Raw genomic sequence first — 72,089 nt, 5'->3', positions numbered from 1 at the left:
GAGCTTTGTTCTGTTCTTTCATTTGGAACATGTTTCTTTGTCTCCCCATTTGGGCTGTAATTGTGTTTGTTTCTATGTATTAGGTAGAGCTGTTATGACTCCCAGTCTTGGTAGAGTGACCTTATGTAGTATGTGTCCTGTGGGGCTCAGTGGCACAGTCTCCCTGGTCACCTGAGCCAGATGTTTTAAGTATGTCCCTTGTGTGAGTTGTGTGTGCCCTCCTGTTGTAGTTGAGCTCTAGTGGCTATTGGCACATCAGTGGGAGGGACTGACCCTTAAGCTGATTTGTTGTGAGCACTGGCTGTGACTACAGTGGAAGAGTAGTTGTGCATGTGTTGACCCTGTAGAACAGGATTAGCTTTAGCAGGGCTCTGGTGCCTGCCCAGTCTGCCCTTTGGGTGTGCTGCCTGTGGAGACAGCCTGGTGGTGCTCTGACTTGGTCTGAAACTGGTCACTGGATATACCAGCCCCAGGGCTTCCTGGGGTGGGGGCTGCCACAAGCCAAGGTCAGCCACAGCCTGTGCCCTCTTCAGGGCCACATGACATGAGCCACAAAGCAATCTGCAGATGACAGCCACCCACGCTGCATTTGGAGGTCCCCAGGAGAGGCCAAGCTGTGAAACGAGGCTGGCTGACGCCAGGCTTGGGGCTGCACAGCAAGAGGTATAGGACATGCCAAGGCCAGATACTGCTTGTTTGGGGTTTGGGAACTTTTGAGAGATTTTAGGAAAGTCCACAGCATGAGCCAAGACAGGCCATTAGTACAGAAAAGCTACTGGAAGCAGCTTGGGGCAGTATCTCTGGGAATCACCAGGGCAGTAGGAACAATGTTAGTTCAGTTTATGGAGACTCAGATATAATGGTCACCTGTGTCTGCATGCCAGAAGCGGGGAGGGCAACAAAGAAATAATGGATTCTGCCAGCACTTCTGTCTGGCAGAAAGCTGCCCCTCCAGCTCTTGCCCTGAAGCCAGACAATTCAGTTCCTCCCTGTACATCCCTCATGCCTTTGGAGTTGCTGCCTAAGCACTGGAACTCAGAGCAAGTGAGTCCATGAGCAGGCCCTTTAAAAGGAGCACCTGAGACTCCAACAGCCCTCTGATTTTCACAGCCAGAAGTTATAGGGACTTCTCTCTCCAGCACTGGAACCCTGGGCTGGGGAGCCTGGTGTGGGTTTGGGACCCCTTGCTGCTCCAGGGGAACCTCTGCAGCTGAGATATCCCTCCCAATTTTTAATGGTCACACGTGGTGTGGGACCAGTCAGTTCCCTGTCTCTGCCCCTCCTACCAGCCTCGAGGTGGCTTCTTCTGTATGTCCTTAGTTGTAGGGCTTCTGTTCAGCTAGCCTTCAGGAAATTCTCAGTGATAGTTGTTCTGTAGTTTAGTTGTAACTTTCATACAGTCATAAGAGGAGGTAAATACAGCATTTACCTACTCTGCCTTCTTGACTGGAAATCTCTTTAGCATACATTTCTTTCATAATAGGTATTAGGACCTCAAAAATTATCTAATGAATGAAAAAATGAATGAGTTGATCAGTGAATTTTGTTAAGCTGCTCTGTTTTTCTTATCTACCTCTATTTATCTAATTTTATATTGATCATAAAATAATTTCCTAAGTTACTAGGTCAAGCCTTCTGAGATGCAGCATTTAGCATTTTCCTGGTAGATTCATGAGCAAGACCATTCTCTTCATTTGGAGTCTGCCAGTCTTAAACTTTGCTGCTGAGTGTGTTTGATGTTTGACACTACTAATCTGTTTTAAGACTACTGGGTATAACTCCCAAATAATTACCAGACACTATGTGCCAAACATTATGCTAGCCATCTTACATGTATTATTTGACTTAATTTTTCATGTGCTCTAGAAGATAGGTGCTCTTATTTTCTTCGTCTTCATCTTCAGAGACAAAGATGATAAATTACTGAGCAACAAGTGAATAAGACCTGCATTGAACTCAGAGGTAGTGTCTCTCTCTCTCTCTCTCTCTCTCTCTCTCTCTCTCTCTCTCTCTCTCTCTCTCTCTCTCTCTCTCAGCTTAAGCTCTTGTTCATTGTTGTGCTATACCCATCTCTGTAATGGTAAAATACAGGTTCACAGAACATAATCTCCTGTGCATATGAAGTATATGCTGCATAGACCAACTTTTGAGAGACCTACACATTCAGTATAATTATTTGATAGCACTTATGGCCTTTATCCAAACCGTTTATTCTTCTTTGTCTAAACTCCATTCTGACTCATGTCCATGCTCATTTACTAGGATGAACATAATCCTGCCCTTTAAACCTTGGTGATACATTAACTCAAACTCTGAGTTTTCAATATGGATCACCAGCTTGTCTAACCCTAAAAACGATATCTTCCAAAACAATTTCCAAGGATATCTTGTAGTCTAAAGCCATTATTGATTAATTTTGGAAAATATTCAATAAATTTGAACCAAGATTCTGTAGAAAAACAATGAATCAATGCCATCTCTCTCAAGGGCATCATAAATTTTAATGTGCTGAGTTTCAGTATTTGATCCCATATCAAATAAGAAGTTCCAGATGAATTTCCAGGTGTCACCTAAGGAAAGCCTTATGAAAACTTTCTGAAGTGTTTTTTTTTTTTTTTTTCCCTCTCAGCATTATGTGCTTTTACATGTAGTAGACAATGTTGTAGACTTAATTGTTATTGTATAGAGTTGTTTTCATCATTGATTAATTATAATTTCTCTGGAAGTGTTAAGTGCTAGAATTTAGATGGAGAATCAGTTAGTTTTAAATAGCGAAGTGCCAAATCATAGGTGATGCAGGTGTTTTCAGTTTTCTGTGACCAATTTGTCTTTGCTAAGAGCAAACTACTTACTAGCAATCAAGAAGTCTACAGCTTCATATCTTGTCATTTTCCGAAACGAAATTAATTCCTGGTCTAGAAGTTGATGGATAATAAAATATGCTAAGCAGGACGTTTAAAAAAGCAATGAAAAAAATAATAAAAGGAATTGGAATCTTAGAGCAGAGAGATTTATTTGTGATAATTAAGAACTGACTTTCACAAAACAAGAAATGAATATAGGAGTGTAAAATTTTGGAGATCCACAGAAACCTTAGCTGTTCTGAAAGAGCTACGATTGAATCTTACAGATCAAATGAATCTTTCTAGAAATCCTTGAGAGAGTTACAATTCATGTTAAAATAGCATAAAATTAGCACTGTCATTTCTGCCTAGATTAATTCTTGCTTAAACACATTATTACATAAGCTCCAAGAAAATGCCTGTCCAGGCAGTCTCCACATGCAGCTGTAGCCTGAGGATGGTTCTCTGGGAGCAATTATGTGCCCTCTTTCCCAATTCTGGAAAGAGAGAAGACCTAAACTGAAACAGAGGCTGCCCAGCCATGCGGAGCTTGGGGTGGTGAGTCCATCATGAATCCACTGGAGAAACAGGCAAACCGATGTCCTGCTGGAACGTTTTTAACCCCAGCTTGTTTCATGGATGCTGGTAGAAGACCCCAGCCATCTTTTCATTTTTCTCCTTCCCTAAAGCCCTTTTATCTGTTATTGCTCATTGCCTAGAAAAAGAAGACAAGATGTACAAAATTAAGAAACATGGAGAAAATTACCAACATGCTAAAAATTTTATAAAGTTCCTATTTTTAAAATTCTCAATTTCCATTTTGAAGGGATGCTCAGTAAACTGTTTGAGATAATCTTAAATGCTAGTCTGTAGTTATTAAGCACAACTATAGATATTAAGCACATAGCTTTTGGGAGATAATTCTCCATGTGGCTCTTGTATGTTTGCACATCTTGCAAGCAGAGGCATTGACTATCCTTAATTCTGAACTGCATTTTAAAGGGTATGTGTATAGCAAACAGCCTTTGAAAAACGTCTCCCTTCAGACCAAAGTGCAGGAATGCTTACTGGTCATTAAAAAAAATTTAAAAATTGTGGTGACAGATGTTAACTAGACTTATTGTGGTTATCATTTCGCAATATCTACAAATACCAAAACATTATGTTGTATACCTGAAACTAATATAATGTTATATGTCAATTATACATCAATAAAAACAAGTGCGGAAAAAAATAAATCCTCTAGGAGATTAGTTGAGAAAAACTTGTCAGAAGAACATTTGTAGTTCTACACGACCCTAGTGAAGGGCAGGATTGGGAGTAGTAACACAAGGTGAAGGGACTTTTCCTGAGTCTGCTTTTCAAAAATTTTAGTTAGTTACATGCTACATTTTTAAATCATTTATATTATTTCGTTTAAAAAATACAGGCTCCTTTAGCTCCAGGTTCCTCCCCTATAATGAAACCTACTGCATGCACAGGCACTCATTTGGTCCCATCTGCCTTATCCCCTGTAGGACTTGAGCAAGGGGAACTGATGCAAATATACAGATGCTCATGCCACTTGCTGTGTCATTGCTAACCCAGAAGTTTCATGTCTTCTACCAGCATCCACAAACTGGCAGGCTAAGCTGTTAGGATAAAATCTCAGACCTTTCATAGTTCTTGGCAATAGTGCAGTGGCTGGTAGATAGAAACTGCTGAATAAATGTTGGTGTCCGCTCTTAACTGGTCCTCCTGCAACCACTGGTGTTGTCTGCTATTTCTATGGTCCACTTCCTACTCAGCTTCCCAATGTGGTCCTTTCCTGTCCTTCCTGTTCTGCAGGCTGGTCCTTTGGTCTTTCTAGTTGAGGAAGTCATCTGCTTCTTTGATCCCTCAAGTTTCCTCTACTCTGCAGGATTTCTTCCCCTCCTGTAGGTTTCTCAGGCTTCACCTATTAGAATCCCTATCATTATGTTTAGGACTATCCGTATCTGGTCCATTAAGAACCTTTCTTCTGGTTTTCAGATTCTCTGCCTCCCAAGTGGCCTATTCTTCTGCCCCCAGATCTGGGGGGGGGGGGGACATTTCATTTAACCATTCCACCAGAGCCCCTCTGTGGCATATCAGCATTCCTGTCTGAGACATAGAGGCTGTTCTCTCTAGGCTATAGCTTGCATTAAACACTGTCCCTTCCACCCCTTATTTCTTTGTCCTTTGTTTTGTTGTTTACCAGTATGTCTTTCCCATTAGCCTGTAAGCAATTTGGAGAGCAGGATATCATATTCCTTTTTCACATATCCCTTTATATACTAGTGCTTTTCAAAATAATAGCCAGTCACTAACTAAATTTCATTTTAATTTTACATATAATAGTGCATCCATATAAAATAATTAATACCTTTCACCTTCACAAGGGAAATAGGAAGGCCATTTTGTCACATAGGCCATTTCCTCTCCCTTGACCCTCCTTGGCATCACTGTTGCTATTTTTAAACGCCCTGCTGCATATGCTAATTTGGTAAGAGCTAGAAAACATGGCTTCATGACCTAGGTGCTTTTCTGACGATGACTCAGAGGCAGGAGTAAAATCACCAGACAAAGGAGTGGTGGAGATTTGAGTGACACTGGAAGAAATACATTGGTCATTAGAGAAAAGGAATTCAGCAAGATCATCTAGGAATTCCAGTGAAGAGCTTTAAAATACATCATGCATAAGTATGCAGACAGCAAGACAGGATTTAAATAATGGGGAAGGTTCTAGGGCTATGGTAAAATTCTGTAAGACATGGACAACAGCAATGGAGTGACTGCAGAAAAAGGAATGCCTTATTTAATCTAGCTTTCAAAAAGTTTCTCTAGGGTCTTGCCCTTGAGGCAAGCAGAAAAAGTGATCCTGGATTGGGAGGGTCCCTTCACAAACCTAAATGCTATCCACTCTGCTCCTACCCTTTCCCCACTCTTTGCCTTCATGAAGAAAAGTTCCCCAGGCCTACTGAGTCCCAAACCTGCTATTCTGCACTGTCTCTCTAAGAGTTTCAGTCTTCAGGAGAGAAGATATAAGGCCTTGGGAGAACAGCTGCTCCTTTCATTGCATTCCTTTTCATATGTTGGAGAAGAAGACACAGGACATGCACAGCGTCTTCATTTTATTTTCTGATGTGCCTGGCACAAATGTCAAAGACAGCTACAAGTAATTGCTCTCCAAGCTCCAGTGAACTAGAACATCTTCATTTCAGTCATGCATAGCCTGGAATTTTTTTTTTTTTTTTAAAGGAGAGAAAGATGACTTTATGTGGTAGTTGCTAGGCAGCCAGGCTCTCAGGGAGCTCCAACATACATGTAGCTTTGCAGAATCTCAGCAGGAAGCCACACTGTCCTCTTTAAAAAGCTCTCCTATGCACCACTGCAGACTGTACAGCACCCGAATATGTAAGTTTCTCTTGTTTGTTTTTAACTACCCCCCCCTTCCCACCCACCATTAACTAGTGACAAATCAGGAGATGATTTGTGTTACCAAATCTCCTGCCTCCTTGAGGGCTACAAGGCAGCCTAATCTTTGGGCAGAACTCCAGTGGAAAGTACCGCAAGAAATTAAATTTTAAAGCTTTTCATTTATTGTTTTACGTGTACATGGAGACATTTTGAAAAATACATAGAAGTACAAGGGAATTAATAAAAAATATAATAATCCCACAACTCAGAACAATCAATGGTAATTACAGTGATATTTCCTTCTACAAAGAAGATATGTAAGAAAATTGGGATCACTACATACTCAAGATTTAACAAATAAATATTGTATATGAGTATTTTCACATTATTAATGACGTTTTAATATTTTATAAATATTTCATCACATATATGTATTATGAATCATTTGCCTATTTTTATCTGGTCTATTATTATTAGCTATTTAATTTTTTGCTAATTTTAACTAGTTTAAACAATGCTGTCATGCAAAGCCTTTACATGATTCTATACCCATTTTTCGATTTCTTTAGACTAAATTCCTAAAAGTTATTTGACCAAAAGGTATGAATTCTATTGAATTTCTTAATAGTTATTATCAATATGCTTTCAAAAATATTGGTAATAATTTACATTTTCATCATAGGTTTGATGACTCTTGTCTCACTGAAACTTAATTAGCATAGTATGTTGTCATTTTTGAACTGTCAATTTTGTTGTTATTTTATTTTGTAAAGATATAAGTTGGTGTTAGAAATTTATATCTTGTTTTGATTTTATATTAAATATTTTTTTACATTTAGCATCCATTTACATTTATTCCTTTGTGAATTGTGAATTAATGACCTTTAGATTTGGGGGTGTTTTTTTTTCTAACTAGGGAGAGGACTACACAAAGGCATGGACACCACTTGCAAGTCTGTCACATGAAGCCACTTGCAAGTCTGTCACAACCAGCTCAAATAAGTCTGAGACCCATTGAGACTTTAGTCTCATCTAGCTCAAGGGTATAAAAGCACTGAAATTTAAAAAGCCAAAAAGAAGGATTTTTTTAGAGAGTTGTCAAGGCACGTAGTGCTCCCATTTCTACCACCCCCATGGAGGTGGGCAGGGACAGAAAGTGTTTTCTTACCTTTGTCCAAGTGAGAGTGAGGGTTCCCTGAACACCACTCAGAGAGTTTGGCGTGTGTCCCCTGGAGTCTGACGAATACTGGTTATCAGAAGCTGAGCCTAGAAGCTGCCTGAGGAGACAAAAGACAGGGGAACACCATCATATTGACTTTACTACCTCCTTCTTGGCAGGAACAGTGTATCTCACTGATCAGATAGGGGTCACTGGGAGGTGTCCCGACTCCTCCCTAAAATGGCTGCTTAGAGAAGTGATGTGCAATTAATGGGAGGGGTGGGCTGAGCGATTAATTAGAAGTGTCTCACAAAGGAAAATTATGGTGCATGTTAAGAGCCTACCATATCAGAGCTCTCCAAAAGAAGCAATTAGCATTAGAACCAAAGAATCAGCACCCCTAGATGGCACCATCCATTGTCTCTTCTCCATCCCTCTCTTTAACACTGGAGGAACCAGAGCACGTAGTGAATCAAAGAACAGAGGAACAAGATCCCTGACAGCCAAGAAGCTGATGGTCTTCTTTACCCTGATTACTATAGCTATTTTTTGAGGGAGAAGGTACAATTTTAAATGAAACTTAGAGTTTTTATTTCATACTACACTGGACATTATAATCATGAAAATGAGAGTGTTCTTATCATTAAGTAACCAAAATGAATTTTTAAAAATCCAATGTAACCAGAAACTGATAAAACCTTCCCATGTTTTCATCTAAAGGATGGAAGAGAACTGGTCCACAAAGCCAGGGTCAAAGGTCAACAGTGAGGAAGAATAAAGTTATTTTCTGCCTATACTCTGTCAAGTTGAACTCAGTCAAACACCTGGTAGAATTATCTCTCCCCTTTTTAAAAAAAGTTCTTAGCTATTCTAATCTGTTTATCTTTCTAGACTAACTTTAAATTTCTTAGAAAATTTCTAATTAAGATTTTTATTGGAGTAGGCTTGGACTTTTAATTTGGAGAGAATTTACTTTTCTACAATTGACATGTTACCATCTAGAACATGGTACCTCTCCTTTTATTCAATTATTTTTGGATCCAGTAAAGTTTAATAACAGTCATCCCTATTATGTCCCACACAATTACTGTTGACTTTAATTCCGTGAATTTTATGGCTTATTTTTATTGATGTTTCTGTTGTCATTACTAGGGATGCAATATTTTTTCATTCATGTCTTAAAACTGGCTATTGAGTTTTAAATTAAATATAGTAATTTGTATACTTAAATTTTAACCAACTACTTTACTAAATTTTTATTAATTTTAAGGATCCTTTAGTTGACTACCTTGCATTTCATGAGTTTGTAGTTAAACCATCTGTAAATAATGGTATGTATATCTCCTAATGTCATAACTTTTGTTTCTGTTTTATATTTTACTGCATTGTCAAAAAACCATGGAGAAAACATTATCAGTGCTGATATAGAGCAGGTAGTTCTTGTCCTTTGTTTTAACTGGGATTTTTGCTAGTGTTTCAACCTTGAGAATGATGTTGGCTATTGTCTTTAGAAAGATGTCCTTTGTGTGTTAAGAAAGTAAAATGTTATTCCTAGTTTTATAAAAATTACGGTATCTAAATCTTTTTGTTAAAGGCCTTCAGTTAAAGATGTTTGAAGGCCTCCAGGGAAAGACATTCCAATACCCAAAATAGCAACTGTTTCAAGTGTTTAAACATTTTGGTTAATGCATAATTTAAACTTTATATTGTAAATTCAGTCAATATGCTTATGTTTTGCCTGAAATAAAGATACAAAACATTGTCAGCTCTTACAGATTTTAAAAACTCATATAGAACTAATAAATTGACCAACAGGACTCCTAATCACTACAGTTGTATATGTGTTCAATTTTTCTGAATAGGAGAAATGATAGATTATTTTTAATTCTGTAATCATAATAATAATAGCAGCTAACATTTTCAGCACTTGTGAGCATTTAGAAAAGAGTAAGCTATTAGGTAAAGCAATTTAGTAGACACAACATAGTCAGGGGGATATGAAATACAGAATGGAGAATATAATAAAAAATGTTGTAAAGATTATGCAAGGTGCCAGATGGGAATGGATTTATCAAGGGGATCACTTCATAGACTGTGTAGATGCTTGACGAATGTGCTATACACCTAAAGCTGCAGTAGAATAATACTGTATGTCAACTATAAAAAATATATATGTATATATATATATATATATATATATATATATATATATATATACACATATATATTTGTTTATATATATATATATATATATATATATATATATATATATATATATAGTGACAGGAGGTGGAGTAGAGCATAAGGAAGATAGTCAGTGGTACTGTAACAGTTATATAAGGTGTCAGAGGGGTAGTAGCTTGTGAAGGGTGTAAATGTCTAACTATTGCTTTGTACACCTGAACTATTGCTTTGTACACCTGAAACTAATAAAAAATAAATAAATAAAAGAAGAAGCTATCAGCATGAGCCAATATATGCTGTAGAATAACACATATCAACTTAAGCAACCTATTTTTAATAAAATTATTACATTTATAATAGTGGAATTGTTATAAATAGGGGAATTCAGTAGACAGAGTGATCCTGAATTTCATGAATTCATTTATTTAGTAAGCCTTCTCATGATGTCCTTCTAGGTGAGGTGGTGAAATATGAATTGTAGTGTAGATTTGCAGCTATTTGAATAGTGCTGAATAGTGCATCTGAATGGTGCTGAAGGTGTAGGAAGCATGCGTGCCAAACTCCAAAGTGTCACAAAGCTACAAAAGAGAAGAAATCAAATAGCCAATAAAAACAGTCAAAATTCTAAATGATCCTAGTATCTTGAAACATAAGGTAGAAATCTAAAAAAAACAACAAAAAAGAAAACAAACAAATAAACCCTTAAGAAAATGAGTGAAGTCTTACGTAAACCTATGTATAAATATAGGATGAGGTGACTGGCTTGGCAGCTGTTCATATCAACAACAAACATTTCTAAATGCTGTCAAATATGAGACTGCCAGTCAATGTTAAAGCGGCTTTATATGGTTGGCTCCCAGGAAGCAAACACGGAGTTTAGAAGACCACATGTTTATCAGGATTGCCCTTGGAATCAACACCTATGGAAAGGTGGGGAAGGAAGCAGGAACAGGCAAAAGGGAAAAGTGGAACTGATGCTGTCCCAGTCACTGCCTTGACCAAACTCATGGAGCATTTTAGAACTAGAACGACTCTTCAAAAGTGTCCCAAGTTGGGCTCAAATTGTCCAGCCTTTATACTCCCATATTAATCAGTCATTGGATGTGAGCTGCCCAGGGAAAGGGCATGACCTTGGATGAGGCAGCTTTCCACAGCTGGGGCAATCCCTGAAGGGGCTGACAGCTGAAGACTATCTACGGACAGCACTGCCAGCAGCTGGGTCAACAAATCCTTCAGGGAAGGGTTTCTGGGCCGCGTATCACAGTGTCCACCACAGTGGGACACCCCAGTGCCTGTTCCAAGCCCATAGAAATGCTGAGGAGAATATATTATTTTAAATGTTTTTAATACATGGTTAACCATAAAAAAGCAAGAAAGTGTGCCAAAAGTGAAGAAGGAACTGACAGGCAAAGCATAAGAACCAGATATATGCCTTCGGGAAATATGGTTTTAAGCTCCTTGAAGAGAAAATTAAAGCTTTAGGCTCTATTCACAGTCATCCACTGGAAACAAGAACTGCTGGCTCATGCCTTGAATGTGTGGTACAAATATCCTCAAGATGAAAGAACCCTATAATGAGACATTAACATAAAAATTGGTTTAAGAATGGTTCTATACGCAGAGCCTCAGAAACACCCAGCTGATATTCCCACCCTCAGTGCAGTTGAGGCTCCTGTGGTGAGCAATGCCAGCCAGAGATGAACTATCATGCACGATGAGGATGATACAGGTGAGAACTTTCAAATGCTAGTCTACAAACTTAGAGCATTCTGAAAGAGACTTCCAGATAAATATGTTTAAATAGAGAAATAAAGGAAGGAACAAAATACCAAAAGCAAATTGATTAGGAAAAATAATAAATAGACATTCTAGAAGTGAAATACACAGACATTGAAATTAAAAAAAAAAACCACAAAAAACAAAGAAACAAACAAAAACATTAGCAGATGACCCACTCAACAAGTTAAAGAAAAAAAGAATTAAAGTGGTAAATTGATATGCATAAATTTTTGGAATGCAGCCCAGAAAAGTAAGAAAATGGAAGATATTGAAAGTGTCTACTATGTTCAAGGAATCATGTAAGATGCTGAAAAACTCTTTTCATTCCTTAAATATTTATTGAATACCTACTATCTACCAGGTATTGTGCTGAACATGGGGAACACAATAAATAGTGAACAAGAAAGAGTAACATTTGCTCAGGAGATTTATGTTGCTTTCACCAAAAAGTGATTCACACTTTTCTAACCCATTATACCTACAAAATTAAGTGAATAAACTAAATGATAAAAAATAAAAAGAGCTATTTGATAATGTAGTCCTGGGCTATGTCAAGCTGATGAGGACAAATGTGTCCTCACTAAGTTTTTACTGAATAACCATATCTGGAATAATGTGATCCTTTTTGGATACCACAATTTAAAATTTGATGTTAACAAATTAATCTAGACTAAGAAGACAAAAATGTAGAATAGCCTAAAACATATGTCATTTAAGAAATAGTTGGAGGGTTCTCTAGCCAGGGAGGAAGAAAATAAATAGGGACAAAAAATTCCAATACTTTCCAACTCTAAATTATTATGATTCAGCTTAAGGCTTCCATGGCAGAAATTAACTGTCTCTTTCTTCCCTCTAGTTACACAGCTAAACTTCCCAGTTTTTCTTCTAGTCAAGTGAGGTCATACTGCTGAGTTCTAGCCAATAACATAGGGTAAGAATGCTGTGGGCCATTTCTAAGCCTGAGTCATAAAGAGCCTTACACATGCTTCTGTACTCTTTTGCTATCTGTGGACTTGGTGAAGAACACAGTGACCTTGGAAACCAGTGTTCAAGGTAGTAAAATCACAAGATGGAAGGAGTCCTGATCTCCAAGTCACTACATGGAAGAAAGCATCTACCATTTGTCCACATTTATTTTGGACTTTACATGATTGACAAATACACTGTTATCCTATTTGAGCAATTAAATTTTGCTTTTATTTATTTAATAATAGCTAACATTGCCTTAATATGATTTCTTTAAACAGTGTTCCCCATTCCAGTATCCTTCTAGCTTCCTTGAGTCATTCTAATGGAATTCTACTTACCACTATGGCCCCTAGGGAGATAGTTTTGCAGGGAGAAAGCTTTGTCCCTACCTTGAATTCTTTTTGTCACAGAGGTTGGTATATCTTCTTGTTACTAGCCCAACTTCTCTCAAAGTGAAGGCATTTCTGAATTATTTTCTTCCAGAAATTAATCTAGATATCTGCTCCTCAACCAAACTGAGTTACCTGAAGGCTGAGATTATTTCATACTCATGTTTATGACCTCAAGACCTATCACAGTTTATTGAATGAATCAATAAACAAACAATAGAGAAGAGTTACAAATGTGAAGCTGGGCCTCTCTGATCTCTTTGGTTCTTAATGAGAAAACCAAACAGAGTGATATGTAACAAAAAGAACATAGACAGCTATATATGCAAACTTATATATAAAATTATTTCAGTGAAGGTTACACACATCTACGTATAGGATTGTATGTAGAGCAAAACAGGTTTATTTCAAATCAGTTATTTCTGTATGTAAAACCAACAGCTTCTTTTTTTGTTCTCTCTACAAGATCAAGGAAACCTGAATGTGTAGCTATTTTTAACACATACACAGGGCTCCCCCAAGCAAATGGTTTCTCACTAAATTAGTAAATGAGTAATGGTAACGAGATTATTCTGGGAATAACACATGTCAGAAAATCATAGTGATCATGAACATAAAACAAGCAACCGAGTCTTTTAGGAAATCTTTATCTTCTATTACACAAATGCATCTGTCCTGCTCAAGGCCAAATAGCTAATAGATCCCTGATTTTTATGAGCAGAAGTAAAAATGTAGACAATGCTCAAGGGCAATGCATTTTTACTTTTCTCTGGGATCTGCACTGGAATCAGGAATAAGAGAATGAGAATACAGTCTTCCTTGTTATTTTCAGAGACAAAGATAAAAAGCCAGTGCTTGTTAAAGAAAAAAAAAAAATGTAATCATGGTGTACCTCAATCGATGCTCTAGAAACCTAACCCTCCTTGGCCTTGGGCCCCTCTCTTCTTGCAAGTATCATAATGTACAGTAGCTATACACTTCCATGTCTGCCTTCCTCTTACATAGGATTTCTAAGGATGGGAATCATTGTTTACCACACATTTGGTCCCAGGCACCTGGCACAATATGAGGCTTTAGTAAATGTTTATCAAATGCATTGCAAGTATTGGATTTTCTTAAAATCATCAAACTAATTGTGATGAATTCTCCCGATTACGAGTAGACTTGGAAGAAGAGAACACAAAAACCATCAATAGCCACACACCCTTTTTTTGGACTAGAATGTAAGTTTCATAAAAACAGGACTATTGTCTTTTTGGGAACAGAGTCCCAGAGAGCAGTTTCCAGGCTCTCAGCCTCATGTGGAAAGGTGCTGGCTCAGTTACTAGATGGCTATCAGCTGTAATCAGATGGCCATCTGCTATGGCTGGGCGGCCATCAGCTATTACCGGTTAGCAATTAACCACTAATATAATTGCTATGGCTACACTAGGGGGTTGGTTGGTTGGCCGAGAAGTGGACTGTAGATTGGGGCTAGCAAGTGCGGTTAGCAAGCGTGGATGGCGGGTGGTGGATCATGTTGATCCTACTTCCTGTGTCTCACCTGGCCGCCAGCGAGACTGGGGTGCAGGAAGACCCCTCATTGGGGTACTGGTGGATGTTTGCTTGTGTGTCTTGACCAGCCGCCAGCGAGAATATAGTGGTATGACTCCCCTATCCATGGCTCCGTGGGTGTTCCTTTTAGGCCTCACCATGTCCTGTGCTCTTGTGTGAGGAGAGGGAGCTGAGACCCTGCATGACAGTCTAATTCATGGCAGTTACCCTGGCATACACTCAATAAACACTTCTAAGTAGATGTATGACCTCCCTCACATAATCCTTTGAGCAAATTTCATTCAATAACAGTCTTATCATGATAAACCCTTGACATTATCACTTCCCCAGTTCCCTTTGTATGCTCACAACTTGACCACTAGCTTCCCACATTCATTTTCTATTGATGCAACAATTACTGCAAATTCAGCTGCTGAAAAGAATACCCGCTTATTTAACTCACAAGGCTGTAGAGCAGAAGTAAGTTGGCTCAGAGCCTCTATTGAAATCACTATGTCAGCCAGGCTGCGCTCTTGTCTGGAGCTCTGGGGAAGAATCTACTTCCAGGCTCATTTAGTTTGTTGGCAGGATTCAGTTCTACATTGGGGTAGGACTGGGTCCTTATTTCTTTGTTGGCCATTGACCAGGGCTCATACTCAGATTCTGAATCCACCCCCATTCTCTGGCTCACGATCTCCTTTATCTTCGAAGCCAGCCATGATGAGCTGAGTCCTTCTCCCACCTTGATTATCGTTGGTCTTCCCTTCTGCCTTGTGTCCCTTGCCTTCTTCTTTAACCACATCTCTGCTTTGTTCTTCTGCTTCCAAACATTTATGTGATTACAGTGGTCTATCTGGATGACCCCAGATGATCTCCCTGTCTTAGTCCATTTGGGTGGCTGTAACAAAACTACCATAGACTGAGTGGCTTAAACAACAATTTTCTTCTCCCAGCTCTGGAAGCTGAAGAGTTCAAGATCAAGGTGCTGGGAGATTCCATGTCTGGGGAGAACCTGCTTTCTGCTTCATAGACAGCAGTCTTCTCACTGTGTCCCCACATGGCAAAAGGGGCAAGAGAGTTGCAGAGGTCCCATCCTCATGATCTCATTATCTCCCAAAAGCCCTGCCTCCTAATTCCATCACATTGGGCATCAACATATACAGTTTATGGAACACAGGTATTCAATTCACAACCTTCCCTATTTTAAGGTCAGCTGATTAGGAACTTTGATTCTATCTACAAAAATCCCTTCGCAGCAGTACTGAGATTAATGTTTGATAGAATAACTAGGGAATGGGAATTTGGGGGAACATCTTTGGAACTCTACCACACTCAGAGTGAGCAAACAAAAGAGAATGCCCAAAATGGAAGCCAGTCTTTATGTAAGCTTATCTCAGAAGCGACATCTCATTGTCATATTCTATTTGTTAGAAGCAAGTAAATAAGCTCAGTTCTCATTCAAGGGGAGGGGAGTACACAAGGCCATGAACACCAGGAGGCAGGAATTATTGGGAATCATACAGGCTGCTTACCACAGATAGGAAAAGTAATTATATTTTATTGTATGGCTCTGCTGTTAAAAGCATTTATACAATCACAATTATGTAAATACTAAACATTGATCCAAATAAAATTACCATAACATTACACTGAGAGGAAAAGGTAATAGAATAGATATAGGTATTTGATGGGAGAAGAGGGAAGAAAGCTAAATCCTCATAGTCCTTTGTGAGGAATCAATGTAAATATCTAAAAATGGAAAATCAAGAAGCAGCAATAAGTATGTTATTTAGAGACATGAAGATAAAATGTCAAATAATCTGGTAAAAGAGGTTAAAGTGCTTCTGGGATAGAGAAAGAAGGGGATGAGTACTCATGGGGGGGGTGTTTCTATAACAAACCTTATAGATTTTTGTCTCTTTAAACTGTGTATGCATATAACTTTCATTAAAATAATGGGGGGAAAGCAACAAAAGAGAATCAAACAGAGTTTTTCCACAAAAAAATTATTAAATTATTGGCAGTTAGTGAAAACAATGTATGCATTTCTAGCTGAGATGGAAAAATTTTCACCCCCAAAATGCTAAACAGAATGCAGAAAAGGAAGAGAGACTGTATCCAGTTCAGTGGAAAAACAGCTATCTGACCAGCTGCACATTTAAGCCAGCCTGACCTACCCTTTAGGCCTGTGACAAGTGGCCAACAAGGTCAGCCCAGAATATGCCTATATTTGCAGTCACCTTTGTTTTCTAATCTGGCTCAGCTACTGGTTTTATTTATAGATATCAGCCCAGCTTCCAGCCTGGGATTATTTTTTAATGTTAATTTCACAGCTTTTGGTTATGTGAGAGACCCTTAATTCTTTCCTAGGCCAAATTCACTTCCACTGTAGGACTTTGCTGTTCTTTGCAGTAATGCACTATGGCTGCATCGTCTTCTGGCTGCCTCCTTGCCATTCATGTCTTATTCAAATATTTCCTTCTCAAAGGCTTTCCCCGACCACCCAAACTAAAGGTACACTCTTCCACAGCCTCCATCACTGTTTTTCACATCACCCAATCCTGTTTTATTCATAGCATTTGTCAGAATGTGAAATTACCTTGTTCATTTATTTTTGCCTTCTTCATTTTATTCACCATGGTATCACTGAAGCCTACCACACGTGCCTGGCATACATTACTTACTCATTAAATAACTATTGAATAGAAAAATGGATTGAGAAGTGTATTAATCAGCTTTTACTGCAATAATGCTATATAACAAATCATCTTAAAACTTGATATCTTAAAAGAGCAAGCATGTCTTTCTTGCCCATGGATCTGTGGGTCAGGTTGAGTTTAACTGATCTTGAATGAGCTCAGCTGGGCTGTGGCTTGTGTTCAGTTCTGCACCATGTGTTTCCTTATTCTTTTTGGTCTAGACAGCTTCTTTCAGAAGATCACTGGAAAACAAGAAGGCAAGCAAAATCATGTCTTGCTTCTTAAAGCTTTGGTTGCAACTGGTACACTGATACTTCTGCACATATTGTACCAGCCACAGCAAGTCACATGACCATCCCAGCATCAATGAGGTGGGAAAGTATACTCTGACCACATATACAGATAGAAATGTCCATATCGTTGCTTCTGATTAAATATTAAGTTCGCACAGAATGTTAAATCTATAAAGAATTTTATCTTGTCCAACTACTTCATTTTGCATGATGAGAAAACAGACCCAGAGAAATGAAAGCGAGAGAACATTACATAGTTATATAGCAAAGGGGTGGACATATAACCCTGTTAAAGGGAGTGAAGAATTAAGATCAATAATTCAATCTGAATGAATGAATGAATGAATGAATGAATGAATGAATGAATACAAGAATGGACTGAACTGAGGGAAAGAAGCCAGTACAGAGAGAAACTGCAGATGCAAGAGAAAAGGCAAGGTCATGGGAAAGATAGGGGTTGATGAGCTCAAATGCATTGGGGCAAGGTGGGCCTTGGAAAGAAAGATGGATCCTGCTCAAAAGGTGGAAAGAATGGGTGGTATTCAAGTATAGACATATTTCTAGGTTGTAAGGAAGGAAAAATAAAAGTTGGAAGAGTTCAGGTCTGTGAGATAGAGAAACAATTGATTAACTTACCCCACAATAACATGCCTAACAATAACACATTCAGGTATAATGTAACTGGCGATGCGTTTCCAGACCCCCAAAACCCCAACCAGCTAACTGCTCCAATTAGTAACATTGCAAGAGGGTGTTACTCTCTGTACAGCACCAAAGTGTACTCACCACAAAGTCAGGGAGTCGCTGCATCATTCCACTGGCATGACCTCAGTTTTCTCAGTGAAGGAGGTGTGAGAGTCATTAGCTGAAAGGAAAGGCAACAAAGGTTGTATAGGTGACTTGGGGTAAATAATTAAGGTTTAGAGTAATATCTAAGGGAAATAAGAAAAAAGTGACCAAAAGCACCTAAAGAATTGACCACCAACAGAGGGCTGGCTGCACTGAGATTAGGCCATGAGCGGGAAGCATTACCCATCCACATGGTTAGTTGCTTTCCTCTAGCACTACTCCATTCAGCCATTTATCGAATGCTTATTGAACATCAAGAGTAAATTCCTAGTTCCAAGCAGATTATAGGCTGGTCAATACATAGGCAAAACGAGGTAATGACTAGAGAAAAGAACACTGTTATAATCAGAATTTAAAACTAAAGCATGGATTCATGCAAATGTAACCTTTCCATCTCATCTGCCTGTATCAAATGTCACTGTAATTTAATTTTCTAATAAATTACTGACATACACAGTGCTTAAATGCAAAGTTTAATGAAGTCGATAAAATATGGGCATAGCAGAAGAATGTAAATTCCATTCCTGTCCTTTACTACCTAAGTGAGAAATAAATGTCATTTACCTTGAGATAATATTTTCACAAAAGCACTAAGGAGTTTCAGCTCTAATATTCCAAAAGCATCACTGCTTACTACTTTTTTTTATGATGACACTTAATTAAAAACAAATATATAAACATCCACATCATTGCTGCTGATTAAATATTTAAGTATGAGTGTCACAGAATGATAAAACTGTGAAGAACTTTGCCTGGTCCAACTGCCTCATTTACTGATGAGAAAAAAAGACATAAGGAAATGAAGTAAATTACTTTGTAGAGGGCACACAACAAATTAGTGGGAGAGCAGAAATAAGTCTCAAATCTTCTGATTTCTACCCCCGAGTCATTCGACTGCACCAGCTGTTTCCTTACCTGTGCTTGGCCCCGTCTTGTCATGCAGGAGTCCCACAGACCCTCTGGGCGCCAACAGAAAAGCAGGGTGTCTGCCACTCAAAGATGCTTTCTGGCAAACAGAAAGTATACCAGCTAAAACCGCGAATGTACCGTCATTGTGAGGGAGCGCAAAGTATCATTTGCTTTATTTTGGAAAGTTTATGGCGTCATTTGGTGCTTGCCAGAAAGAATATTACCATGTACCCCATCTTCCTTGACTGGGATGTGAACTGGTGAAGGGATGCTAATGGGCTCTTTAACTATTTGCTTCCCGTCCTCTATAAGACTTCTGTCCACTCAGCTGTTATATTAAATAATCCCAGACTGAGTAGCTTCTAAACAACAGAAATTTATTTCTCACAGTCCTGGAGGCCAGGAAGTCCAGGATCATGGTGTGAGAAGATCTGCTGTTTGGTGAGGGCCCGCTTTCTGTGTCCTCACATCACGGAAGGGGAGCAAGCAAGCTCTCTGGGGTGTCTCTTATAAGGCACTAATTCTACCCTCATGACTTAACTGCCTTCCAAGGGCCCCACCCCTAACACCATCATACTGGGCGCTAGGATTTCAACATAGGAATTTTGAGAGGACACAAATATTCAAACCATAGCTCTTCCCCAAAGACATTACACTGTGGACTCACAGTGATATTGAATTTCTGACATTTCGGACTGCTTTATCCCCCTGATTTCTATCCGCACATCCAATATTCCCTGTTAAAGCTTCTAGGAAGGCTCAGAGAACAGTATCTCCTTATGTCTCAGCTAGTTCCCTCTTGTAATGCCTGGATAACAAATCTCTCATTAGCTTGAATTCTAATGCTGCCATGATTCAACTGTCTTGCTCAAGTGAAGTCTGCCTTTATTTCTAGATAATTATCAGCATAACTATACTAGAGTCCTCTTTATTGTACCAAAATAGGAAGAACAGGCCTTTTAAAAAGGCATACCTCAATGCAGAAGTAAAAACTGTCACTGAGCGATGCTTCTGAGTTTGATAAAGCATTGCAACCCTTAGTGGATTAGGGAGAGCCACAATGGGGGAGCCAGACCAATTTGTTAAGGTTTGTAGCAGCAATGAAGATGTACATATTTTTGTATGTACAGTTCATTTTAGTTCTACCTTAACTATTGTAACAGGTAATATTTGGGGCACTTATGGAATGCATGGCATTTTGCAAACACTTTGCATATGTTAATTCATTTATTCCTTCCACAAACTAGGAACTAGTGTTTATTATCCCCACTGACAGCTCAGGAATCTGATGGGTGGAGGCAAAGCCACTGGCTCGGGTCACAGAGGCGCTGATGACCCACCCAGTTCTGCAGGCCTCCAAAGCCTATTTCCTTAACCATTTAGCTATTCTGCCAGCCCAATAGGTTTCTTCCCCCAGTTCAAATCACCCCATCAAATGTGATCTGAAAGAAAAGTTTCTGGTCACTCAGGGCCACAATCCATGAAACTGTATTTATAATTCAGGAAGAGGAGCAGGGAGGGCATTCTCTACTAACCACAGTAAGCAACCTGTTCAGTCCCCAAAGTGTGAAACTTGATTTTCTTTTTTATCTGGCTTTTATGTTCAAGGGAATGTAAATGTCAGAAATCAAGCATTCCCTCTGGATGGTGGAGTAATAAATAACTTTCATGCCATTTTGCACAGATGCTGTGACTAAATTGAGACTAAGAAAGATATAGACAACTATAGCAACAAAATGATGATGAATCTATTTTTAAGAGCAACCATTAAATTAGAAAGATTTGTCAAATTTAAAAATAACTTAGGAGGAAATTATTTGGGCACCAATTCTAAGAAATTCAAAGGAGATTCAGAGCTAAATGAGCAATCTAATCAGTTTAGAAAGGGTAGAGATCATTACTTACTAGTTTTAAACAAAATTCTCAATGTTTTAATGCATAAAGGAAAATTTTATACCTTGAAAGATTTAAAATATTACTGGGAATAGGAGAAACTATTTCTGAAATAATAAAAAATTTATACTCCAAATAAAATGTAATATAAAGAATAATATCACTTAAGAATAATATCACTTATGTGTCTTTCGGGAAATTCATACTTAAAACTGAGATACAAGTATTTATCCTAAAGTGATTCAGTTTTATAATTTAGCAAACCTTTTAACCCCTCCAACACAGTAATACCACTCCTGGGTATTTATCCTAAAATAAATAATGCAAAAATGTCAATAACAACAAATGTTCAATGAAGTATTACCTTGTAATAACGATATATTGGAAATGGAACCAAAACAAAGGAAACTAATAATTTACTGAGTAACAATTATTTGTTAGGCATTATTTGGTTACTTTACTATGTTATATTTAACAGTAATAATCTAGATATTATTTTCCTAATGAGGAAATGAGCTCAAAGAGGTTAAATTACCTTGAAAAATTAAACTTCTGATTAATGAAATAGCGAAGTATATTCTAAATAACAGTGAATAGAAGAATAATTAACTAATTATGTACATCAATTTAATATTTTCCAAATAGCCATTCAACTAATAGTTCTCAAAAGCATAAAGCAGAGTGGAAAATGTATAAGAATTAATATTTAGTTAAATACACACACACACACACACAATTGCCTCTATGCTATAATTAAACACATAAAATTATATTTGCAAATGGGCAATGAGTAGAACATTTAGCCAATACAGCAGAATATTTGTTAGGGTAGTGGTGTCGTGAATGATTTTCCTTAATTTTAACTTTTCTGCTGTTCATTCATTCATTCAAGATTTACTTATTGAATTACCTACATGAATGAGTGAAATACAGCCCCTGTCCTCACAGAGACTACATTCTAGTAGGGGAGACAAATAACAAATATATTACATGAAATCAATTAGTAATAAATGCTGTGAAGAAAATGAAGCAGGGTATGAGGATAGGGAGTGGTAGTGTACTCCTTTAGAACAGCGGTCAAGGAAGGCCTCCTTTATGAGATGACATTTGCATAATGAAGTGAGAGGGAGTAACCATACGGAGATGTGGAAGAGCACTACAGGCAAGGGAAATAGAATGTGCCAAGGTCCTGAGGCTGAAATGTCCCAAGGCAGATATTTTAAAGATGCAGGGCAAAGTTCATGTAGTAATGTTAAGTAGAAATACTATAAGAAAAAAAGGCTACAAAATTATGCATATAACCAACAATTATGTAAAATGCACAAAAAAGATATTAAAGTAAAATGGACAACAACATGTTAATGGTGAGTTATTTTGGTGTAAATGTAGCTAATTATTACAGTGTTTTGTACACATGAAACTAATAAAAAATATAATAGAACTTTTAAAATATATATATATATATGAAATTTATATAACTACAAATGTGATTTTTAAGAATCAAAATTTTGCAATATTACTACTACTAATAAAGAAAATAGATGATTATACTAAAAAAAAAAAAATGTAGCTTTTAAGGACAAGACTTCCACTAACCAGACTGCCTGGGTTCAAATCTCAGTTCTGTGACCTCAGGGAATTTACATGGTTTCCCTGTGCCTTATCTACAAGTTGCGATAATAATAATAGTAGTACCACAGGTATAAGGAGACATATGGTAGGCAGAATAATGTGCCTATACCTTTTGTGTTCTAATCCCTAGAAATTGTATGTTACCTTATATAGCAAAGAGAAATTAAGTTTCAGATGGAATTAGGGTTGCTAATCAGCTGACCTTAAAATAGGGAGAGTATGTGGATTTTCTAGCTGGGCCCAAGATAATCACAAGGGTCCTTACAACTGGAAGAGAGATGTAGATTAGTGGAGTTAGAGAAAGAGATGTGACAATGACAGCAGTGTCAGGGACATGATATGTTGCTGGCTTTAAAGGTGGAGGAAGGGGCCATGAGCCAAGGAATGTGGGTGGCTTCCAGAAGATTGAAAAGGAAAGGAAACATTCTTTCCTAGAGCCTCCAGAAAAAAAAAAGAAAAGAAAAAAAAATGCAGACCTGCTGACAACTTCACTTTAGCCCAGTGAGGCTATGTTGAACTTGTGAACTACAGAACTAATAATAAATTTGTGTTGTTTGAAGTCCACTAAATTTGTGGTAATTTATTACAGCAGCAATAGAAAGGTAATACAATAAGACCAAGTTAGTTTTTATGAGTAAAATATTTAGAATAATACTTGACCCATGATGAGCACTCTATAAGCTGTTATAATATTTTAGGTGGTGTTTTCTACCACATTTTCTAATAAATAATAAGTATGTACAGTAGTGGCCACTTAGCTACGGTTTCACTTTCCACAGTTTCATTACCATCGTTGCTCAATGATCCAGGATCGCTGGAAGCAGATGACCCTCCCTCCAGCGTATTCAGGTCAATAGTAGCTTACCACACACATCACAGTGCCTCACTTCATCTCATCCCATAGTCATTGTATCACCTCACATCATCACAAGAAGGGTAAATACAGTACAGTAAGATATTTTGAGAGAAAGACCACATTCACATAACTTTTACTGCAGTATATTATAATTGTTCTATTTTATTAGTTATTGTTGTTAATCTCTTATTATGCCTAATTTATAAATTAAACTTTATCATAGGTATGTACATATAAGGAAAAACATCGTATACGAAGTTCGGACAATTAAGTCCGTGAAGTTTCCACAGTGAAAGTGCATAGTGGAAATTTCACAAACTCAATTATCCGGCCTTTGTATATAGGGTTCAATACTATCTGCAGTTTCAGGCATCCACTGGGGGTCTGGGAACACATCTCCTACAGGTAAGGGAGACTACTGTGTCGGCTGTATTGGTTAAATATTTGCCTTAAAAATAAGTGGGAAAAGACTACTTAAAAGGAGGAAATGCTGTCATTCTTAGTACTAATTAATACATGAAAAGGAAATTTTTAATTTCAGGAGAACAAAATTAATTCAAACATAAAATAAGAATAAGGAAACAAAAACAATATCTTCCCTGAATTAAAAAGACCTTTTATTTGACATGTTCTTCACTTGTTAACAAAATACTGACACGTGATGTGGGCTGGAGCAGATTAAAAGATGTTTTATTTTGGATGTGTGATTTATAGACTATAACAAAAACCACGAATCCACCTAGAATCCAGACACAGGTTAATAATCTAAGGCATGGAGTCCAGTAAGTTCCTTTACAGACAAGGATCATAAAAACTTGGAATTTCACGCCTAGTAAAAGCCTCTAGGAATTTGTGAATTTCATTTTCATTCCAAGAGAAAAGTGAGAAATCAAACTGTAGCAAGTCAACTGAGAGCACTCCCTTCCCTTAATTCTTGGCTCATTCAGGTCTCCAGGGCACTCAAAAATTTCAATTCCATCCAAACACTTAGCAAGCACCTCCCATACCCCTCCCATACTCATATGTATGGCCAGATCCTATATTAAGCAGCATTGAATTTAAATACGGACAGTACATAATCTGTAACTTTTACAGTTGAAAAAAGTACAGCTTCATTATTTTAAAAAGTTGGGACATTTAATGCTCAAGCTCAATTTTTTATTCAAAAACATTTCTTGAATGTCCTTCTGAATATATTTAGATATTATGAAATACTTTCAAAGAGACTACATTGCTTCTCAAATAATTTGTAGGAAAGAAACAGGAAAGTTTGTAGCTTTTCTCCTTTACTACTTTGGGATTACTTTCAGATACCTCATCATTTAGATGTTTAGCAAAGCAGTCAGAATATTGACGTTTTCCTTCAGAATTATATAACAAGGTGTTTATCAAAATGTTAGATTTTTAAGACAGTATTTTTTCTTTTTAATTTAATTTTATTCTTACTCATTAAAATAATGTACACAAAAGCAGATACCTGCCCCATCTGTCTTCTTTCCCAATTCCAACTCCCCAGAAATAACCACTTTCAATATTTTTGATTGTTTATTTAACTGTTAATATAGCTTATTTCATATTCATAAATAACATGTTTATATTTCTCTTTTATGATTTTTTTTAAATTTAAGTCTTATTTATTGGTTCCTACTATGTAAATGAGAGTTTAGCTCTCATAGCCAGCCCCCTCACCCTATCACGCAGAAACACATTAACTCACCTTTACCTATGTTTCTGAAATAGCTGTATCAGCCTTTTTGGTTTAATCAAGGTTTATTGGTTACATTTTATGACTATGTAAACATAATGCAGAGTAGATCCATATAGTATACTATGATTTCTTTCCTTTCTCCTGTTATATTTTGCTCCCTGGAATTAATAATTTCCTCATTTAATCCAATTGTTTGGTTTATTATGTAATTGTCACAAATTTATTCCCCAACTCTTTGTCAGAGCTGCACTCCAGCACAACAGGACACCCATCAGTTTTGCCTCTTTTTCCTTGCAGACATCCCCACTGGAGCCCTCTGTCCTGCTGTGAACTGGACTGGTTGCCTCAGAGGTCTCCCACACATCAATTGTCCTAAGACTTTTCATTCTGGGAAGTGCCATCACCTCATCTCTATGTTGTAAACCTTGTTTCCAGGACACTTTGCCTTTTCATCTCTTGGGTTATGTCCTATCATTAAGGACACACATCTTCAGGAGCTTCCTTGAAAAGGATGCTTGGGACCTAGAATTTTCAAGAACTTTCAGGTTCAAAAATGTCTTCCTTCTACCTCAAAGTTGGTTGTTAGCTTGGCAGCATCTAGAATTCTGTTCTGTAATTCCACTGCCTCTAGCCTCCCATTTTGTTTTCAGGAGTCTAATCTCACTGTTTCCCAACCATTTATTTGTAACCTATTTCCACCCCTCCCTGGAGGCTTTTAGAATTTTCTTTAATATTTTTAGGATGATGTGCCATGTTCTGGTTTTGCTTTTTGTTTTTCATCACCCAATTTGCTGGCCAATCATTCAAACTTTTCTCTAGACCTATAGTTTGGGAAATATTTTTAGATTACGTCTTTAAGAATTTTTTTTCTTTACTTTCTGTGGTTTCTCTTTTTTTGAATTTCAATTACTCAGACCTCCAGGAACTCCTCAACTGATGCTTTAGTTCCCTTGTTTTATATCACCACTTTTGGGAGATATATTTTGAAATATTTTCTTAACTTTATTTTCCAAGTCTTCCACTGAATTTTTAATTTCTGCTATCACATTTTAATATCCAAGAGCTTTCTTTTTAAAGCAATCTATTCTTTTCAATAGACCCATTTTTCTCTCACATATTTCTGAGAATATTAAAAGACTCAATCATTTTTTTCTGTTTTCTCCATCCAATGTTGAGTCTTTTTTCTAAATCTGGTGATTCGTGGGTACCTTATTAGAAATTAAATACCTCAGTGTGGGACTTGTTGACTGGTGGGTTTCCCTGCAAGATGGTCTAGGGACACAATTGAGGTTTTGAAGATTCACTAAAGTAGTCTCTGTAGTACTTTACTATCAGGCAATTTATGTTTCCCAAATAAGAATATTCCAGTCTCGTGTCTTAAGAATAAGAAGCTGTTTACAAGCTTTACTGTTAGCGTTCAAGAAGCTGAGTAGGAGCTGGGTATGTAGATCTCTACCTGACATCCTCTGTTTAAAGTGCCTCTATCTTACCCTCAGTTGTGTATGGCCTCTCTAATTTGAAAGTCTGGGTGATTCATCCTCTCTAGACAGTAAAGCCCAAACTATTGGCCAGAGGGGCAGTGGACATGAAGAAGAAGATAAGGAGGCCTAACTGCTCATATAAATAAAAATTTTCATACAATCCATCTGATTTAGCCCCATTCTCCACATCCCACTTTTCCAGATACCTGTGGTCCAAAATTCCTGAGCCTCTCTCAAGTTCTGTAGGATGAATCAGTTTCCTCTTTATTGGCTCTTTACAATACAAGCAGGTATTTCAGATCTTTCAAGTCAGTTAAATCTGGTATTTTGAGTTCCTCCAAATTCCTGTTTTCAAAATTTTTTAAATGACTTACCTGATGTACATTTATGCCTTTATGTCCTTGCAAATTTATGCCTTTTGAACTAATCAGAGACAGTTTTGGAAACATGGAGGAAAAACAGAGGGTTGCTGGAGGGGCGGGGGGGTGGGGATAAGGGGAAGGTGAGAGGTTTTGAAAAATAGTCGGTAACAACAAGATGGTCATGGGGGTTTAAAAATTAATTTGGGGAATGTACAGAGGGATAGTGGATGGGGGGAGGGGGATTCACACAGTGTGACGGATATAAATGATAAACGTCTAAGTTTTGCTTTGTCTTGTGCACCTGAAACTAATAAATAAATAAATAAATAAATAAATAAATAAATAATAAAAAAATAAAATCATCAACACAGGAAAAAAAAATTTTCTTTATGATCATTCTAGTGACATTTTATAGGGAGGAAGCAGAGGTAAATGTGTGTTTATTCTGCCATGTTTATCTGAAGCAATCTTTCTTTATAAAATAATTCAATATTCTCTTTTATTAATTATTTATTTTCTTCAGTTATAGTGACATTCATGTTACTTTATATTAGTTTCAGATATACAGCATAGTGGTTAAACATTTATATAATTTATGCAGTGATCCTCCCAATTACTTTAGTACCCACCTGACACCATAGATAGTTATTGCAACATCATTGACTATATTCTTTATGCTGTACTTTACATCCCCATGACTATTTTGTAACTTCCAATTTGTACTTCTTAATCCCTTCACCTTTTTCACCCAGCTCCCCAACCCCCTTTCCCTCTGGCAACCATCAGTTTCTTCTCTGTATCTATGAGTCTGTTGGTGTTTTATTTTTTTCTTTATTTTGTTCTTTAGATTCCACATGTAAGTCAGATCATATGGTATCTGTCTGTTTTATTTACATAATACCCTGTAGATCCATCTATGTTGTCCCAAATGGTAAAATCTTATTCTTTTTCATGACGGAGTGATTTTCCATTGTACATATGCACCACTTCTTCTTTATCCAATAGTCTATTGATGGGTACTTGGTTTGATTCCATATCTTCACTATTGTAAATAGTGCTGCAACATAGGGGTGTGTATATCTTTTTGAATTAGTATTTTGGATTTCTTCAGATAAATACTCAGAAGTGGAATTGTTGAGTATAGGTAGTTATATTTTCAATTTTTTGAAGAACCTCCAAACCATTTTCCACTGGCTGCACCAATTTGTAATCCCATCAAGCATGTATCAGGGTTCCCTTTTCTCCACATCCTCACCAACATTTGTTGTTTGTTGATTTATTCTGACAGGTAGAAGGTGATAACTCTTTGTGGTTTTTTTTTTGGTTTTTTTTTAAACATTGTTTTTATTTATTTATTTATTTATTTATTTATTTAAATTTTTATTTATTTATTTATTTATTTATTTAATTAGTTTCAGGTGCACAAGACAAAGCAAAACTTAGACGTTTATCATTTATATCCCTCACACTGTGTGAACCCCCCTCCCCCCATCCACTATCCCTCTGTACATTCCCAAAACCTCTCACCTTCCCCTTATCCCCACCCCCCCGCCCCTCTAGCAACCCTCTGTTTTTCCTCCATGGTTCCAAAACTGTTTCTGATTAGTTCATTCACTTATTCTTTTCTTTAGATTCCGCATATAAGTGAGATCATATGGTATTTGTCTTTCTCTTTCTGACTTATTTCACTTAACATAATGTTCTCTAGGTCCATCCATGTTGTTGCAAATGGTAAGATTTCTTTCTTCTTTATGGCTGTGTAATACTCCATTGTATAAATGTACCACAGTTTCTTAATCCAGTCATCTACTGATGGGCATTTCGGTTGTTTCCAGGTCTTGGCTATTGTATATAGTGCTGCAATAAACATAGGAGTGCATAAAGATTTTTGAATTGGAGTTTTGGATTTCTCCGGATAGATACCTAGGAGTGGTTTTAATTTGCATTTCTCCCATGATTAATGATGTCGAGCATGTTTTCACATGCTATCGGCCATCTGCATGTCCTTTTTGGAGAAATGTCTACTCAGGTCCTCTGCCCATTTTTTAATAGGATTGTTTGGGTTTGTTTTTGGTTTTGGTGTTAAATTTTATGAGTTTTTAATACATTTTAGATATTAACCCCTTATCAGATGTATCATTGGTAAATATCTTCTCCCATTCAGTAGGCTGACTTTTTATTTTGTTGGTGGTTTCCTTTGCTGTGCAAAAACTTTTTAGGTTGATTTAGCCCCACCTATTTATTTTTTCCTTTTGTTTCCCTTGCCTGAGGAATTGGGTCAGGAAAAAAAAACAAAAAACATAACTAAGAGCAGTGTCAGAGAGTATACTACGTTTTCTTCTAGGAGTTTTATTTTATGATTTGGGTCTTATATTTTAATCTTTACCCATTTTGACTTACTCTTGTATATGGTGTAAGAATGTGGTCTATTTTCATTTTTTTTGCATATGTCTGTCTAGTTTTCCCAACACTACTCACTGAATACACCATCTGTACTTCACTATATGTTCTTGCCTCCTTTGTCATAAATTAAATGACCCTATAAGCATGAGTTTATTTCTGGGCTCTCCATTCTGTTCCATTGAACTATATGTCTGTTTTTATGCCAGTACCATGCTGTTTTTATAAGATTTTTATTTAAAAATTATAGCTAACATACAACATTATATCGGTTTCAGGTATACACCATAGTTATTCAAAACTTATATATCTATAAAGAAGTGATCACCGTGGTAAGTCCACCAACCTTCTGATACCGTACCATGCTATCACAATCTTGTTAATTATATTCCCTATGCTGTACATTATATACCCATGACTTATTTGTTTTATACCTGGTAATTTGGACCTCTTATTGCCCTTCACCTTCTCCCCACCTTTTTAAATTTTTCAATTACAGTTGACAGTCAATATTGTTTGATATTAAATTTAGACATACAACATAGTGTTTAGACATTTATGTAATTTAAGAAGTGATCCCCCTGACTAGTCTAGTACCCATCTGGCACTATACATAGTTATTACCATATTATTGACTATATTCCCTATGCTTTACTATAGATCTCATGACTATTTTGTAACTAAAATATGTACTTCTTAATCCCTTTACCTTTTCCACCCTGTCCCCAAACCCCCTCCCATCTATCACCCTGATAAATCTAGTACCCATCTGACACCATACATAGTTATTACAGTGTTCTTGATTTTATTCCTTATGCTGTACCTTACACCCCCATGACTGCTTTGTAACAATCAATTTGTATTTCTTAATCCCTTCCCTTTTTCACCTACTCACCCGCTTCTCATTTGACAACTACCAAAATGTTTTCTGTATCTGTGACTTTGTTTCTGGTTTGTTTGCTTGTTTGTTTGTTCTTTAGATTTCACATATAGGCAAAATCACATTGCATCTGCATTTCTCTGTCTGACATTCTACTCAGCACAATTCCCCCCAGGTCTATCCATGCCACCACAGATGGCAAGAACCCATTCCCTCCCATGGCAGAGCAATATTCCATTGTATACATGTACTACCTCCTCTTTATCCATTCGTCCATTGACGGACACCCAAGTTGTTTCCACATCTTGACTATTGTGAATAATGCTGCAATGAACATAAGGATGGACATATCCCCTGGAGTAGCATTTCTGGTTTCTTCAGATGAATACCCAGAAGTGGGATACTGGGTCCTTCTTTGTCTCTTGCTATAGCCTTTGTTTTAAAGTCTATTCTGTCTGGTAAAAGTATTGTCACCCCTGATTTTGTTTGTTTGTTTCCATTTTCATGAAATATCTTTTCCTATTCCTTTACTTTCAGTTTGTGTGTGTCTTTCAATCTGAAATGATTCTCTTGTAGGCAGCATATGTAAGATATTGCTACCCCATCTTCTTTTTTTCTCATTTCCATTTTCATGAAATAACTTTTTCCATCCCTTTACTTTCAGTCTATGTGTATCTTTCAATCTGAAATGAGTCTATTGTAGGCAGTATATGTAAAGGTTTTGTTTTCTTATCCATTCAGCCATCTTATGTTTTTTATTGGAACATTTAATCCATTTACATTGAAAGTAACTGTTGATAGATGTGTAGTTATTGCCATTTTATTATTCACAATTTTGATTTTTTTTTTTTTTTTTTTGTCCTCTAGAAGTCCCTCTGACATTCCTTGTAGTACTGGTTTGGTGATAATGAACTCCTTTAGCTTTTTCTTGTCTGGGAAACTCCTTATCTGCCCTTAGATTTTAAATGATTGCCTTGCTGGGTAGAGTAATCTTGGTTGTAGGCCCCTGCTTTTCATCATTTTTAGTATTTTATGCCAATCCCTTCGGGCCTGCAAAGTTTCTGCTGAGAAATCAGCTGATAGTATTATGAGAGCTCCTTTGTAAGCAACTAGTTATCTTTATCTTGCTACTTTTAGGATTTCACAGCTAGATGTTGTGGGGGCTCCTTTTCCCAGCACCAGTACTCCAGGCTGGGGACCCTGGTGTGCAGCTGGGTTCCCTTGCTGGCCCCTGGGTTTGGGATCTCCATGGTGAGATATCCCTCCCAATTCTCTATCGCCACATGCAGGTGTGAGGCTGGCTTATTTTGCATCTCCACCCCTCCTACCAGTCTTGATGTGGCTTCTTCTTTGTATCCTGAATTATAAAACTTCTGTTCCGCTGAACTCCAGATGGTACTCCAGGTTAAGCATTCTATAATTTAATTGTAAGTTTAATGTGTTCGTGAGATGAGGCAAGCACAGCATTTATCTACTTCGCCATTTTGGATCCTCCCCTTCAATATTCTTTATAATTTTCATGATTTTATTTTGAGATTTTATAAGTATGAAGCAGTTTCTTATAGAAATGTTTGTAATTGCAAGTGGGGCATTCTTAAACACCTGGCTTCTTATTTTTTCAGTACGTAGTAATTAGAAGCACAGAAAATTGAAATTAATAGACCTGGAATAAAGTCATGGCTCACTTACTTACTGTTTGTGGCATCGTAGGCAAGTTATTTGACTCCTCTAGGTTTTACCTACATTTTCTATAGAATGTTAGTAATAATGGTACCTATTTCATAGTAAGGAATAAATAAGATAATTCATATGTGGCATTAATTTCAAAGGGTGTAGAGGATGTTCAATGTTCATAGATCGTTTGATAGACCATCCTGGGAATTTGGGTTTTATCCTGAGGTCAACAAATTCTTTTCCAGCAGGATGTTATAAAGATCACATTTGTGTTTTTAAAAGATCATTCTGGGTTGTGGCACAGAGGAAAGATATAAGAGCAGGCTTCCAAGAAGAGATAAAAATTTGCTTTATTATCTCATTCTCAAGAAAGAAACTATAGGAAATAAAGTAATAAAATCAATAATATTAATAGATGAATTACAAAGACATTGGAAAGGTAAATTTGAAAGAACTTGATGTCCCACTACATATTGAGGGAAAAAGTGTCAAGTTTGGAAAACTAGGTGAATAGTGGGGAAGTGAGATGACAGGCAGGTTTAGGAGGGAAGATTTCGACTTTAGAATCATCATGTTTGAGGGGCCACAGAGACATTTAAATGACCATGTCCACTAGGTAGTTAGATATTTAGGTCTGTAGATCACAAGAAAGATCTAGGATATGGCTATCAAACTATATTCTAAAACTGATTCAAGTAATAGAGGTGCTGAAAATCTTGGTATTCTTTCTGGAATACCATGAAATAGCAATAAAAAATAATAATAAGCCTACCCATAATAAAGAGTTTTAAGAATTAAATAGATGGATGCTTATATGATATCAAACAAGTAGTATCATACACAAAAGATGCACATGAAAGAAAAATGCATTAGTCTACCCATGGCTTCATTTTTGTCATGAACTCTGGGAAGAGTCCAACACTGTCTGATTTTTAACAACCATTGCATGAGCTCATATAAGACCATTATACTAAAAGTATTGGAATGTAATAATGTAATATAGACAAACTTCCCTTTAATTTTTTTAAAGCTTCTTTTTAAGGTAAACAGATGTTAAGAGTGCCTGTTCCTGTTTTCAAATGACTAAAGATAACATCTTACCTTATGAACAACTAAAAAAACAAAAAATTCTTCACTGGATTTGTTGATCTCAGTGGTCTATACTTAGTAATTCTAAAAGCATCCAACCCAACTAATACCTCTTTTGAACTCTGGTTTCAAGATTTAAAACCAGGAAAAGGACCTGAATAGTCATTCTTCCAACAAAGACATACAAATGGTCAATGGGTACATAAAAAAGTGCTCAACATCACTAATCATCACGGAAATACAAACCAAAACCACATGAGATATCATCTCACATCTGTTAGGATGGCTATTATGAAAAAGACAAGAGATAACAAGTGTTGGCAAGGATGTGGACAAAAGGGAACCCTTGTACAGTGTTGGTGGCAATGTAAATTGGTACAGCCACTATAGAAAACATATGGCAGTTCCTCATAAAATTAAATACTGAACTACCATTTTGATCCAGAAATTCCAGTCTTATGTATATATCCAAAGGATTTGAACTCAGAATGTCAGAGAGATATCTACATGCCTGTGTTCACTGTAGCATTATTCACAATAGCCAAATTATGGAAACAACCTAAATATCCTTCAATGGATGAATGAATTAAAAAATATGGTACATATATACAATATACAATGGAATGTTATCCAGCCGTAAAAAAGGAAATCTTGCCATTTGCAACAACATGGGTGAATCTGGAGGACATTATGCTAAGTGAAATAAACCAGATAGAGAAACACAAGGAGTGCATAGTATCACTTATATGTGGACTTTTTTTTAAAAGCAGGTTTCATAGCAACAGAGAATAGAATGGTGGTTGCCAGGGGCTAGGAGAAGAAAATTGAGGTTACATAGGTCAAAGGTACAAATTTTCAATCATAAGAAGAAAAAGTTCTGAAAATCTAATGTACAGCAAGGTGACTATAGTTAATAATGTGTCGTTGTATACTTGAAAAGTTGCTGAGAGTAGATCTTAAGCATTCTCACCACACACACACACACACACACACACACACACACACACAGAGTTAACTATGTGAGGTGATGGATGTGTTAAGTATCTTAATCTTGGTAATCATTCCACAATGTATAAGTTTATCAAATCATCATATTGTACACTTTAAATATATACAATTATAGTTGTCAATTTTATTACTCACTAAAGTTAAAAAAATATTATTTCAAAAATAAAGAATGCTAAAAGGCGTGTGTGTATGAGTGTGTGTGTGTCCACTCATTCTTTTTTGTGCCCTTTGTGAAAAGAACCTCTATTTAGACTATGATTTGAAGGCAACTTAACTCTCTTATATACAGTAGTGAACATAAACCCTTGTCAGTCACTGCAATTTATCAAAAGATAGTCCAAAAAAAACTAAGTCAGGTGTTAAACATGCATACAAATGAACTGGGGTGCCTGGCCAGTCCCCTCCTCTGCCCTGTATTTCATATAAATGTATTGTTCCAGATGGGCTATAGGTCTCAGGGTGCTCGGCTGTGACCATGCTTCCCTAAGGTCTGCACAGGAAGAGCCTCCTATTAAACTTCTTTGGGATTTGCAAAGCAGTGTGCTTTCAACCAAAATAATCCTACTCTGCTGGTTTTAACTGATTGTGCCCAGGATCACAGGCCTATGCCAAGGGCAGCCATTAGGGCTCTATTACCAAAGGTAACCAACCAAGTAATGTCTGCCATAAAATATAAAACACTATGTATCAAACGGAGCAAATTCAAATATGAATAAGATTCTAATCAGGTTGCCATAAAACTAGCTTAGAGCAAGACAAATATGGAGCAGATTCTTGGGGTAAAATCTATTTCATTTCAATAGCCCAGGATATGAAAGACTCTTAACTCTTCCTCTGGTTCTAGGAACTAATATTTCTAATCGGAAGAGTTTGCTGTTTATATGACTGTATGAAATGCAAACACACTGAGATGCCTCCGGTACTTGTACATAAATTAACCCCTCTGCTCCTTCACCCTTAGGACAATATCAGGCAGTGGGAAAGCTCTGGCTTTGATTCAGGGACCTCAGTGATCACCTGTTTTCCCTGCGAACTCAGACAAATTGCATCTACTACAGACAAATTGCATCTACTATGAAAAAGTCTGTCTTCTCATGTATAAGAGGAGAGAATTGAACTGGATGATTTCTAAATCTCTGAGTCTATTTGATGGGACAACAGTTTTAGATCTGCTTTCTGTCTTAAAGAGTGTAGTGTAAGAGGTAGAATATTACATCCCCACCCCCCACAAGATGTCCATTTCTTAATCACTGAAACCTGTGAATATGTTACCTTATATGGAAACAGGGACTTTGCAAAAGTGATTAAGGATCTTGAGATGGGAGATCATCTTGTATTATCTGGCTGGGCCAATGTAAACACAAGCATGCTTGTATGAGAGAAACAGGAGGGTCAGAGTCAGAGGAGAGGAAATAACAGGAGCAGAGGCTGGAGTGATAATACCATGAGCCAAGGAATGCTGGCAACCTCTAGAAACCAGAAAAGGCAAGGAATGATTTTCCCCTAGTGCCCCCAGAAGGAGTGCAGCTCGATCGACATCATGATTTCAGTTCCAAGAGACCCAGTTTGGAGTTCTCCTCTCCAGAAATGTAAGATAATAGATTTATGTCCTGTTAAATCACTAAATTTGTGGCAATTTTGATACAGCAACAATAGGAAACTAATACATGGGATAATCTGGGGAAAGGAAGGAAAATACTTTTATCAGTTTCCATTATAAGATAATAACAATATGAGAGGACACTAAAAGAATAATTTTGTCTGAAAAAATGCAAAGCTCAAGAAAAGCAATTGATGCTTTTGGGAGGGTGGCAGGAATGTGATGTTGTTATATAAACTCACACGGGCCAGAGAAGAAAAAAATCAGGTGATATTTTATACTAACTACAGTTTTGTTTAACAACCATACTGTTCTATTGCAATGAATCCAAATAATACATTTAAAAAATCTACAAGTGTCCACTTTCCTTTATATTCAAAGATGATGGATGACCGAGAAGAGAAGTAATCTGCTTAAATATCACCCCCACCACACACATACAAATGCTATATCACTAAATGTATTATTCCTTCTTTTATTCAGTTATTCCACAAATACCTATTAAGCACCACTATGTACATTTTCCTAAGTACAGAGGAATACAATGATAAAATAATTATGGTAATAATAATAGTAAGAATGATACCTTGATGGTTCTTACAAACTAGTAGGGAAGAAACTATTAAAAGTGTTAGGAAAGGGAAAGGAAATGAAAAGGGTTTTAGTCTTTATGAAAAGAGAGAGAGACAGAAATTATCAAAGCCATTCATGCTCCAGAAATAACAACTCAGAAAATAACCACAATTAATTTACATTTTGATATTAGTTTCATCATTTCCAGCCTTTTGTTGATAGACACATGCATATGTATACATTATGTAGAATACATATTGTTTTTTCATACAAAGTATAGAGTTATAAGAGCATACAATGTGGGGAGGAGCAGCTATGATGGTGGGGAATCAGAAATAGCCCCCATAAAGGCTGCTTACTTGGGGATAATGCTTAAGCTGAATTCTGCAAAACAAGTAGAAGCTGGCAAGATGAAAAGGGGTGGGGGGAGGAAGGAAGGTTATACAGGGAGATAATAGCACAAGCAAAAGTCTCAAGACAGAGGAAACATCAAGTCTTAAAGGGAAATTGAGTAGAACAAAATGGCTGGAGCCCAGGGAGGCCAGGGAGAGAGGTGTGCATGAGGAGATGGGAAAGTGCCAGGAGGAGGAGGGCCATGTTAGACACGGTCACAATTAAGACTTAACTCCAGGGCAATGACAAGCCACTGAAGCCTTCAACTAAGCAGGTAACATGATCAGGTTTATGTTTTTAACACCTGACTATGATTGCCACGTAGAGACTGGAATGCAAGCATGTTCAGCACAAGAAGGTTGAGAAGAGAAGCCTGGTGGTGATCATCAAATTCAGAGAATCAGAAGGCTTGTTATCAAGTCCCAACCCACCAACCATTAGGTAGTAATAATGGTTATCATTTACTAAGAGGTTACTGTGTGCCAGGCACTGTTCTAAGTGTTTTACCTATAAAAACTCATTTACTTTCCCAGAAACTCTATGAAGCAGGAATCATTACTATCCCCATTTTAAAGGAAACTGAGATACAGAAAGCTTATGTATCTTGCCTCAAACCACTTAGCTAGTAAATTGCAGAGCTGGATTATAACACAGGCAGCCTGGTTTCAGAGTCTGTCCTCTAAACCACCATATTACACTGCCTCTCATGACCTACTGCATGCCCCAGGGAAGCCACAAACACACTGCTTCCCCTGCCAGACAAAGCAATGGCGACTCACTGGGCAGCATTGTAAACCAAGAGTGTTGACCTGAATCGGCGCTTATCTCAGGTCCTTCTGGTTCTAATATTACAATTTTATCTGGAAAACCAAGATTCTGCACCCTGTTTTTTACCCAGTAGTAGTCTTCAAAGCCTGAGATGAGTGGCCACAGTCCTAGAGTATGGCTGGACTTAGAACGTAGCTCAGAATCCCTCGAGATTCAAAAAGATGTCTACACACTATACATTGTTCTTTCTGATTTCAAGGACTGCTCTATTGAACCTACTCCACCCTACCCTCCATGCCTCAGACAACTCACTACACAGTCATCCTCCAACACTCCAACCTTCATTTAGATAAAACCAAAATGTAAATGAATACTTGTCATTTTTGAGTCATGGGATGATAAGTGATTTTTATAATCTGTCTCTCTCTCCATATTTTTTATTCACATAAGGAACACATGTGCTAACTATTTAATCAGAACAAATATATATTTCTTTAAATGTATCCTTACCCAGCATCTAAATTTTTTGGCATTCTGTTCAGTAGTTACTTTCTGAAGATTCAATTCAGTAATTATTTTTTAATCAGGCTCCTCAAATTAAGATTTAATTTACAAAAGAACCACACTAAAAATATCTCTTGTAAGTAAATTTAAAAAACTACAGAATGTAAGAGCTAGAAAGATATTTGGCATCATCTAGTGCAGTAATTTTCAAATTTTCAAACTGTGTCTTCATGAATCTTTGGGTTCTATAGGTAAGCCTTGGGGTAAAACAGAGGGAAAGGGGGCGACTAAGTGGGTACGGATATTACATAACATATATATATATACTATTTTGATTGAAGAAGAGATGGGGGTTTGAGGGATATATATCCATACCCATTTAGTTTCCCCCTTTCCCTCTGTTATATATATATATATACATATAGTGTTCCTTTGTTATTCCAGAATATATCTGGAGTCTACTTACTTCTCTCCATCTCAATTGCCATCACTGTAATCCAAAACATCATCATCTCTGTACTGGATTGTTGTAATAACCTCATTACCTAGTCTCTTTACTTCCACACTTACCTCTTTGTCTAATTTCATCTTATATCACCCCTACTCTACACTTTGCTTACTGTACTCAAGTCATACTTCCTTTTTATTTATTCTTCAAACACACCTATATTAACTCAAATAAATAGGATATGCTGAGCTAACAAACAACCTGAAAATATCACTGGTTTAATGAAATGATTATTTCTCACTCATATCAGAGCCTGAGATTCTCTCTTCCAAGAAGTGACTCAGGGATCCAGGCTTCTTCCCTTTGGGAACATCATCATCTTAAACACATGGCATTCATGATTGCCATGGAAAAGGAAGGTGGGGAAGGTTGCACAGCTCTGGAAATGGAACAAAGACCATTTCTCAGAACTCAGTCACAAGACTTCAACCTAATTATAAAAAAACAGCTGGGAGACATAGTCTTTCAGAATGTCCAGAAAAAGGAAAATGCCATAGGAGTTGGTGAAAACTGATGAACACATAACATAATCTCTCATATCCACTTAGAGCAACTGCATTTTCTGTTACCTTTTCATGAAATTTCCTTGCCACAGATTTTTGCATAACTGTTTTAATCTCCTCTGAGAGACTTCTCTTATCATCTTAACCAAAATAGTTCACTGTGGCAGAGATCTCATTATCTTTTCTCTTCTTCACTTTTGGCAGAGAGAAATCTTATGCTTAGATGAGTATATTGTTGGCCAGCTAAAGGACGACATTTCCCATCTTTCTCTGTACCAGGTTTGGCCATGTGACTCAGTTTTGGACAATAAGATATAAGAAGTATTATGTGAAACTTCTGGGAAGATTCTCTAAAGGGATGAGGTAAATCTTCCTTCACCCCTTCCTCCCTTCTACTTCCTGTATTGATGAAGCCTAGATTAATTCAAGCAGCCATCTTGCAGGAAGCACTCTAACTAGGGTGGAGCATTAGTTGGAATAAATTTATATTCCTGATAACTTTGTGGTGCCATCACAGTAGACCTGGACTCTTTATCTCAGGATTCCTTGCATGACAGAGAGAAATTAACTTCTAACTTTTTAAAAACACTATTATTTTCTATAAACAGTGGTTTACTTAATGCAACCTCTTTATTATGCAGATAAAGAAACTGAAATGATATGATTACTTGGCTGTAAAAATGGAAGGCCAGGACAGAATTAGTTCTCTGACTTCCAGCTTCATACTTAACGTGAAAATTTCAAGAAAAACAAAAACAAAACATACTGATTCACTATTGTATGTGAGGCACAGAAGTATGAGACATACATAGTCTCTGCCCTTGTCATCATGATAAGTGCATAAAAATATAATTATGATATAATGATATAACATATACTATTGTATTAATAAGTAATATAATAGTAGAGACATGTACATATGCATGGTAGCACAGAAAAATGATAAAAATGGATGTTTAATTTTGCCTTGCATTATCAGAAAGATAAGAAACAACATCAAAGTTGGGCCTTAAAGGATGACTAAGAGTTTTCCGGGTATAAGGGTAGAAGTAGGGAGTGAGAAGTGTATTCTAGGCAGATGACACCAGGATACAAAAGCATGGAAGGCTACAGTGTGTGCATAGAATGATCAGTGCAGAAAGAGCAAAAAAATTGACAACTGAGCTTAGAAATTTAGAAGTTTAGGCACAAGACAGACTGTAAAGCTCTTTGGGTATAAACCCCGGACTAGATCCACAGGTAAGGAAAGATCATAATATGGTAGTGATTATATTGGACTTGTATTAATTTTGGAGACCTACCTATTTTCCCTTCCTAATAAAAGCCTTATTTCTTTCATAGGGATTGACTCTGATAATACATATAGACTGATGGGACCCACCCAGAGCTCCACTCACCCTTGTCCATTGGGAGCCATGAGACCAAAACTAAGCCACTCAGATGCTCCTGCCTCGGACCCTGAATCTTGAGCAGAAAAACAAAGAAATGACAAAAGTCTGTCACTCCAGTCAGCAGCAGGTCAGTGTCCTCACCATAACCTTCCTGCCATGAGACTGTCTTGTGGCCTCCTCAACCCAACCCAGACCCAGGGCAGCTTCCTGTCCATTCTCTGAGTTCTCATTATTCTTCTGGTAGATTTATTTTGCTTAAGTGAAACAGGATGGTTTCTGTACCTTCAAGCAAAGAAATCTAACACATAAAGTATCACAATATGAGTCATCAATGTTAGAAGGAAATGTCTCCAGAACTCCATATTGTTCCAGGGTTGAGATTGAGATGTCAGGAGTTGGCACATTAATTTTGCTCTTACACTAAGCTATATCCACCAATCTAACTTTTGTCAGTAAAAGCTTACTGAGTCTTTTTATCTTATTTCTCAATTGGTTATTAATTGGGCTCCTTCAAATACCTCAACCACCTATACTATCACAGTTAACCCATAGGACATCCAATGAGGAAAGTATTATCAATGTCCTTATAAACAATAGGAAATTGTGCCCAAGTGACAAAGCCAAGGCCAGAACTCTTATTTCTAATTCAAGATCCTGTATTTTTTTTTTTCCTAAAAGGTATGGTCCAGCTGGCTTTTTATTCCTCCTGTTGCTATCCCAATATTTTTTTTTTTCTATTTTACAAATTCAGAGGAGTTGGGAATCATTTTGTCTTTGTCAAGGCAGGAAATTCATGCTTCCCATAAGTAATCTCTTAGGCCAGGTCCAGATAAAACCAAATGGTCTATCTGGATTTCTACATTCCTCTGGACTCAGAGGAGGACCAAATGCTGAGAAGGAAGTGTGCTTTAGCACAGGGTACAATGAACTTCTGAATCCTCTTTAATTAAAAAGGGATTTAGGGAGGTTATTTTTATCAAGATCCTCAGATGAGTCAAAGGACACTTTTTTTTTTTTTTTTTTTTTTTTTTTTAGATAAATGTTCATGTTACCAAGAGCAATAGGAGATATTGTTAAGGGGTCCATGAATACTTGGAGAATGACAAAGAATTTAAATGATGTAGGATAGAAAAATTTCCTTCCCCTAAAAAATAAAAGTTCAAACTAATGGAATAACTTGAAAGACATCTTGATTATTTCATTCCAATGCTTGCACAAAAATACACAGGTAGGCCCTGAGATGGGGCTATGTAAAGGAGAACAAATTATCAGCTTCTCTCATACTTTAACCTTGATTATAAATGTTAAATGAAATTCAGATGAGATAAACTACAAAGAATCTTCCCAGAATCATCTTTCTGGATTCATAGATACACTCCTAAGAGAAGATGCTAGCATTTGCATTCTCAGCCTTTACCGTACCTTTTATTAGCAAGGTTTTACTCTTGTCCAGGGAGTAGTTACAGGTTGCTGTCTTTGTAAGTCATCAAATCATTCATTTCAACACAAGAACTGAATTTATAAAGCATCTATTCCAACTACAGCTCTTGACCAGAAGGTAAACTTAAACCTGGAGTGCTAAATCACCCACCCAGAGCCAACCAGTCAGGCGCAAAGCCAGGATCTACCTCCTACCTACCTATATGTGATACCAAAGGGAGGAAGTAGAAGATTTTCTCTTTTTTTGAGACACTTACAGATTCGGAAGGAAGTGTGTGAAAAAAATCAATTGTCTAATATTACTTTTGGTGGCAGGTGGAGGAGAAACTGCTTTTGTTTAGGAAAATACCTATCTTAGTCAGCTCAAGCTGCCATAACAGAATACCATAGACTGGGTGGTTTAAACAGAAAAAATTTGTTTCCTCACAGCTCTAGAGGCTGAAAGTCCAAGATCAGGGTGCCAGCATGGTGAGATTCTGGGGAAAGCTCTCTTCCTGTCTTGCAGATGGTGGCCTTCTTGCTATGGCAGAGAGAGCAGCAAGCTCTCTGTGTCTCTTCTCATAAGGGCACTAATCCCATTATGAGAGCCCACCCTTATGAGTTCATATAAACCTAATTATCTCCCAAAGGCCCTACCTCCAAATACCATTATATTGTAGGTTAGAGTTTCAACATATAAATTGGGTGAGGGGAATACAAACCTTTAGTCCATAGCAATACCTTAATAAGGCAGTTGGAGGAAGATGAGACTATAGGGCACTGTGACCTGAGGCCTCAAAAGTGGTCATTAAACGTTTTTAAAACTCTTTCCACAAGAAACAACAATAACATAGGGGTGGTGGTAGTATGAGTGAAGGGTGTAAAAAAGAAACAACAGAAAAATGTGAGAAGCCAGGACATGGGCGCTACAAAGATGACGAGAGGCTGGGGCAACTTATGAGGTGAAGTAATCAAGGGAAAATCCCCAGGTGGGATACCCAGAGGACCATAGGTATGGGATGTCCAGCATCCAATTTTAACTCTGTTTATATTTGCTTTGGTGATAACACCAACTCTGATCCTAAAAGTTCTCAGCTGATTCCAATACACACACAATATGCCCTGTGAAGTGAATCTTTTTATGGGAATTGAGGAAGGAACCTGGTTGTATATTTCAGCCTTCTGTATATCAAGGATGGTGTGGGGACAGAGCCCCAGAGAGCAGTTTCCAGGCTATCGGCCTCACATGGAAAGATGCTAGTTCAGATAGTAGATGGTCATCAGCTGTGACTAGTTGGCCATCAGTTATTACCAGTTAGCCATTAGCCACTGATATAACTGCCATGGCTAAGCTAGCAGACAGCAGAGTGAGGGTTGTGGATTGCAGAGAAGTAGACGGCAGGTTGCAGATAGTGTAGCTCCTGCTTCCTGTGTCTCCAATCCAGCCGCCAGCGAGAGTACAGTGGTATGACTCCCTATCAATGGCTCCGTGGGTTTTCCTTTTTGGCCTCACCATATCCTGTGTTCTTATGTGGAGAGTGGGAGCTGAGACCCCGCATAACACCCTGCATGACAGATGGATACGCAGGCTGATGAAATAGTCCAAAAACTGAGGATAACCTGGAGGATTTCCAGTTGAGATGGTGGAGTAGGTAAATGCTGCACTTGCCTCCTCTGATGACCACATCAAAATTACAACTAAAGTACAGAAAAAACATCACTGAGAATAACCTGAAGTCTAGATGAACAAGAGTCCTAAAACTAAGGACAAACAGAAGTCACCTCAAGATTGGTGGGAGGGGCAGAGAAACAGAACAAGCTGGTCTCACCCATGTGACCATTAAAAATCAGGAGGCATATCCCAGATATGGAGGTCCCCTCAGAGGAGCAATGGGTCCCAACCCCGACACCAGCCTCCTCAGCCCAGGATTCCAGTGCCTGGAAGAAATGTCCTCACAATTTCTGGCTGTGAAAACCAGCAGAGATTATGGATGAATAAGATGGAGAGCTGCTGGAGCCCAGGTGTTCCTCTTAAAGGCTCCATGCACAACTCACTGGCTGAAGGACTCACTCATTCTGAGCTCCAATGCTGGGGCAGCAGCTTCAAAGGCACCAGGAACATATGGGGAGGCACTGAATTTTCTGGCTGCAAAGTGAGGGCAGAACGGGCAGCTTTCTCCCAGAAAAAAGTGCCAGCACAATCTATTAATTCTTTGTTGAGCCCTCCCCATTACCCAGAATTTGGATGCAGAGAGCCACAATATCTGACTCTCCATCACCTTGGCTAATACCATTCATCTGCCATGCCCTGGTGATTCCCTGAGACCTGACCCAACTTGTGGACTCACCCAAGCCATTTCCAGTGGCTTTTCCATACAAATAGTCTGTCTTGGCTCATGCTGCAGACTTTCCTAAAATCTCTCAAAGGGTCACAAAACCCAAACAAGCAGCATCTGCCCTCAGCAAGTGCTGTATCTCGTGCTGAGCAGCCTCAAGCATGGCACTACTGCCAGCTGACCTCAGTTCGCAGCTTGGCCTCTCTCAGGCACCTCCAAGCCCAGCGTGAGTGGCTGTCATCTGGAGATTGCTTTGTGGCTCATGCCAGGTGACCTCAGTCAGGGCACAGGCTGCAGCTGCACTTGGCCAATGGCAGGGCCCCTCTCAGGAGGCCCCATGGCAGCACACCCCATGGCTAGCTTTGGACCAAGCCAGAACACCACTCAGCTGCCTCTAAGGGCAGCACACCCAAAGAGCTGACTGGGCAGGCACTAGAAACCTGCTAAAGTGAATCCTGCTCCATAAAGTCAGTCCATGCACAACTGTTCCTCCACTGTAGTCAGGGCCACTGCTCAAAACCAAGCAGCCACAGGGTCAATCCCTCCCATTGATGTTCCAAAAACTACCAAGGCTCAACTACAACAGGAGGGTACACACAACCCACACAAGGGACACACATCTAAAACACCTGGCTCAGGGTACCAGGGAGACTGTGCCACTGGGCTCCACAGGACATCTAATACATAAGGCCACTCTACTAAGACCAGGAGACATAGCAGCCTTACCTTATACATGGAAAGAAACACAGGAAGGCCAAAATGGGGAGACAACGAAACATGTCCCAAATGAAAGGATAGAACAAAGCTCCAGAAAAAGAACTAAACAAAATAGAGACAAGCAATCTACCAGATGCAGAGTTCAAAACACAGATTATAAGATTGCTCAATGAACCTAGGGGAAGCATAAACTTTAACAAAGAGATAGGAAACATAAAAAATGGATACAGAAAACATAAAAAGAACCAGTCAGAAATGAAGAATACATTGGAAGGAATCAACAGTAGATTAGATGAAGCAGAGGACTGAATCAGTGATTTAGAAGATAAGGTAGCAGAAAACACCCAATAACAACAGGAAAAAGGAAAAAGCAGCAAAAAAAAAAAAAAATGAGGATAATTTAAGGGCCCTCTGGGACAACATCAAGCATACCAATATTCACATCATAGGGGTACCAGAACGAGAAGAGAGGACAAGGAGTTGAAAACCCATTTGAAGAAATAATGGCTGAAAACTTCTCTAACCTGGTGAAGGAAATAGACAATCAAGCCCAGGAAAGTGCAGAGAGTCCCAAACAAAATGAACCCAAAGAGACCAACACCAAAACATATCATAATTAAAACACCAAAGGTTAAAGACAAAGAAAGAATCTTAGAAGCAGCAAGAGAAAGGCAGTTAGCTATCTACAAGGGAGCTCCCAAAAGACTTTCATCTGATTTCTCAACAGAAAATTTGCAGGCCAGAAAGGATTGGCATGAAATATTAAAAGTGATGAAAAGCAGGGACCTACAACCAAGATTACTCTACCCAGCAAAACTATCATTTAGAATCAAGGAACAGATAAAGAGCTTCCCAGACAAGAAGAACTAAAGGGGTTAATCACTACCCAACCAGTACCACAAGAAATGTTAAAGGGACTTCTTTAAGAAGAAAAAGATAAAAAATATGAAAAATAAGATGGCAATAACTACATATCTATCAACAATTCTTTAAATGTAAATGGATTAAATGCTCTAATCAAAAGACATAGGGTAACTGAGTGGATAAGAAAACAAAACCCTTACATATCATGCCTACAAAAGACACTTCAGATCTAAAGACACACACAGACTGAAAGTAAAGGGAAGGAGAAAGATATTTCATGAAAACGTAAATTTAAAGAAAAAGCTGGAGTAGCAATACTTACACTAGACACAGTAGACTTTAAAACAAAGTCTATGACAGGAGACAAAGAAGGACCCAGTAATCCCTCTTCTGGGTATTTATCTGAAGAAACGCAAAACAGTGCTTCAAAGGGACATGTGCATCCATTTGTTAATTGCAGCATTATTTGCAATAGCCAAGATATGGAGGCAACCTGTGTGTTCATCAGTGGATGAATGGATAAAGAAGAGGTGGCACATACCCTGTTTATCCGAAAATAAGACCTAGCCGGACCATCAGCTCTAATATATCTTTTGGAGCAAAAATTAATATAAGACCCAGTATATTATTATATTATATTATATTATATTATATTATATTATATTATATTATATTATATTATATTATATAAACCCGGTCTTATATTACAGTAAAATAAGACCGGGTCTTATATTAATTGTTGCTCCAAAAGACACATTAGATCTGTTGGTCGGGCTAGGTCTTATTTTCAGGGAAACATGGTATGTACAATGGAATATTACTCACCCATTAAAAGAATGAAATCTTGCCATCTGCAAAAACATGGACTGAGCTAGAGGGTACTCTGCTGAGTGGAGTAAGTCAGACAGTGAAGGAGAAAGCCATATGATTTCACTTATACCAGGGAGCCAAAAAAATGTATACAAGTGGACACTTTGGTCAGCATTGCTCAAGCAGTAATTTGCCACAATCAGAAGTGTCTGGACACTGATGGTAACCACTTTGAGCACCTCTTCTAATTGCAGAAGTCAAACGTGACTTGTCTTCACTCTTTTGTTGTTGGTATATATTGAGTATTACAATTTCAATACAGTTTTCCTTTCTTAAAATATGTATACTTTTTTTGCACATTCTTTATGTGGGGTCTAAAGGACAAAATAAACAAACAAAACAGAAATAAACTCATAGATACAGAGAACATTTTGATAGTTGCCAGATGGGACAGGGTGGGGGTGGGGGTGAAAAAGGGGAAGGCATTAAGAAGTACAAATTGGTTGTTACACAGTAGTCATGGGGATATAGGGTACAGCCTAAGAAATATAGTCAGTAATATTGTAATAACTATGTATGGTGTCAAACAGTTACTAGATTTATCAGGGTAATCACTTCATAAGTTATATAAAATCTCTAATCACTATGTTGTACACCTGAAACTAATATAATATTGTATGTCAACTGTAATTGAAAAATAAAACAGTTATTTAAAAAAACTGAGAACAACCCAAATGTGACCAGGAGATTATAGCCCCATCATTGATCCACAGATGAGTGAAGGCAATTTTATCTGGCTCTCAAGAAGCAGGGAGACCCCAGCTAATAGGTAAACATGGGCTAAACAGGTGAAAATTACTACAGGTATTTCCTCAGCATGGGGTTTATTTGAACATTATCAAAGCCCATCTTTGGAAGTTGTTATAGGAGCATGGAGAAAGATTCCCCTATACGAATGTTTTAAGATTATGTGAAAGTTCCCAGTTCCCTGCTAAGCATTTCCTAGTGAGGCAGCCTTTGAATCTGACATATCAGCTGTCTCCTTTCTCTCTTAGTCAGCAAGAAAGGCTAGGGGGTTCTTTTCTGTTTTTAAAGTTAACATATACGTGGAGTATTTTCTTTGTTTGAGGGTCTGGAAAAGAGGGAAAAATTTTAAGTCCCTCATCTTTTCTTTCCTGTAAGTGATCAAATAGTTTATTCAAGTATTTTCAAAATGGTTACGCTTCTGAGGCACAAGTCTGTTTCCCCCTCCCAACCCTGATGAAAGATGACTCCAAATGTAATAAAGTGGACTCCAGAGAAATCCGTTTATTTATTCCAAATATTTCAGCTAATGAGAAAGCAAATTTGAACTCCCTATCCACAGGGGCTTTGCAGCCAAGCTCTCTGGCAGTGCTCTTGGCATGGACACTCTCTAATCTGTTCCTTCTGCCTCTAAGGTTCAATGGGCCCACTCGCTCTCCAGGTTTCTCATTAGTAGAAACCCCATAACTCACGTGGGATGCAGAGGCTTCACTACTGCCAATGCCTTTATTGTACTCCCCCTGCCACCCTCTCCAGTCCCCTCTCCCTCACTCTAACCAGCCCTCCTTCTCTGCAGGAGTCCCTCCATTCTGTCATCCTTCTGTGTGGCTTCTGGCAAGAAGCTTCCTTTGATGGATTCCATAGACCCCTGACCTTACTTTGAAGTTTCCACAGCTAAATCAAACACGCCCACCTTCAGACACAGCATTGCCCCTTTCACTGGCTTACTAAACTCATTAGCCACTCCAGGGGTCCCAGTTTGCCTCCTGTGTGACAGAATAATAATTAGGTTTAGGGGAAAAGTAGGGAAGTGAATGTTGTATTCTTAGACACACACCAGTAAGAAAGCCAGCTTCCTCTTGGAAGGAAGTGGTGAGAGCTGCTACTGAGGCCATCTCTTCTCCAGCTCCCCTGGGGATGGCAGAGCTCAGGTTTTGGGGACAGAGATGTGAGTTAGCTCTGGGTTAGACAGCTCTGCCTGGCTGAGATTGACCTTGGGCAGATCACTTTGTCTGAGTTATGACTGGTCATTGCAAGAATTAATTTACAAAAGTACTTGGCACGATATATGATAAATTTTTAAAGTCTGATTTTAAAACAGTGAATTATTATTGTTATTTCCAACGGTCAACTTCAGTGAAAGCTGAAGGGTTTGCTGGCCATCCCATGGAGAACCCTTTTGTATTCTCCCTGAGGTCATTAAGGAGGACTAAATTCATGCTGTTTAAGATGATACTGCGTCATCACATACTGTTGATGATCAGTGCTAAGGTCCTCAGGGCACAGGAGATTCGTAATAATGATCATTTAAGTGACTACTATCTATTACCCAATTACATTGGGCCAAGTACTGCCATAGAGCAACTGAAATGCAACAGTACCATTTTGGTAGGTATTATACCCTCCATTTTACATAAAAGGAAAATGAGACTCCAAAAATTTGCAAGACTTGTTTAAGGGTCTTGTATCAGCCAGAGCCCTGGCGGGAAAGAGCACACCAATCTACAAGAGATGATGACGTACCCAGAAACTAACACAAGTGGAAAGCTGTTACCATCTCTAGGCTTAAAGGGGCTGAGTCGGGGGGTAGCAGGGAGGAGTGATGTTATCATACATCAGGGAGAGCCAGAGCCATAAGGAGGCGCCACACAACAGAACCTGTGACCACAGCAGCGAGACAAGAAACAACAGGGGTAATGGGCACATTGTCTTAAATACCCCATACACCAACCTCTCTCTCCTCTCAACCTCTGATTTCTTGCTGGTGCTTCCCATTGGCTGAACCCACCAAGAAGCCAGAGGACCAGAGGACGAGTGAACCAGGATGAGGCAGTTCATAGTGGTCAGCCTCCCTGGACACAGTGAAGAGCAGAAGAGTGAAAAGAACGGAAGGCAAGTGGAAAGGTGTAAATGGAGAATAACTAACTGTCACTCAGCTTCTCAGTGGGAACCTAGGACCTCACTCAACTTGTTTGTCCAACACCAAGCAGTCTCCACTACCTAGAAGATATTAGCACAGGTTTGTTAAGTAAATAAGTCAGAGAAGGGAAATTACAAAATGGTATAAAAGAGAGCAATAGGACCTAAATAAATCTGAGTATGAATCCAGGGTCCACTACTGAAATACTTTGTGACCTTAGGCAAGTTTACTCAAAGTTTTCAAGTCTTAGCTTCCTTATTTGTGAAACTAGGAGAATAATTATTCCTAGAGCATATGTCCAGGTAAGAAGTAAGTGAGATAAAGGATAGAAAGTGAAGAGGAACTGTCACATCAGTTACAAGAGTAGACTCAAGAGTCAGATGCCCAGGTTCAAATCCTGGCTCTGTAACCTCCTGGTGATATTATCTTAGACAAGTGAGTTACCTCTCAGTGCTTCCATTTTCTCCTCTGTGAAACAGGATGATAATAACACCAACCTTACAGGGGTGCTATGATATCCAAGTGCCTTAATCTATGTGAAACAGTTAGTAAAATTACCTGAAACAGTTAGTAAAATTACCTAACACTTAATAAAAGTGCCGTAAATGTTAGCTGTTTAGCACACTGGCTGTTGTGCAGTGAGTAGTACTCGACAGTTCCCCTTCCAGTGTGGTGGGAGCAGGATGAAGAAGGCTTGTGTTCATGAGTCTTTTGATTCTCTTCTCTCCAGAGCACTCAGACCCCATGACAAAACCCAGATTCAAAGCCCTTTCCTTTCACTGTTTTCCACAAGAAGGGCAATAACACTCAGCGTTTCATAAATTTAGTAATTTTTCTCAAGTCCTGGATGCGGACTGGGATTGGGCTGTAGGCAGCTTGGTCTTCAGCCACGTTACCGCCACCTCCCTTCTTCCCGTGCCTCCTTTGCTCGCGCCTGTCTCCTGTTCTCCACTCATTCTGAGGCTTGTGCTCAGCACCTCAGGACTTCAGGCCTGTCTGTCCCTAGCTGCCGCTTTGGGGGTAAGCAGTTCTCACATGCCATCTGCCTTACCCCACCTCAACCCTAGACAGCCACACAGCAGACTTCTGGTGAATAATATATTCTCCCTCTGGTTACAGAGCACTCAGCAGAGTCAGCAAACACCTGTTATGTGCTAGAAACTCTTCTAGGCACTGGAAACACAGCACTGGAAAAGTAAACAATATCTTCCCTTGGGGAGCTTACATTCTAGTGGGAGGAGCAAATAGTACACATAAGAACTAAGAAAAACATGTAACGTGTTAGAAGATGAGAAGGGCTGTGGGAGGAAAAAAGTAGGGAAGGGGAATAGGAGTTGTATCATGAGGAGTGCTTGCAGTTTTATATAGGGTGGTCAGAGAAGGCTTCATCAAGAAATTGAAAAAGAAAATGGAATGCTTCACAGATTGTGTCATAATAAATGATAGTTAGATAGTTATTATTATTGGTCAAAGAAAATATAAGTTTCTGACAAGCTCTGCACTCAATTGTTTCCTCTCTGTGGATGCCAGGGGCATGTGGTTGGAAAAGTTTGAGAATCAATGCCTAGATATCAGGATTATTGCAAAGATACAAGAGAACATAGGGCAGCGTGGTACACCATATGCTTCTCTGTTCAGCTGCTCTCAGACCCAGCCCTCTCAAGGCTAAGATATGGAGCAGCTCTCATGGAGCAATCAGGGTCACCTTTGGGGATTCAAAGGTGAGCTTGTATGATTCATACTTCCTGAGTGTAATTAGGAAGTAAGTGTTAGTTGAACTGGGTTGCTAACATCCAGTATGGACTCTTCTGTTGGGGAGAGCTTTGAAATATGTCATTTCAGAAGCAGCAGTTTCCCTCATGGTCACACTTTGTTGGATTTTTGGTTTGGGGCAGTATAGATTGGAATAGGCCAGATTACACTGTGGCAACAAATTAACTGAAATCCCAAAGGTTTATTTCTCACTTATGCAACATCCACTCGGGGTCTAGGTGACCCTCTAGCACAGCTATTCCCACAAGGTGACTCAAGGATCTAAGCTACTTCAATCTTGCATCTCCACCAACCACCAACTCAACACAAAGTTTCCTCCTCTATGGCAGGGGAAGAGAATGCATGGAGCTTTTGACCTGCTCTTCTGTGTTTCAGCCTGGAAATGATGGACATTACTTCTGCTCACAGATTCACTGGCCAAATCTAGCAAATGGCCTCACTTTCTGAAGGTGAGGTCATGTGACTAGTTCCCTACCAAGCAGGAAAGGGAGCCAGATGTTGGGGCACACTAGTAATGTCCACCAGAATCACTTGTCCCTACTGCAGGCAACTGGGCCAAGGCAATAGAAATGTCTTTACTCTCCCACCACATAGTATCAGCCTAGCAAATTTTACGCAGAGAAAAATGGCTTAGAGCTGTTTCCCCTGTAAAGTGTCTGTTAGAGCTCCCTGGACAACTTTCTAATTCATAGCCCAAATAAAATATGGCCATAAGCTTCCTGAAAGTTCTCTTCAACCCCACCAAGACTAGTGTTCTTTCTTAAAGAGATAGGCCATAAAAAATATCATGAAAACCACATAGCTGTAGCTTGTCAAAAATCATACCAAGTGAATACGTAACTTCCTCCCAGAGCAAGGAATTGTGTTGACCAAATGACTCAGCTCTAAAAATCACTCACAACTCCTGATTACTGGTATCTGAATTGTGGCCTCCCACAATTTCCCATGCGCTAAAGAAGGCCTTCTAGAAGAGATAATCTAATTTTTCTTTTTTTTTTCTTTTTTGTTATTTTCCAGCATTACGAGAGTATCTCCACCCTCATCTGGCATTTGGTCATCATAACACTAAAACTTGCACTTTGTGTTATTTTTGATGAGTGGCAGGGAATGAGGGGTAACTATGCTAATATAATCATCAAAAGTGATAAATATTTCCTCATCAAGTCACTTCAAGTGCTTCTGAAATGACGTATTTCAAAGCTCTCCCCAACTATAGCACCTGATTTCTCTAAATTTCTAGTGTGCATGTAGTCCTGCCATCGAGAGTTGCCCACATCCACACTTCCTCCATCCACTTTTTCTCTAACCACTCTTAGTAGACACTCAGTAATTATTTTAAATTTTTCTGATATGTTAACACCTTCAGCAAGGATTTTTGGACACTAAACGGACTCACAAAGGGCTTCTGGGCCAATAAAAACCCAGGGTGGCCAACTGTTGCAGTTTTCCCAGGATTGTTGTGGTATTAGCACTGAAAGTCCTGCGTCCCAGGAAATCCTGAAGTCCTGGGCACACTGGGCAGTCAGTCACCCTACATAATCCACTGAAATTGTGTGGAAATTTTGGTGTGTGTGAAAGTGCAGATTTTCCTATAGAGAGAGTGCAGGGCTTATTCAGATCCTCAAAGGGCTTATTAAAAAAGAATAAACCACTAATTAAGGATACTTAGGAAGGAGAGAGGGTGACAGACCTCTGACACCCCTCTCACTCTTACACCTCTGTGAACAGCCATATGATTCTATTTCTGTTAGTGTTAGGATTAATCTACAAATAACATGGCCTGTACAGAGGATGGTAAAAATACACAGTGATACTTCCATGACACATACTTATTCATTTATTCCACAAATACCTATGGACACTATGCCTATGCCCAGGGGATTAAGAGGTAATAAGACAGTTCAGTTCCTTCATATCAAAAGCAGCCAGGATATAAACAAGATATTTTCAGACAGCAATAAATGCCATGAAAAATAAAATGGGGTAATGAGCTACATAGACATTAGAAGAGGCATACTTTAAACGGGGTGGTTAGGAAAGGTCTCTCTAAAGTGGGAGGGTTGGTGCTGAGGTCCCACGAGTAATGCAAAGATCTGAGCAAGATTGCTCAGGCAGAAGTGAGCAAAAGTGAAGACTCTGAGGAAGGAATGAGCTGCAGAGAGGAAGCTAGTGAGACAGGAGTACAGGGGGCACCAAGGAGAAAGGTATCAGATGGGGTAAAAGACACAGAAGCCAGTTGATGCCTGGCAGGCTATGTAAGAAATTTGAATTCTTTTTCCAATTCAATAGGAAACAATTGGAAGTATTTTTGCAGGGTAGTGACATGATCTGACTTACATTCTTTTAAAGATCCTTCTGGTTGTTGTGGGGAAAAGGAATTGTAGGGAAGAGAGAAGAAGGAGGAGCAATTCATCCAGGGGAGGGAAGCGAGGGGCTTGGACTCAGGTGTGGGCAGTAGAACTGGAGAAAAGAGACAAGTTGGGGATGCATCGTGGACACACAGAAAACAGGACTTGATTTTGGGAATGAAGGAAAGAGGACTCTCAGGGTGATGGGTGATTCTGCAATGTATTGCTTGCATGGCTGTCTCTCCTATGAGATTATGAGGTCCTTGCTGATCAGAAGAATACATTTTCATCTCTTTATCTTCACCAGCTAGCACAGGGCATGGCATACCGTTCCTCTTAATAAATATTTGTTGGGTGATAAATGGATAAGTGAATGTAAGAACAAATGGAACTTGGTCTCTGTTCCTGAACAAAGAAAGGAATGGACACACAATGCTTGTAACTGCAGTGGCTGCTGTCTGGCCAGGTTATAAAAACATCATTCCTGAGATCTGGTCTTAGGCAGAGGGGAGGTGGAATGTGTTTCTTATACAGACATAAAAAAGAATGAATTTTTTTTCTTGTTTTAGTTCGGAAGAGAACCACAGGGGTGCTGGGATAAGCACTGTGCTTACTAGAAACTACCAGACGTCACTCTGCACCTGTCCACACACGGGATTCCCATATTGACCTATTTCATGTTTTTTAATGGCTCAGAGGTGAGTCTTCATGTTGTTTCCCCTGCTTGTCTCCTGTCTTCCCTTCAAGGAATCCTTGCAGATCATAGGAATTCTTTCCCTACAATAAGGTCATCTAATTATGCTTCTTTGACATTTTTCTTGAAATGTAAAATGAAAACAGTGCCCCATTTTTGTCTGCGGACTTTGACCAAAAAAATTTTTTTTGCTATATTGGCTTGTTTTAAAATGTTTTAAACCTGACACCTTTAAATGTTTTAAAACCTGACAGCTTAGAAGCAAATTAAGGAAATGTTACATATCTTCAAGGAAGTTTCTTCATTAACCTTTTCTCTTATTACAACAGATAGTGGTGGTGTTTTATCGTTATGTAAGTGAGTGCTTCATACCACAAGTCAACTCCTCAGCACTGAAATGTTTGAATATTTTTGTGTGGGCCTCATAAGCACAAGTAAATAATCCTTGTATTATTTAAATCATGCCCAGTTCTTAGCACATAGTGGGAGTTCTGTAAATGTTTGTTGGATAACTGAATGAATTAATCAATTAATCAGACCTCAAAGAATGTTTTTCTACACAGCACATAATTAATTATGCCAATTCAACAAATAGACTGACTAGGCTGCAGACATCTTTTGAACTGATTATGGATTAAACTGTTGAAAGCAGAGTCCCTGGAACTTTCATTATAGAGTCACAACAATGCAGGACTTTAATCTCCCTTTCTTGCTCCTGCTATCTGTCAAGGACAAGTTCTGCGTAGTGTTATAAGCAGAGAACCATGTGATTTCACTGATATGTGGTATATAAACCAAAAACAACAAAAGAACAAGACAAACAAATGAGAAACAGAAACTCATAGACACAGACAATAGTTTAGTGGTTACCAGAGGGTAAGGGGGGTGGGGGGTGGGAGATGAGGGTAAGGGGGATCAAATATATGGTGATGGAAGGAGAACTGACTCTGGGTGGTAAACACACAATGGGATTTATAGATGATATAATACAGAATTGTACACCTGAAATCTATGTAATTTTACTAACAATTGTCACCCCAATAAATTTTTAAAAAAAGAAAGAAAAAAATAATAAAGGATTGATAATGAAAAAAAAAAAAAGAACCAATCACATTGGTCAAGGTCATTAAGTTTTAGTGAATATATGGTCACTGTCATGCAGGGCGGCCTGCGGGGTCTCTGGTCCCACTCCCCACATAAGAACGCAGGATGTGGTGAGGCCAAAAAAGAACACCCACGGAGCCATAGGTAGGGGAGTCACACCACTACGGACTCACTGGAGGCTGGGTTCACACGACGTGTGACCTGCTGTCTGCTTTGCTGCCAACCGACCGACGACCCTCCTCCACTCTCCTCCACTCTCCTCCACTCTCCTCCACTCTCCTCCACTCTCCTCCACTCTCCTCCACTCTCCTCCACTCTCCTCCACTCTCCTCCACTCTCCTCCACTCTCCTCCGTAGCCGCAGCAGTTATATTAGTGGCCAATGGCTCAATGGTTACAGCTGAGGGCCAACTAGCCACAGCTGACAGCCATCTACTACCGGAGCCAGCACCTTTCCACATGAGGCCGAGAGCCTAGAAATTGCACTCCTGGCTCTGTCCCCACAGTCACTTTATGAGCTCCCAACTCTTGCACACCAATTAGACCCCATCAAACTGAACCTCTCTTCTTGGCAGCTACTCTTTTCGTGGCTAAATAGTTTCCATACCTGTTTGTTAATATGTCACAGATACCTGTAGAACAGGTAACACAGAAATGAGGCGTAAAACATACAAATCCATGCAGCACCAATAAAAATGACAATCTAGTAGCACACCATGGGCCTGGAAGCCCAACACTGTCATGTGTGATCACTCAAGAGGTAAGTATTCAGTGCCTCTCCACAGAAGTTCCCAGAATAAAAAATAAAACTTTTAGGAACCTTTCATAAAATGTATTTTTATAGCATTATAAAAGTAAAACATGTTTATTATAGTAAAATAAACAATAAAACATATACAAATACAAATTAAAAGCCACCCCTCAGCTCCTCCCCTTCTCCAAACCCCCAAAACCAATTCAAACGGCCACCAAGGTCACCATTATCAATAGACTGGTTTTATTGTTTTATACATTTTCTATGCACACATGTTCTTTTTTTTAAAAAAATTCAACTTGTTTATTATTGAATATGGTTAAAATTTTTAAACTAAATACAAATCTACACTGAATAGTTTTTTTCCCACCTTAGTCTTCCCACTCGCCTCCTTCACCCCATCCATATAAGTAGTCACTATTATTACCCATCTTTCAGAGTTGTTTCTAGAAATATAGATTCTTATTACACATTTTATGCATAAATAGTAGTAGGCTTTACATATTGTTTTGCACCTTGTTTTATTCCCTTAATGATATATGCTGCATAGACTTGCATATAACAATGTAGGGAGCTTCCTAGTCTTTTGACAGAGGTACACAATATTCCAGAGACTGGATATACCATAATTTATTTAGCTGTTTCTCAATTGATAGATACTTGGCTATTTTCAATGTACATCTACTCTACAATGAATACTATTATATTTATCTCATTTTACACATATGCAAGTATATTTTGGAGTACAATTGCTGATCTGTTTTTATAGTGAGCTATTGATCACATTTTTACCCATTTCCAGAACTTTTCATATATTAGGAAAATACACATAATCTATCATTGTCTGTGATATGATTTCCAAATATTTTTTAAGTTCACTGTGTGTCTTTTGACTTTGCTTAACATCTTTCTCTTCTTGTGTAAAAGCTCTTTTTTTAAATAATGTCAAGAGTATTTTTAATATGGTTAAGATTTTCAAAATTTTATTTTTAAATCAGGGCTACTTGATTCTGTTTTCTTTTAGCATTTTATGGTTTATTTTTTCTTCGCCATTTAAAATTTTAATCCATTTTTAATCTGTCCTAGTGCGAGGTGTGAGGTGTGGATCCATTTTTTCCCCAAAATACTACTCATTTGCCCCAAGAACATATATTGAATAGCCTATCTTTTTACCAGCTTAAGTTACGACTTTATCATTTAATAAATTCCCACATGTAATTGAGTTTAATTCTGGACTCCCTATTCTATTCTGTTCTGCCTGTTTGGTGATTTGTTTGCCAGTACCACATTTTTTAAATTAATGAGTCTTTATAATACATTTGATATCCAGTAGGGCTAACTCCTCCTTATCATAATTGTTTTTGTGATTGATCACAGCTATTATCTTCCCATCTAAACTTTAGATCCAGTTTTTCTAGTTTAAAAGGAAAAACTCTTAGGTAGTTACATAGTTTCAAAATAAATGTATATTTTAACAAAGAATCATTGATACAGTATTTGTGGGTTTTTTTACACAACTAAACTATACTATACATTTCCTGAAACTTGCATGTTAATAGACATCATTCCAAGTCAGTGCAGAGAGATGGTCTTTACTCTTTTTAATGGACTCCACATACGTCATTATAGGTTAATTCTAGTTTTTTGCTTTTGGGGTTTTTGTTTTTGATAATAAAAACAGTTCTTTTGACCATTTTTGTACATGTATCTTTGTGCATTCATTTGCTGGATAAGTTTCTATAAGTGGAATGGCTGGGTTAAAGGATAAGCACGTTTCAAATTTTGATTAATATTGCCAATTGTCCCTACAAAATGGGTGTGCCAATTTACACCTTTGGAAATGTTTTTAATTGGTAATTGTTCTGAAAATTAAAGTGGAAAGGATGGAGAATGGACACCAGGGACATTGACTAGGGAAGTAAAGAAGCACCAAGATCAAGGGCCAGTGACCTTACCACGTTCCTTCTGGCTGGGTGCAGCACAGAAGGAGAAATGGAAGGAAGGAGCTACTACTGATTAACAAACACCTCCCAGCAACTCAGGACTCGAGAAGCTGTAAAAAAAAAAGGGGGTGGGGGGGTGGGATGGGCTTGAAGAGAGAACATCTCCTAATCTATCTGTCTGGTTTTGGTCAAGAATCTCTGTACCTCACTCTGGGAGATGAAAGACATTTTGTACAAAGCTTTATTTCGAAAGCAACAAGTACAAGTTTGAATGGTGGTAATTTAATTCTAACACCCTTCAGAAACAAGATCCAGTGCAACAGATGATTGAGTCATTCAGGTAAAATGGGGTTAAGAGGGCTGACATCGATAAATGGGCTCCTTCTGGCCTTCCTTAGCTATATTAATAAAAATCTCATGGAGTATCTTAAACCTATGCTTGTCAAGCTCAGAAAAAATCCATTGCTATTTCTCTGCTTGAATTTTCTAAGAGCAGAACAAAAAGACATCTGATCCCAAGATAAAAATCCCGTAAGTATCATCACCTGATGCCAAGAACTTTTCTTCTCGAAAAGTAGGAATAAAAATTAAGTTTGCAAAGGAAAAACAAATGCCAGAAGCAGGAAAGCTTGCTGCTGGTATTTTCTCAAAAGGATCATCTTTGGTGTGTGGGAAAACTAGCAAGTCCATTGGCAGCTCCTCTCCTATTTCTAACACCAGTTATTTCTAACACAAGTCTGCCAGTTTTTCCCTCTTCTGAAAAAAAAGTGTTTTACTGAATCTATTACCATGACCCCCACGTTGTTCTTACCAGTGTGATGAATTGCCTATCGAAATCTTAGAAATGAGAAAATCTAGGAAACACAGGCTGATTCTTATTATTTGCAGTAGTTATGTTCTATAAAGTCGCCATGGAAACTAAATTAGAGATACTGAATTATTGCTCCTAGATTAGGTTCCTGTGAGCCTGTGGTCAGAACATTTTCGTCTACAGATCAATATATAATCTTGTTTTATGTATGTTTCTGTTTAAAGACACTTTAATGGACAGATAGAAGATAGATAGATGATAGATAGATAGATAGATAGATAGATAGATAGATAGATAGATAGATAGATAGATAGAGATAGAGATGTGTATGTAATTGATTCGTTAACCTTGATCTCACGGCCAACAGCATGACTAATTCATGACTGAATAAAGTTTATCTAGCAGACTTTTTCTTTCTTTTTTCCTTAAGGCACATCACAGCCTTCTTGTGCTTAGGAACACTCAACAGCACTTCAGCACTGCACTTTGGGCCATTTTAAACAGAGAAATCACCAAAAAGAAAAGCACAAAAATGTAAAAAACATGGCACCTAATACACCTTAAAAGGATACTTGTTTACAGTATGAGAGCTGAAACATGAAGGCAGAGCTTTGTCTTGTTCCATGTCAGCTGAGAACATGCTGCTCTGTGCATGTGTGTAAATGATGAAGAAAGTGCACAGGTATTGATTTGGGTGTTACAGTTAAATGCCCATGATAGGCCCATTTACACAAATGGAATCTGTGAATGATGGATTGAGTGTACTTCTCAGTCAGACCAGATCAGATCTTCCCACCAGTTATTGGCCCCCATGTCTTTCCTAACTCTTCTGGGTTGGCCCAGTGTGGTTGGATGGCTACCACAGATGGAGCCCGCTTGTGAAGGGCACTGAGGAGAGAAGAGACTAGGACATGCAAATACCCTTCCTCTATCCCTCACCAGCTGCTTATCATCTACTGGGGGAGAAACAGCCTTATGAATAATGATACTTTCAGACATAGTTTGATTACACACACACACACACACACACACACACACACACACACACACACACACGCGGCCTAACAATTAAGTTTGCAAACTTGTTGCAACGATGTTGCTAAACTTTTTTGATATCAGAGGGATTATTCATTATGAATTTGTACCTACTGGACAGTTAACCAAGTTTACTATTTGAAAGTGCTGAAAAGGATGCGTGAAAAAGTTAGACGACCTGAACTTTTCGCCAACAATTCATGGCTCTTGCATCACTACAATGTACCAGCTCACATGGCACTGTCTGTGAGGGAGTTTTTAGCCAGTAAACAAATAGCTGTATTGGAACACCCACCCTACTCACCTGATCTGGTCCCCAATGACTTCTTTCTTTGCCCGAAGGTGAAGGAAATAATGAAAGGAAGACATTTTGATGACATTCAGGATATCAAGGGTAATGCGACAGCAGCTCTGATGGCCATTCCAGAAAGAGTTCCAAAATTGCTTTTAAGGGTGAACTAGGCACTGGTGTCATTGCATAGCTTCCCAAGGGGAGTACTGCAAAGATGACTGTACTGATATTCAGCAATGAAGTATGTAGCACTTTTTGTAGGATGAGTTTGCGAACTTAATTGTCAGACCTCATATAGTCACTGGATGTAAAGTACAGCATAGGGAATATAGTCAATGGTACTGTAACAGCTATAGACAATGTCAGAGGGGTAGTAGATTTGTTGGGGTTATCACTTTGTGAGGGGTGTAAATGTCTAATCATTATGTTGCTTTGTACACCTGAAACTAATATAAAAAAGTGAAATTTTAAAAAAAGGTTTGTTAAGTGGTGTTATAGGCTAATGAGGTAAAAGAGATGGTAGATTAAGAAGGTGTACAAGTACTTCCTACAGTTTTCTCTTCATATTCTTTATTCTTAATTAAACCCTGTTATATCACAGCACAAAAATAATTGTTTCAGAGGAGATACCAGGAATAGGATTGTCAGATTCAGCAAACACGAAAGGCAGTTAAATCTGAATTTCAGATAAACAAAACATTATTTTTTAATATGAGTATGTCCCATGTTTATACTAAATACTTTATGCTTATAGATTAGTGTAAGTGTGTCTACTGCCATGAGCAGAGATAGACAAACAGCAAAGGAGGGAAAGACACTGGGAGATGGGAGATGCATGGAAGCTGGGGTCAAGGGCAAGAAAAAGGAAGGTGTTTTTCTTCCTGGCTCCACTAATTCCCACCTTAAAGTCAGTTAAAATTTTCTCAACTTCGGTGTCTTTATCTTTTACTTGGAGATCAATACTTCTTCCTCAGTAGAGAACTGGGAAGATGAGATGAAATAATGTGTAAGCCCGCTGACCAGTATACCAAAAGAGTCATTGTCATTACTGTTATTATTCCTGTGAAGTAAGGGACTATCAGCACTTCTGTGACCATCAGAAACTTCAGATTTTTGTTCATTTGTTTGGTTTGTTTTGGTTTTGGGTTTTTTGCTGCTGTTGTTCCCAAAGTTCCGGCCTAGGAAATATCATCATAGACAGGCATCAAAAATTGCCATTTTTTTAAACATAGGACAAAATAGCTTGCTGCACAATTGTTCTTCTAACTTCCTTAAGACTGAGTCGCACCATGAAAAGTAAAAATGTCAATTACATGTCTGCTTGTACTACATCTCATGTAACATTTGGATGTTTGAAAATGTCCAGATGCCAATTTTTCAAATTTTAAAATGGATGCTTGTTGATTTTGTAATATATGGCTGTGAAACTCCATTTGTGTTATTTTATACTTTTATTAGCATTCCTAAAATGACTTTTCACATATTTGATTTATTTCTTGTTTACTCCCTTTTCATGACCAAGTAACAAAGGTTTTGAATGATGAAGAACTGATCAAGAATCATGGTAGCTCAGTCTGCAACTTCTCTCAAATGAACCATTGTTTTGTGTTGATTTTCTTATGTGATTTTCATAGCTTGGTAACTCAGCAGTGGCAGCAAAGTTCTTAAGAACTAACAGCGGTGTTCATTTATTCACTCATTTAACAAATATTTATATATTGTATGACTACAATGGGTCAGTCACTGTTCTACTCTTTGGAGAAACAGCAATAAACATACACACACATACAAAAATAGACGAAAATACATGCTCTCTTGGAGCTTACATTCCAGGTGGGTGGACAACGGATAGATAAATAGATAAAACAATTGATCTTAGATTAATGTTTCCTACACATGACAGATTTTCTTTCAGAAAAGGAGCCTAGAACACAAGAACTAAATGGGACAGGCTAAGAACATGGACACTAGGCCTTCCCATAGGTGTCCTCCACCAGAATTGTATAGACTACATATGGCTCCTGGAAATGGACAGCTGTAGAAATAGGCAGCAGAACTGGGTAAGCTCACAGAAGAACACTGGCAGGGTAGGGGCAGGTCTAGGAGGCATGGCAGAAGGCATGAGAATCTCAGCCTTGTGTAGTGTTAAAAGCAGCTCCTCAGCCCCTGCAAGCCAGGCAAGAGGAGAGCTGGGATCCTCTCTTAGATGACCTAGGGTGAAGGAGAAGTCACCGAGGGGTTAACACAGAGTTCAGGCTTTACAGTGGACTAGAAGATTGGCACCCAGACCATGGGGCTAGGCATTCACTCACTCTATCCATATTTATTAAGCACCCACTATAGGTCATGCACTGTTGTTTTAGGTATAGCAGCAAATAAGACAGACAAAACTCCCTTTCTTATGGAGTTTGCATTTAGAGGTGGATAAGAAATACCATAAATAAATAAAGCAGAGAAAGAAGTTAGGTAACACTGGAAAGGTGTTACCAATTTTAAATAGAGTGGTCAACATAAGCCTTACTGAGATGACAGATGTGACTGGAAAGAGGTAAAGGAGAAAGGTGTAAGTGGCTAAGTGGGGGAGGATGATTGCAGGCAAGGAACCAGCATATGCAAAGTCCCCGAGGTAGGAGTGTGCCTAAAGAACAGTGAGGAGATCAGTGTGGCTGGAGCATAGTAAGCTGGAGGGAGAGTACCAGTTGCTGAGGCCAGAGAGGCAGTGAGTGAATGGGTGTGTGAAGTACAGAGAAAAGAAGATACATACGAGTAAGCCATCGACTGAACTTCTGCTTTTACTGTCTGCTTTTTTCTGAGTGAGGACTGCTTTAGATTGGTAGTCTAGGTCTGACGTAGATTTAAACAACTCACTCTGACTGCTGTGTAGAAAATAAACTATAGAGATGCCCTGGCAGATTCTAAACTTGAGACATTAGTCAGGTGGTAGATGACATAATACTGAGTCTGCTCCACCACTGCCCCCTGGTTTCTTACATTCCTTTGTCTAAGAACAAGATTGATGACAGAGCCAGGGGCAGGGAAGTAGCCACTGCAGATGGGGCCAAAGCAACCCTAGCTGTGGGAGAAATAGGCTGAGAAGATAGAAGTCACAGAGACTGATGGCTCTCAACCTCAGTTTCACACACATCACCTCAGGGAGCTTTTAAAAAGATGATGCAAGACCCATTTAATTGTTCTTGGGTGGAGAATTTTTATTAAGCCTCCAGGTGAACTTAATGTGCAACCAGGACTAAGAACCACTGATGGGGGCCCTGTAAATGGACACCACAAAGAACAGATGGTCACACATCCATCACACATTTCTTAAATATTTATTATACCCACCTGGGCGCCGTACTGCCTAGCACATAGAAAGAGCTCAGGAAATGTTACATTTTACTCGTAATTAACAATAAGACAGGTTGAAGGTCTTTACCCTAGAGACCAATATGATCATATCTATGCTTTGGAAATTTTATCTGACAGTGGTAGATAAAATAATTGTGGCTGGGAAAAGACGCTGGTGAAAGGGAGACTGTGTTAGAGCAATGTTTCTCAATCTTTAGCCTATATTAGAATCACCTGGAGGAGGAGGAGTTGTTAAACCAGAGATCACTGGGCTTCACCCCCAGAATTTCTGATTCAGGAGTTGTGGGGACAGAGTCCCAGAGAGCAGTTTCCAGGCTCTCGGCCTCACGTGGAAAGGTGCTGGCTCGAGTAGTGGATGGCCATTAGCTGTGGCTAGTTGGCTGTCAGCTGTAACCAGTTAGCCAATTAGCCACTGATATAACTGCCGCGCGGCTGCATTGGTTGGTCAGTTGGTTGGCAGGCAGAGAAGTGGACAGCAGGTTGCAGGTCATGTGGATCCAGCCTCCAGTGAGGCGATAGTGCCTCCAGTAAGACTACAGTGGTATGATTCCCCTATCTATGGCTCTGTCGGTATTCGTTTTTGGCCTCACCATGTCCTGCGTTCTTATGTGGGGAGCAGGAGCAGAGACCCCGCAGGCTGCCCTGCATGACAAATGGGGCAGCGAGCAGGGTCTCCCGCATGACAGGAGGTCTGGAGAGGGGCCTGAGATTTTGCATTTCTAACAAGTTCCCTGGTGATGCTGATGCTGCTGATCTGAAGAGCACGTGGAAACTTACACTGGGTGAGCTTTGGCTATAGCAAGTGGTCAGGCGAGAGGTGAGGAAGGCCTGACCCAGATAAGAGGTCATGGAGAGAAGGGAAAAAGCTGAGAGGTACTGTGCAGGTAAACTAATAAAAATGTCACAATTGATCAACTGAAGTGAGGGCTGGAGGAGGGCCCAGAAGAGGAAGAGGTCCACAGTGATGCTGAGGTCAAGATGTAGGGAAGTGGCCCAAGATGATGAGCAGCCCATTTTACAAGGCATTTATTTTAGTTCCTCTGTTAAAGACAAAGAGGTTCTTTGTTTTTCTCTGCACAGGTTTTGCTTTTTCCCCCCTACTAAACAGTACAATAAATTCCATTGCCTTGTTTGTTTTATCAAATAAAAGAATGCCTGCCAATATCTGTTAAGCTAATATTATAGCTCAATTCCAGAACATCTTGTAGTGGTTATTCTAACATGTTCTGGAATCTGTACTTAGGGTACTCAGTTCCTTAACCAACACACATTTAAAATTGAATTGCTAGTGTACAAACTTATCAAGGTTATTATGCCTGAAGAATAATTTATAGCAGATGCAGACCAGGGGGTCCATCCTCTGATATTGCAATTATTTTGGTGATCTATAAACTCAAAGGCTGATGATAGAGTAATAAATGCTGTGAAAGTGTTTCTATTTCTGACTGACTTTTCTGGTAGATGAAACAATACAAGTAATATAAAATTTGTTCCTCATGAAGGGATGTGACATTGAAAGAACCATGCCTATAATTTAAAAAGCTGCTATAGTGTTGAGGAGCTGTTTAGTAAATGTAATGGTCTATAATTTGGAGAAGCAATAGAGGTGGGATGTCCTTTTTATCATCTGGTTAGAGGTTCTGAACACCTTCTGCATCACACCACCTACTTATAAAATGCCTATTCCTGGGTCTGGCCTCAGACTTTCTGAATATCTTGGCTATGGCCTCAGAATATGAATTTAAAGTAAGGATCACAGGTTCAAGAGCCACTGAGAGGGAATATACTTTGGGTGAAAATAGCAGGCAATCTTTATTAGAAGTTAGACGTTACTTGTGAAGAAACTTCACAAGAATGGGGGTTTCCACACAAGTCAATTTCTATATGCAATTTGCATACATAATTCCCAAATTTCACAGCAGAAATTTGGAGCACCTGGCCCAGATCTAGCGGCTTGTCAATAATATGTCAGAGGAAGCTCCTACTAAAACTCAGATTTTCTTTCTCCTAAGTCAGTGTTATTTTTACCAACTGCAACCATCTTACATTTTACTTATTTGTTTTTGTGACTATCACCATTCCAAAACTTTTATGATCAACATACAATTTACTGTGCTTGCCAGCAAATTATACATTTGTTAGCTAAAAATATAAATGAAACCAATTTAAGCGGGGATCATGAAACCCTACGATCCTTCCTCCACATGTACTGTTGGGCCGTCTATGCATATCTTAATGAACGCACTCTATATTTTTCCAAAGTTAGTGATGAAAGCTTGTGGCAATTTTTTTCTTACTTTTTGTTCACCTGTATTGAGGTATAGTTGATTTATGATAAACTGCATATGTTTAAAGTATACAATTTGATGACTGGTGACATGTGTATACGCAGTGGAACCATTGTCATAATCAAGAACATATCACCCCTAAGTTTCTTTGCATAACTTTGTAATTTCTTCCTCCCTGACACCCATTGAACAGTTTTCTGTTACAATAGAGTTTTGTTTTGTTTTAATTTTTCTGGATTTTTAAATAAATAAAATAATAAAGTACATAATCTTTTTTTTTTTTTTTTCCGGTTCTTTCATTCAGCAATTTTGAGATTCATTCATGTTGTTGTATGTATCATATTCTTTCCTTTTTATTGCTAAGTGGTACAGTATTTCCCTCTTATCAGTGGTTTCACTTCGGGCAGTTTCAGTTACCCATGGTCAACTGTGGTCCGAAAATATTAAATGCAAAATTCCAGATATAAACAATTCATAAGTTTTAAATTGTATGCCATTCTGAGTAGCGTGATAACATCTTGTACCATCTAGCTCCATCCCACCTAGGATATGAATCATTCCTTTGTCCAGCATATCCACACTGCATACACTAACCACCCATTAGTCACTTAGTATCAGATCAACTGTCATGGTATTGCAGTGCTTGTTGTGTTTAAGTCACCCTTATTTTCCTTAATAATAGCCCCAAAGCACAAGAGTAGTGAAGCTGGCATTTCGGATATGCTAAAGAAAAGCTATAAAGTGCTTCCTTTAAGTAAAAAGGTATGCATATATAGGAGAAAACAGTATATTTAGGGTTCAGTATCATCCTTGGTTTCAAGCATCCATTGGGGATCTTAGAATATATTCCCCATCAATAATGTGGGGATACTGTATTCCATTGCATGAGCTATCATAATTTATCCATTCACTTATTGGGAATTAGGACTATCTCCAGTTTCTGCTGTTACAACTAAAGCTGATATCAATATTTGCACACAAGTCTTACATATATATGTCCTCAAATATCTTGGGTAAATACCTAGGAGTGGATTGGCTGGATCATATGGTAAGTGTATGTTTAACTTTTTATAAAGCTGCCAAACTGCTTTTCTAAGAGATTTTAATCATTTTACATTACCACCATCAGTGTCTGAGTTTCAGTTACTCCACATCCTCAACAACACTTAAAATGGTCAATTTTTCTAATTTTAGCCATTCTAGTATGTGGTAGTGGTATTTCAACATATTTTTAATATGCATTTTCTAATAACCAGAACTTAAGGCTGGCAAATGTTATTCTGGTTATCAAAGAGAAGGAACGAATGGCATATAAACATGAAAAGAGAGTAAAGTCAGTACCAGTCCCTGTCAAAATTCTGAAACAATTAATCAACCAAGTAGTCAATAAATATTTACAAAAGGCTGACAATATCACTAGCTACCTAACTAGGTTTAATATCAACAATTCATACTGAGTGAAGATTATTAATATTTTGATAAGGCATATAAGGGAAACAATGTAGGCTATAAACACTAAATACGGTCATTAAAACATGACAGTTGCTTTTCCTTTCATTCTGGGAAATACTTACGTGCTCCTAGGTTTTCAATCTTGAGCACCTTTGTGTCCTCCTCTGTTTTCCAGCCTTGTGTGTCTTTTCACTCTCATCCCGCCCCAGCAGGGTCTCTTCATTTGTTGTTGGGTTAAATCCAAGTCTTCCAACAGCTTTATATTTGATGGCAGTGTGTACTTTTCCATTCACAATGGCCTTCTTCCAATATTCTACATGTTTTTTCATTTAATCCAGTTGTCAGCTCAGGATACCTTATGAAAAATCACTTGTACATTGCTTACCCATAAATTTTTATAATTTTCTAACTGGATGGCTTAAACATAAATGGTCTTTTATATATGCTTATTCGTTACATTATCTATTGAATATTCAGTTTGGGGGCAATCTTGTTATCCTCGTCTAAATGTCCATATCTGCTGATATATAATGATTATCTTTATCCCTTTAATACCATAGATATTAAATTTGATTTAATTTAAGCCTACTTTTCAGTCTTACTTCTGCCTCTTAATCCTAAAACAGCTTTGAATTGAAGCAGGCCTTGTCTACATAAAGTATCTTATTATTAAAGTTGAATAGCTTCCCAAAACTGCTTCAGTTGTCAGCAGAAAGCAATTTAGAGGGAGTTTTCTTAAGTGGGGGTGGGGGGGGAATAATCTCCTTATAGATAAGGGGTGTCATGGGGTTTTCCCCGGAATGCTCCCAAGATGTTTCCAGAAATCAAATGGCACTCAGCTTTACTACAGATACCTAATGGTTTCCAGAGGAGAAAATAAGATTTTAGCAGGGTCGAATGAGTAAATTTTATCTTCTCATCTAAGAAGGAAAACTAGAAAGATTGCTCACTACTCTCTCTTTCCTAAATCAGGGAACTGCCAACAGGATGGCTCCTTCCACAAAGGAGGGCACTAGTGAAGACTCTGTGTGGTCGTTGAACCTAAGATTATTAGACGAGGAATCTCTAGGAGTAAGAAATAAAGGCTTTATGCAGGTGTAGAAATAAGACAGCTTGGAGGCTATCTGTATAACTGAAAATGTAAGAAAATTATGTTTTTCATATTTTCTATAAAGATTATTTCTTTTAGGTTATTAATACATTACCAAAAATATTCTAAATGTATTTAAGAAGCAAAATTGCAACACCTGGGAAACAAGATCATATCCAAATAAGTCTACAGGTATTCCCAATTTTTCATTCCCAGTCTGGGAGACAGTAAGTTTTGGGGTTTTGTTTGTTTATTAACATCCTGTAATCAATTAGTATAGTTTACAGGAGTATGTCTCAAAATACAGTTGTAGCATCATAATAAACTCAGGAACTTGTTACATGTAGATTCTTAGGCTCACTCAAGACCTCCTGAATTTCTTGGGTTGGAGTCTAGGAATCTGCATTTTTATCAAGCATACAGGGAATTCAAATCTCACTGACGTTTGAAAACCACAACTTTAAACTTTCAAAGAGGATATATTGCAGATCCAGTGTGCTATTAACAGATAAATTCATTATAGATACAGAGTGGATTGAATATTTTTTTTTTTTTGGAATCAACTTGTAGTTTGTAGATTATGCTAATCTATCATAGTAAGTCTACATATAGCCAGAGAATTTCCTAGAGATGATTGGAGATTTTACTGAGTTGAACTTCCAAAATGCACTATGTAAAGCCCACCACATTCCATTTCTTGCATATGAATATCTACATCATGATTGTCTTTACACTTTCATGTTTTGTGAGTAAAATTTTGACAGGGTTATGAAACTAATTCATCTTAAACCTACCCTGAAAACTTTCTGTAAAAATATACTTAATATAGTAACTGGCATATAAAGAGTACTCAGTAAATATTTACTTAGTGAGGAAATAAATGAATAAATAAATGTTTGCTCATCTCATGTTTTCCACCCCTTGCTGCCCTTAAAACCTTCTATGTGTCTTATCACTGTAATTAACATTGTCATATACCCAGAGTTCCAAGCCAAAAACTGGAGTTATTCATGAAACCATCTTCTCATTTACATATTATTGGTCACTAAATCCTCTCATGTTTGTAGCATCTAGAATTTTCTCACTTCCCTGGTATCGCCAAGGTTGGGTTATGTGAGATGCTACATATTAGTAAAACAAACAATAAATCAAAAAATATAAGGATAATGAGCATATATGTATCTAAGAATATATTACATAAATATATAAAACATCGTCCTACAGAGTAAAAATTTAATAATTGGAAATTTTAACACAACCCTTTCAGGAATTTTAAATCAAGTAAAAAAACATTATAGTATAAAAATTTATACCCAACAGAGAATACACATTGTTTTTGAGCAAACATGGAATATTTATAAAACTCTTTACATGTTAAATTCCAAATAATCAACATAATACAGATTATATTCTCATTAATCATGCAATAAAATTAGAATCAGGCAACAGAAGATTTTTTTTAAAAAAATCTCATATGTCTAGAAACTAAGTAACATACTATTAAGTGACCCTTGGGTTAAAATGAATATCGTAAGGAAAATTACAAAGTACTCAGAACTAAGAGACAAGGAAAGACTACGTGCCAAAAATTTGGAACACAGTTAAACAAGTACTTAGAGGGAAATTTCTACTTTGGAGTACATTTGGCAGCAAACAAGAAAGACTGAGAGCAACAAATGCTAAGCATTCAACTCAAGAATCTGGAAAAAGGAGTAACAAGCACACACCAAATTGAACAAGAAAAAGACACAGTAAAGATATGAGGGGGAAATCAGTGAAAGGTAGAACAAAAGAAGAGAAGATTAACTGTGCCTGAAACTAGTTTTATGTAAAAATGTGTAACATAAACCATTGGTGGAGAGTACAGGATAGACTTGAGGGGGCCGGGATTGGGGTGCAGAGAGAGAGAACACCCAAGCACAGAAATAAATACAGAATAAAAAGAAATAACTCTGAATAATATATTTAATAACTTCTATCACTTATACTATATGTAGTATATGTATTAGACATATTTCTATTATATATTGTATTTATGTATTATAATTGAACATGTATAATAAAATATATATAGTATATGATACAATGTATTTTTATATTTATAATATGTAACATATGATGTATACATGTAGTATTTTATATAGTATTGTGTATATATATCATATACTATTCTCTAATTCATAAATTTATATAGTATATATTGTATAAGTACACATATAACAAATTATTATGAAAAAGAATAACAATAGCTGCAACAGAAATTAAGGGAATAATAATTATACAGTAACTAATTTTTTAACATAGATAAAAAGGAAAACATTAAATGCCACAATTTGTTCAAAAAGAAATTAAAACTTGCATAAATAGCAATTTTAAAAGTAAAATGGTAATGAAATCATCCATGCAACAAAGCTTCAAGCCCAGATAATTTATAGATAAGTTTTATCACATATTTAAAGAACACGTCTTTATTTTATTTGTCATTATAAAATGTAAAACAAAGATGAAACACTGTTCAACTCATTTTATGAGACTAGTATAACCTTTATTTTCAAAGCAGGTAAGAGCAGTTCAGAGAAAGAAAATTATAAAGCTATTCAGGAACAGTGGTACAAGATACTAAATGAAAATATTTGTTAAGCAAACCCAAGAGTGAATTAAAAATACTGCATACTAATTAAGTAGAGTTTATTCCAGAAACACAAAGTTGGTTCAACATCAGAAATATATCAACTTAATTCATCATATTAATAAGCTAAAGGAGATAAGTCTTATGATTATCCCAACTGATGCAGAAAATTAATTTGATAAAATTTAATAATTATTTATAATTTTAAAAACTCGTCTCAAAAAACTAGAAATAAAATGGAATTCCCTTAACTTTATAAAGACCAAGTACCAAAAACCTAAAGCAAACATCATTCTTAGCAGAGAAATTTTAAAGCTAAGTGATATAAATATTGTTTAAAAATATCTAAAACTCTCATTATACACAGATAATATAATCATATAATCAGAAAAGCCAACAGAATCAATAAACTAATGGAAGTAATGTGAGAGGTTAGCTTTATTGCCCAATAAATCAACTTACAAAATTCAGCAGAATTCCTCTACACCAGTAATAGTCAATTTAAAAATGTTATACCATTTACAAGTGCAACAAAACCCATACAATATTTAGGATTCCTTCTAACAGAGATGCATGGGACCTTTACAGAAAAAAAGTTCTAAAATTAATTGTTAAGAAGATATAAATGAATGGAACAAAAATACTGTGTTTATGAAGGAGTGATGTCTTCTAGTAAAGATATCAATTATCCCCGAATTAATTTCTAAATTTAATGCAATTGCAATCTAAATTACAATAGAATTTGGGGGGGTGAACAACTTGGTATTCTAAAACTTATAGGGAAAACCACAGTTGTATAAATAGCTAAGTTAATTTTGTAAAGAAAGGGCAAAGAAGAGAGGTTCAACTTGTCAGATCTTAGATCATACTGCAAAGCCAGAGTAATAAAAAAGCATTATGGTAGAAGCACAAGAATAGACAGATTGGTGGAACAAGAATAAAACACAGCAATAGATACACGGAGCACTATGAGGTGATAACAGCCCCACAAATCTATGGGGAAAAGATAAATTGTTAAATGTTAACAAAAAAAAAAAATGGCTGACAATGTAAAGAAAAATAAAACTATATCCCTTCTTTGCACAGAACTAGACTCCAATTGTGTGCTGAAGGATAAAACCATAAGCAAAAAAAAGAAAATACACAACACTTCTGTGACCTAATAGTGTAGAAAA

General features: G+C 37.8%; 3 long non-coding RNA genes across 3 annotated transcripts; 1 reads left to right on the top strand and 2 right to left on the bottom strand.

Moving 5' to 3' along the window:
• Positions 1 to 2,988: 2,988 nt before the first annotated feature.
• Positions 2,989 to 7,564, bottom strand: LOC148755795 (uncharacterized). Its single transcript, XR_016018705.1, has 2 exons — positions 7,429 to 7,564; positions 2,989 to 3,558 (listed from the first exon to the last, which is right to left on the bottom strand). It is a non-coding gene; the product is annotated as an uncharacterized LOC148755795 (long non-coding RNA).
• An 8,247-nt stretch (positions 7,565 to 15,811) lies between these two features.
• LOC109436579 (uncharacterized) lies at positions 15,812 to 67,786 on the bottom strand. The gene is made up of 4 exons (XR_012497399.2): positions 67,318 to 67,786; positions 19,030 to 19,120; positions 18,052 to 18,130; positions 15,812 to 17,214 (listed from the first exon to the last, which is right to left on the bottom strand). It is a non-coding gene; the product is annotated as an uncharacterized LOC109436579 (long non-coding RNA).
• On the top strand, positions 38,642 to 55,006 carry LOC109436577 (uncharacterized). The gene is made up of 4 exons (XR_002136129.3): positions 38,642 to 39,218; positions 40,197 to 40,373; positions 54,027 to 54,155; positions 54,481 to 55,006. It is a non-coding gene; the product is annotated as an uncharacterized LOC109436577 (long non-coding RNA).
• Positions 67,787 to 72,089: the final 4,303 nt, after the last annotated feature.

Source organism: Rhinolophus sinicus, chromosome 14 (genome assembly GCF_057876585.1).
Source record: "Rhinolophus sinicus isolate RSI-liver-muscle chromosome 14, RSI-T2T, whole genome shotgun sequence".
Classification (NCBI taxonomy): Eukaryota; Metazoa; Chordata; class Mammalia; order Chiroptera; family Rhinolophidae; genus Rhinolophus; species Rhinolophus sinicus.
The sequence above is the reverse complement of the archived record's forward strand: the minus strand, read 5'-3'. Positions and strand labels throughout refer to the sequence as shown.